The sequence below is a fragment of the Ricinus communis genome, chromosome 4, assembly GCF_019578655.1.
Source record: "Ricinus communis isolate WT05 ecotype wild-type chromosome 4, ASM1957865v1, whole genome shotgun sequence".
Lineage (NCBI taxonomy): Eukaryota > Viridiplantae > Streptophyta > Magnoliopsida > Malpighiales > Euphorbiaceae > Ricinus > Ricinus communis.
This window is the reverse complement of record NC_063259.1, coordinates 23,788,344-23,849,291: the sequence shown is the minus strand read 5'-3', so window position 1 is coordinate 23,849,291 and position 60,948 is coordinate 23,788,344. Positions and strand designations below refer to the sequence as shown.

The 60,948-nt window shown below is 30.8% G+C and overlaps 7 protein-coding genes across 7 annotated transcripts; 5 read left to right on the top strand and 2 right to left on the bottom strand.

Annotated features, from left to right (window-relative positions):
• Positions 1–665: 665 nt before the first annotated feature.
• LOC125369865 (E3 ubiquitin-protein ligase ATL59-like) lies at positions 666–1,043 on the bottom strand. Its single transcript, XM_048373134.1, has one exon. It carries the CDS (start codon positions 1,041–1,043, stop codon positions 666–668), a length of 378 nt encoding a protein of 125 aa, XP_048229091.1.
• A 14,537-nt stretch (positions 1,044–15,580) lies between these two features.
• Positions 15,581–16,707, top strand: LOC125369944. The gene has a single exon (XM_048373431.1). The coding sequence runs from the start codon at positions 16,021–16,023 to the stop codon at positions 16,513–16,515; it is 495 nt and encodes a 164-aa protein (XP_048229388.1). The 5' UTR covers positions 15,581–16,020; the 3' UTR covers positions 16,516–16,707.
• A 423-nt stretch (positions 16,708–17,130) lies between these two features.
• Positions 17,131–21,381, top strand: LOC8264519 (5'-deoxynucleotidase HDDC2). The gene is made up of 8 exons (XM_002514477.4): positions 17,131–17,640; positions 18,684–18,808; positions 19,330–19,367; positions 19,874–19,984; positions 20,064–20,143; positions 20,636–20,672; positions 20,754–20,795; positions 20,877–21,381. Exons 1-8 carry the CDS (start codon positions 17,371–17,373, stop codon positions 20,960–20,962), a joined length of 789 nt encoding a protein of 262 aa, XP_002514523.1. The 5' UTR covers positions 17,131–17,370; the 3' UTR covers positions 20,963–21,381.
• Positions 21,382–27,918: 6,537 nt separating this feature from the next.
• LOC8264518 (proline-rich receptor-like protein kinase PERK9) lies at positions 27,919–33,586 on the top strand. The gene is made up of 8 exons (XM_048372966.1): positions 27,919–30,010; positions 30,363–30,773; positions 30,861–30,947; positions 31,482–31,552; positions 31,636–31,712; positions 31,900–32,047; positions 32,751–32,912; positions 33,013–33,586. The coding sequence occupies exons 1-8, from the start codon at positions 28,861–28,863 to the stop codon at positions 33,190–33,192; spliced, it is 2,286 nt and encodes a 761-aa protein (XP_048228923.1). The 5' UTR covers positions 27,919–28,860; the 3' UTR covers positions 33,193–33,586.
• An 833-nt stretch (positions 33,587–34,419) lies between these two features.
• LOC8264517 lies at positions 34,420–35,453 on the top strand. Its single transcript, XM_002514475.4, has one exon. The coding sequence runs from the start codon at positions 34,592–34,594 to the stop codon at positions 35,240–35,242; it is 651 nt and encodes a 216-aa protein (XP_002514521.4). The 5' UTR covers positions 34,420–34,591; the 3' UTR covers positions 35,243–35,453.
• Positions 35,454–41,258: 5,805 nt separating this feature from the next.
• On the top strand, positions 41,259–42,450 carry LOC8264516 (probable calcium-binding protein CML16). Its single transcript, XM_002514474.4, has one exon. The coding sequence runs from the start codon at positions 41,357–41,359 to the stop codon at positions 42,059–42,061; it is 705 nt and encodes a 234-aa protein (XP_002514520.3). The 5' UTR covers positions 41,259–41,356; the 3' UTR covers positions 42,062–42,450.
• Positions 42,451–43,800: 1,350 nt separating this feature from the next.
• On the bottom strand, positions 43,801–50,765 carry LOC8264515 (putative phospholipid-transporting ATPase 9). Its single transcript, XM_048372747.1, has 11 exons — positions 49,409–50,765; positions 47,382–48,736; positions 47,191–47,301; positions 46,818–47,094; positions 46,639–46,727; positions 46,439–46,547; positions 45,691–45,897; positions 45,438–45,563; positions 45,233–45,331; positions 44,880–45,071; positions 43,801–44,769 (listed from the first exon to the last, which is right to left on the bottom strand). The coding sequence occupies exons 1-11, from the start codon at positions 49,799–49,801 to the stop codon at positions 44,164–44,166; spliced, it is 3,564 nt and encodes a 1,187-aa protein (XP_048228704.1). The 5' UTR covers positions 49,802–50,765; the 3' UTR covers positions 43,801–44,163.
• Positions 50,766–60,948: the final 10,183 nt, after the last annotated feature.

Sequence of the window (60,948 nt, the reverse complement as noted above, 5' to 3'; positions counted from 1 at the left end):
TATATTAAAAATGAAATTATATAAACAAAATCTTTTGAGAAAAAAAATTATAATAAAAAAAGACCGTAAAAACACAAAAATTCAGCGGGGCTTTCTCGTATTTCTGTAAATGTGCTTTGGAGACTGGAGGGGAGGGGACAAGCGAAGACCTTTCTCTTTTTTCGTGTCAGGAGTAAGAAAAGGAGGGAAAAGGATGTTACATGGGAGGAATCCTGGGACATATCTGATATCATTTGGAAAATACATGCCTAACAAAACTGGCCGGCTGCTTCCTATCAAATTCCAAATGAATGGCTCAAGAATACTCTCTGGAAAAGAAAACAAGAACCTAGGCCATGAGTTTGATAGAAATCTAGTCATGAAAGAACCAATAATTAAGTATAATAAAATCTCATGAGGCAAATCGTAATATTACAATGACTAATGCCTTATTTCATTATGTTTCTTATTAATATGAAGTTTGCATTAATTGCAAATAAATATACATAACATTTCCCATCACCATCCTAAGTTGAGTGGATGAATTTATTTAATCTTGACCAGGACTGAGGATTGGCTAAAGTTAACCATAAGTTGCATAATTTTTTTATTATTTTATTTATTTGGACACTAAACCAATAAGTTTTTCTTGCTACTAAAAACTACCAGTATGACATAGATTATGATTATCTTAGCCACCATTTATCACGGCCATCATCAGCAGTGGTGAAAGAAAACTTGAAAACCAAAACTTGATGACCAAGGTCAGTGATGGCTCTACGTGGAACAAGGGAGTCCCTGCAAAGAGGACAAGAAGTGTGGCCATAGCTACACATCCATCTGTCTAAGCATACTCTATGGAAGATATGGTTACATCTGGGCTCTCTAATTTCTTCTCCTTCTTCAATCTTGGTTAAGCAAACTGCACATTCAGTAGCTTCACTTTCACCAGCCTTGTGGTGGTATATGCTTGGCTGATCTTCGCCATTGATCTTGCTTCCTGGCAGGTCTAGTTGGTAATTTTGGAAGAAAAGAATCTGAAGTAAGATATCCAGTGCCCGCATGAAGTGGGTAGCGATCAAGTTCAAGTATTTGAGCATGATGATTTTTGCTTGAGCTTTGAGATTTTGGTTGCGAAAAACAGAAATGAAGTAGCAGCAGAATGAAGTGTGAGGGTGGTTAGATGAAGATGAGGGTGAAGGTGAGGATATTTATGGTTATGGACCTGGTTTCAGAGAAGCACTGCTTGCAACGTCAATTGGCCCAATTGGTTATTGTTTAGTATTTTCGTCCTAAAAACACAGTATAGTTTACACATAAAGTAAGTTAATAATCTTTTATATTTATTACTACTAGTTTTTCTTTTCCTTTTTTTGCCAAAATACATTTGTTAGATACTTAGGATTTGTTTGGTTGGTGAAAAAGAAGAGATAAGATCTGAAATAAAATCATGGCTATAATCGAAATAAAAAAAAAAAATATTAATAGAAATCATTCTTTCTTTCTGTATCTTGAAAAATAAATTTTTTATTTGTGTGAAAATTGAATCAAACCAATCAATATTTTTTTACATAACTAATTATAAATTATTAATCAAGTGAAATAATATTTTTTAATTATTTTTATATATTTATTATAAATAGTGATAAAAAATTATTATAATAATTAAATATACTGGTGTCAATAATTATCATTTCACACTAAATCAAACATTTTTATTTAAATTTTCATTTTTATTTCTAATTTTTGAGTCAAGTGTTAACTATTCATGTTAATGTTATTTAAAAAGATGAAATATTACAATGGGAACTCAAAAATGTATTTAATAAAAATTTATGATTTAAAAAAATTAAAATTTAATTTTAGATAATAACATTTATGTTATTAAATGAAGAGTATTTTTTACCATTAATTACTTAGCTAACAACTAAAGAAAAAAGAAAAAGAAAAAGAGAAGTGGACTATATTTAAGATGAACAAAAAGAAAATTAATCTATATGTTTAAAACAGATCTAGAAAGTATTTATAAGGTTTGAGATCTTCTCATGCTTAACTTGAACATGACTTATCATATTTGTAATTTTAATATTTAATTTATTTTAAATAAAATAATTAAATTTTTTATTAGAAATTTGAGTTTAAATTTTAAAAGTCACTAATAATTTATAGAATAATAAATTTCAATAATTAATAGTGAATTCAATTGCTACGTGACATATCAATTTAACAATAATATACTTAAAATATTATAGTATAAAACAATAAAAAGTTCTTGCCTATTATAAATATATGTTTTTAACGATGTACTAAATTGATGAATAAGTAATAATATATATATTAATTTCTGAGCTCTAAAATTTTTTTGATATGTGCGTTTAACTTTTGACATGTAAAATTTTTATTTTGACATATATACTATTTTTGATATATAGAATTTAAGATTATGTGTAAATTTATAGTTTTTTTTATTAATTTATTGATTAATATATTACATTCCTAATTAAATACGGACTCTAATATTCAAAAATAACATATTAAATAAATTTTAATTAATAAATAGTTTCCTAATCATATTAAATAATACAATAATACTACAAGATAATGACCCATACCCAATCAAATTACTTTGATATTTTATCACGTATACACACACTTATTAGTTTTGCATTTTACATTCTCTAGTTTTAATTGATACTAAAATTATTCTTCTAAGAAATAATTACAGTAAATTGAATCTATAGAGAAATGAAGAATAAATCTTTATGACTGATTTAATCGTGTAATTCAGATTATAATTAATAAGGTATGAGCAAATATAATATCGTTTTTGTTAAAAGCACAACCGTTTTTCAAATCCTGAAAAACAGTATGCACACAATGACATCAAACTAGTCCTTTAAAACTGTTTGATATTATTATTATTATTATTGTGTTAAAGAAATAAGTTCAAATTATTTAATATATTAAATATAAAACTGTTTATGTTAAAGAAAAAAAGGGATAATGATATCTGGAAGAACAGCTTTTGAAGACCTAGTACAATATTTTTATTTGGAAAGCATTTTAGACCACTCAATTGAGCTCCAAAGAGGAGGAGGAGGAGCTGTCTTCTTGCGACTAACCCCACTCACTCACTTCACTATTCAAACACATTTAAATAATTTCCCAGTTTAAAACGCATAAATAATGAATTTTGACAATCTCATTGTCTGGAGTAGAAATATTCATTATTTCTTGATAGAGAAATACCCATTATTAATAATGTTGATCCAATAAATAAATGTAAGTATATATTGAGAGAGAGAGAGAGAGAAATTGGTTAAGGCAGGCAGGTATAGTAAGTAATAGCAGCATCGGAGGGCCACCGTGGCATGTTTAGGGCTTTCTTCTGTCGATATCTTCCCGTCGATGTCGCTCTCTTATTTTCTGTCAACGTGTGAATAGGGCTTCCCTTCTCTCTCTCTCTCTCTCTCTCTCTCTCTCTCTTCCCAAAATCAGTATGAAATTGATGATAATTTATCATGCATTAAGGGCATAAAAGTCAGATAATATAATTTTTTTTTTTTAATTTGTCAGTGATTGTTTAAAAATGTACTAAAAGTCATAGAAATTGTGGTACTTTGTCAATTATTGTAATACTTATTTGAAGTTTAATTAATATGGTTTGTTCTCTAAATATTCACGAGAAATATCATTTTTATTATGACTGCTTTTTTCGAATTTTTTTTCTTGTTTATTTTCAAGTAATTTTAAAAATATGATTGGACCGAAATTTAAAATTAAAACTGTAAATTTAATTTATGTAATTAAAATTTATTGTGAGTTTTAATAATTATGGTTATCAAATATATTATTATATTTAATACTTAATGTTCAATTTTATTCAAAGCCATATAAATCATTAAGTATGAAACTAGTTACTGTATCCGTCTTGGAAGAATCTCATCTTTTTTACATTGGCGGTAATAAAATAGTGCGTTATTATCTTATAAGAGTAAACTTTATTTACATTTGAATTATATCATTGGTAACTCTAAAAAGTTATAGAGTAATTGCAATTGGATATTTATTGCTCTCTTTTTAAAGTACGACAACGGTAAATAAAAAGTTTTAATAATAATATCAACAATAATAATAATAATTTAATCCATCTTCTTAACAATTAAGAATAATTGCAATTAATAGAAGTATTTTTGTGCCTCTCTAACTAGGGTTTAAGTGCCAATTTGCCACCTAAACTTTGAAATGAAGTCCAATTTACTCCAAAATTAACTTTTTAAGCATTTTACCCATCGGATGTGCAAGTTTTAGTCAATTACATCCAAATTTGAGAGTTTGTTTGGCACACTCTTGAACAAGTGAGAGACATTAAAATAAATTTAAAAAATATTGCTTTTTCTTTAATTTTCTCTTTCAATATTCTCTCTCTTTCTTATTTATTCTCCTTCGTCCTTTTCTTTTCATTTTTCTAACTATTATAAACAAATCTCTAAATCAATTTTCAAATCAAACTGACAAAGTCTTATTCGTTTGATCAATAGGAGATCCAAAATTAACAATAAATTCATAATCATGGAAACTATATAAGGGAAGATCTCTCTCCCTGTTTAGCTCGTGCAACCGTTGTAAATAAAAATTGAAAATTCTCTCTTATCAATATTAAGGGCAATATTTTGACTCGTGAAAACAAGAAATCTGAAATCTTATTTCTTTCTCTAACTATATGATATTACTTGGGCTTGCAACAATTTAGTTGGTGTGGTGATGGCGGTGGTTGGTAGTGGGGTGGTGTTGGCATAGTGATCATGTTGTGAAAGTTCTTTTTTCTATTTTTTGTTCATGTATTGATAAGGTGGTAAAGTGGGCGAGGTGATGGTGGCTTACGATGGGCATAATGTAAGCTATTGGGTTAGTACGCTACTGCTATGGTTGCTAAGAGCACTGGCTAAGTGTTAACAAAGATGGAGAAGAGGATAGCTATGACAGAGCAAATTGGGTTGAAAGGAACATTTCAGAATCATGGCCTGAATTAAGAGGGGAATGTAATAATAATCCCAAGATTTTGAGGAGTAACAAGTCTTAGTTGGAGAAAATCCAATGGCTTTGGTGTCGAGGGATTGTTCTATAGTGCAATGGACATGAATGGGTGGCTTATGGTGACCAGTGGGTAAGTTAGTAGGTTAGTGGGCGATAGGTGGCTTGTGGCAGGGGCAGGGGCGATGAGGTGGTGTTAGTAATGGCTTTAATCTTTTTTTAGAATTGAAATTTCCAAATTTAATTTTAGTATATAAATGAATCTTTCTTTCATAATATTTTTATTTTATTTTATTATAAATAACCAATTGTATTTAATTTGATTTTAATATATATAATGAGTTTTTAATTTCATAACTAGCGAGAGATGCTCACGCTATAGATAGAGGGGGCAAATTAATCAAAAATTCAAATTTGATGGATAAAATGCTTAAAGAGTTAATTTTGGAGTAAATTGAACTTTACTTCGAAGTTTAGGAGGCAAATTAACACTTAAACCCTCTAACTAGCTATTTATTAATGTCGCTTGAAGCGTAGTGGACTTCATAATATTTATTATGAGTACATAAGTATAAACTAGCAACTTCCTTCTTGCATTTAGTGTTACACATGTTGTCACTCAATATTTATAACATATAACGACAAAGAACTGAATTATATGAAATATCTAACTTTTTAATTTTATCTCCTTGGTGAACTCCACAACTTTTAAGAGGTTGTTTATTCTAATTTCTTTTTCAAATTTATTAAGTTTAATTCTTTACATATGTAACATTCAATTCATTCATATATTTTCGTATTTAGAGTCTGTCATTCTAGAAATCTGCTAGAAGTTATTTTGTCCAAGCGTTTTATTCTTGACCCAATATCCATTTATCCTTTAATCGGACCGTTTCTCTAACCAGCATGTTACATGCCTAACGACATCCATCTAATTTGTCTTTAAACCACATATTTACTAGAAGAATTCTCCCACTGACTTTACAGTTTTATTTCTTTGGTGGATTCCAAAAGTTTGTAAGAAGTTATACATTTTATTATTTTTTTAAACTCGACAATTTTAAATTTTTTAATTTTTTTTTAAATCTACAACCGAAAAAGTCTAATATAATTAGTTATTAGTTATTTTTTATTTTATTTCAATATGAGATATAATTCATTCATATATTTCCGTATTTTAAAACTTTACTTTTTAAAAACTTATTTAAATAGTTTATTCTTACCGCAGGGCTAGACTATCATATAATGCTTAGTGAATTTTTTTTTATATGTGAAATAAAGGTTTCATTGGAATAAAGAAATTTATAAAAGTACATATAATAATAAGCATAATTTGAGTATCAAAAAAGATATTCACAGTAATTATACTTGTAGAGAAGCAACAAAAGTTAAAACATAGATCTCACTTTCTAAGGAAAATATGCTAAAAAACAAACTAGTAGGAGAATGAAAAAGTGGACTATATTTAGGATGAAAATAGAATGAAAATGAATTTTATTTTAAAATTACTTTTTGTTCATCGAACGCTCTTTGAGCTGTAAATTGTCGAACAAGAATAATTCTGGTAAATTTGAGATAAAAACAACACAACATTTTGTAAAGCAAATTTAACTAAAATTTTAGAAGTTAAAATAGAATTTAAGTTTTGCTTTATTTGAAAAGAATAGATGATAGAGTTTTTGAACTCTACTTCTTAAGTCTATTGACTTGGTGAATTGAGATTTGAATAATTTTTGCAAGTTTTTAAAACTTATAAAAAAAATTATATACTCCACTTATTAATCCTTCCAAGTAAGAATTAAAAATAGAGAAAATTTTAGTAATTATTATATGGTTTAATGTATTTTTGTTTTAGAACCTGTGGTTTATTCTTTTTCGCTTTAGTATCTTATGTATATAATCGTTAGCAAATAACGGTCAAATTGCATAACATTTTTAGTAAGTGCTGACATTATCAGGTTAGAAGAACAATAGCTATTGCGTCTTAACAGTATTTTACAATTTAGCAGTTATTTGCTAACGGTCAAATTCACAGGATACTACAGTAAAAAAAACAAATCATAAGACTAAAATAAAAATACTTTAAACCATAAAGTAGTTTAATTGAGTTTTCCCTTAAAAATATTATAAGCCTAAAAACCCTTTAGAAAACCTTAATCCAATAGATTCTTTCATATATTAGAGGACGGTGGATGGAATGCTTCTCCATATTTTCAAAGTAATAATACTAACCAGAGAACTCTTTGAATAACTTAAAATTGATGCAGATATATATAACTAAACATCTAACATATTCTTGAAAGAGGGAAAAAAGTTCCTTGTTACTATAAAAAAGAGAAAACAAAATCTGATTCCAAGAAATACGTTCCATTTCCCAATTCGAGTGTCTTAGAGACAACCAAAGTTCTTTTTCATTGTAATAAGATCAGCTTTCTGCAAATTTTTAGCAACCAACTTCTGGGCTCATCTCCATCCTCATGCTCTCAGTCTTATCAATCTTCTTGTAATGTAAATTCTTAGGCTTAAATTTTCCAAATATAAACTTGAGAGCTGCCATCAACTTCACTGAACCTGTCATACTCATAGCAGCAGATAGAAACAAAAAAAGATTTAACTGAGATTAGTTTTAGTTCGTTCACAAACGTGATGATGAACAATTATGAAGTTTTAAGAAAGAGACAGTGGAGAAAAGATAAGAAATGTGGCTGATGTTCTCCGAAAAGGAAGAATAATTGAGGCATGTAACAGAAGACCTAATAGTAGACGATGAATGATGAAAAATAAAAATCTTCTAACTATTTAACATTTTTATGGAAGCCAAACCATTGACAAGTCACCATCAAACAAGTTCTTTGAATATTTAGCTGAAGACCAATAATACCTCATGTACAATATCTTTCTGTGGTCCTCAAAAGTTTTCTTTTTCTTCTTTTCAATAAAAGTACTCAACTCGAAATTAGCAGTTGAAATTTCATTATTTATGTTAGTCGTATATTTATTTTAAGCATTAACGTGTGTGATATATGAACCGTAATTTCTTTTCCGATGAATTTTAATAATAATTTATACATAAAATTTATTTTAACTGAATTTTTATCTATATTTTATTTATAAAATTGGTCGTGCCCTTCCGTACTTTTGTTCCATGCTGCTCCTTGAGAAGTGGAGCTTCAAAATAACACCATTTTGAATCTTCCTCCTGTAAGAAGAAGCGAGTTTTCTCTTGGTCATTATTCTCATCATGAAAATAAAATCAAATTGAATAACTTCAATTAATTAATTAGACAAATACTGTGGGCTAGATTTATAGTCTTTAGGCTTGATTTACAGACAGTATAAATGTATACAGACAATTTAGTTTGAAATTAATTTTTAAAAATTAAATCTTCATCAAGTATTTAAATTGCTTAGTTGAAACTTTTTAAATATGATAAATTATATTTTATACAGTTGTATTTCTAATTTGGATTTATCACAATAATTGTAAAGTATTATCAGTTTGAATATTTTTTGAGTAATAATATCAACTTTCAAAAAAATAATTAGAGACTGGTATGAATATCGGTATCAGTATCATATCTGGTTCATGTGACTCTTAAATCTTAGAACTCAAGTAATATTATCCTACAATAGGAATCATATAAATTCACATGTTGAGATTTAATGAAGGGTGAAGTACTCACGGGGAGAGATCGGTAGACAGTCCATAGTATTCGTTGGCATGGGACTTCGATGGATACTATTTTAGTTTACGGAGTTTAATGTTGTTTACAGATGGGAATGATCCAATTCTGTCTGAAATAAATTAAACTAGTGCTTGTTTTGATCATTTTTATTGAGGAATTTTGTAGAATTTATTAGTTTTATATTAAATAATTTTTTTTTTTATTTTAACAAAATTTAATTTATAAATTTTAAAGATTTTTTTCCCAAACGAGACCTTAAATTATATGCGGCTTTAAAAAAAAATGTGCAAAATAATATGTGAACCGGCAATAACAATCGCTAAATAACTAATAAAATAGTAAATAAATGGTCATTCTATGAATGGGACTGATTTGATTTTGAGTAGCTTAGTTAGCTCTCAATATATTTCTAGATAATTTGATTTATTTTTATTTCAATTAATTTGCAAATTTACGATACTAATATTAATATGTGGCTAAATTATCTTAATTTTCTCTAAATTTTAATTTATAATACTAATTTTTTTAAAATTTAAATTTAATAACACTAAATTCTCTATAGTTAATTTTTATTAACTAAACTAACGAAAAACTGAGCAGACAGTTAAAGTATCAATTTAAAAAAATAAAATTAAAGGCTACGTCATTAAATAGGACATATCAGTAAGATATTCCATTTATTTTCTCATCTCTCTCATCTTCCTCTTTTTCCTTTACCTTCTCCTCTCTCCTTCAAATTTAATCCAAGAAAGAAAAAGAACAAAACCCTCGAAACTTTGCAATCCATTCCTCTAAAAAGCAAAACCTTTGAAATTTTACAATCAATTCCTCGCTTCTTCAAACAAACAACAAATCGGGGGGCACTCCCTTGACTGGAAGTAGATTTCTGATTCTCCTTCTCATTCACAGTACCGAACTTCAATCAGCGGCCCTTAATCACCGAGTTCTTCCCAGTTTTCTTAATAGTAGACGAAGAAGAAGTAGAGCTGGAAAACCTAAAAACACTCTGTTTGAAATTGCTATCAAATCTATATTATTTATTAGCATCATTTACAACACCAGAAGTAGAAATCGAGTCCTGAGAAGGTTCTTATTTGTCTTTGGAATGTTCATCGTGGTGGTGAAGTGCTTGGCTACGAAACCAGTAGATCTTGTTACTATTGCTTCTAGTAGAAGTTGCTACGTTCTTATTCTTCTTCTTATTATTATTCAAAAACATTAAGAGAAAGAAAGAGTTTTTAGTAAAGGTTGATGATGAGCATTAACACAAAATTAAGGTTAGGTGGCGGAGAGTTGTAACTTCCAAAATTGGATTTTGGTAGGATTGTTCCGTGCTCCAATCTGTTTCCCAATTTATCAATTTTCTTATTCCGAAATTCACTATTTTATTTTTGGATTAAATTTCGAAGAGAGAGGAAAAGATAGAAAAAAAGATGAAAATGAGAGAATAAATTAAACGAGGTGTCCTACTTAATGATATTACATTTTATTTTATTTTCTTAAATTAACACTTAGACTGTCTCGTTAATGTATTTAATGAAAATTGATAGTAGGAAGTTTAATGTTATTAAACCCAAAGTTCATAGAATTTTGTGTTATAAATTAAAATTTAGAAATTTTAATGATACTAGGGTCAAATTTTAGAGACAAGGAGAGTAATTTGACTGCTAATATATGCCTTTAATTTTTATAATAAGGTTTTGATTACAATCTGACAACCAAGAAATGAGGCAAAAATGTAGTAGCTCAAAACAAACCCATGTTCTTCTTGGTTTAGAAGATCTCTCTGTAAATCCTGGTTTAAGATTACTTTTCAAAAAAACATCTGAATATCTTTCGTAATAATGGAAAAAAGAAAAAAAAAGAGAGCCTATTTACAAGAAGGACATTGCCAACAACCACTTAATCATAAACTTGGAAAGACCTGGAATATAATCCCAATCCGCTCCCTAATTTAGTTTTTGTTTGATAAAACTGATATGTTTTCATTTTTCGAATGAAATATATCAGCCAATGGTTTCATTTTATATTAATTAATTGTGTGTTTATTTTTTCTATACATATGTACAGATGTAAATGCTACGTCAATTTAAATTTCCTGTGGATGATATTGTCTAATGGTGGAAAGCATCATCTAATAATATATAATATTGGTAAAAATAATTTTTTAATTTTACTTTATTGAGTACCTACTTTAATTATTAAGGACTCAATATTTATTAATTAAAATAATTATAAAATAAAATAAAAATTAAGAGATTAATAAATTAAATTGAAAAGTTTAGAGGCTCAAATAGTAGATTTTTTTTTCCCTATATATTTTGCTGAAACATCATCTCATATTTGGTCTTAACAAAATTCACTTATTTTTCTTAAGAGGGTACTAACTATGGCATACACCAGTCATAGAGAGAGCACGGATATATCAAAACTTGAGCCCTGGACATCCCTAATTATTCAAAGAATAATAATAGGTCTAATAACTCATTATTATTCAAAAATATTCTTACAATTACTAATCAAAATAATTATTGTTTTATAGACTGTGTCATTACCTGAGATAGCTCATGCAGTATCATTTGAGTACGTGGTTGCCAATCATCAAATATTGTTTGCTTCTCTTACTAATACATATCAACTTTTTATCATTTATGGTTGGTGTATGCCTGAAATTATTTAAAAAATTTCAATAATTAAATATGTATTAATTATTAAATTAATTTCAAATTTTATTTTTAACCGGTTTTATCAATTTTTCTTTTTATTTTTATCTAATTTTTTCAATTCAATTATAAATGAAAGCATAATAGAGTAAATATTTATTGGTATAAGATTTATAAATACAATGAAGAGCTCATTTCTTATAATTATTCAAACAATACCTGAACTAATCCAAGAATTCAAAGAGATTATGGGTTCCTCATTTTTAATATACTATTAATTATCAATGAAACTAGAGGCTAGTGTCACAGCCCGTCTCATCTTGGGAGAGCAAGGCATGTCCATAGTAGTGCACATGGACATAAATGTGTCCAACATGTGCCAAGAGTGGGCTGCTGCTTGCTTAGCCCAAGTGTGCTGTCTAGAAAAACAAGGGAAGACATTAGAAGGTATTGGAATGCTGCGGGATGAGCAAGGTTGTGTACTGCGGAATGAGCAAGGTTGTGTACTGCCAAGCCAAGCTAAGGACATGAAGGAGCAAGGATGGCTGCCTTCCAGAAACTTCTCATGCTTTTGTAAATAGAGTAGCTTGCCAGGAAAGCCATGTACATGAGATATTTGTAGAAAGGTCTAGATGAATTAATCCTAGCTACATGTTAAGGAAGTGGAAAACCTATATAGAAGCCATCCCACATACTTGTAAAGAGGGTTGAGAAATTCAACAAAGCTCTCCATACTAGTCCTAAACTTTTGCTGCCTACTTTGCTCACCGAAAATCTCTTCTAACTCACATCTAAGCTTACTTAGTTCGACTTTGACACACAAGTTAACTAAGTGTCGCGCGACTTTGCTAACCTCTAAGTCTAAGTTCGTGAAACTAGGCTGTTTGATTTTAGAAAGTCTAATTCACAGCCGAACCATCATTATCAATGGAGGAGGACAAAATGGCTTGTTAGAGTTTTTAGTTAAAGATTTTGAAGGCGAATTAATAGCCAAAAAATAAGTTAATTTTGGAATAAATTCAACGTTTAAATTAATTTAGTGGCCAAATTGAGCCTTAAGCTTTTATTTTGTTCTTATATTTTTGCACGATAAGGGAAGGCGCTGATTGAGAGCCTGATTGTATCATTATTGGGGGATGAAGATTTTGAATAGCATGGTAGAGATATTTATGAAGTAAAGATTCATTGAGTATCTAAAGTTCATGGTCGGAAAAGTCTATTAAATATTACTATCTTTTTCATCTCTAATTAGCATACTTCTATAATAGAAACAATAAGAAGCATTCAGTGCATGTTTTTATTCAATTAATGCAACAAATACACATGTCATATTATCATATACCAAGCTAATATATATAAGATATATTAATTAATTTTTAATTACATAAATCACTCATGCATCCGTCGATCCGTATACTACGGTAAGTGGCAAGAGTGAAGTAGTTCTTCTCATGTTTGGTGCCCAAAAACTTGAAGTTGTATTTAGCACAAGCCGCGGGTGAATCCAACGGCATAGCTTTGTTGCTACACCATACAATTCCCCCACCAACAGTGAAGTGTATAGAACGTATGGCACAGGCCGTGCTGCGTCTGGCAAAAGAAGTGATGCCAGTGAAGCTAGAGAACAGGAACCAATTATCATCATAATCGCTTGCGAAAGGCGAGAAGGAAATGCCAACTCAATGCCATACGCAATGGAATATGCAAGTAAACTAGCAATAGCAAATTGGGTAGTGACAGGGTGCGTCTCGAAGGGAGACTTGCTCGACCCTTGACATTTTATCTCAATAAAATCAAGAAGCACCGGAACAACGAAAGCAAGAATGGCATGTAGAGAAGTTGAGGTAATCAGCTGTTGTTGGCCATTCTGAATGTTGTAAGTGATGTTAAAAGATAGCTGCTGTCTATTAGAGAAGAAGCTTCTTGGCGAGTGGGGGAGGGAAATGCGACTTGGACCTGCCATTGAAGGGTCAATCTCGGATCTGTGTGGTACATACTGACTAACTCTTTGCTTTCTATATATAAAAGGATGAAACACCCGATTGCTTAAATTCCTGTCTGCTTCTTTTCCTGTTGACCATATTTCTTTCTGCACATAATATGACTTCTAGAATGGCAATAAATCTGAATCTAGAAAAGGTATAGAGGAAATAGTGTTATATTAAAAAGTAAGCATGCAGGTACACACTTTGGCTCCACTCTGTTGGTGCTCTCTCAGGACTTTTTCTTCATGACCAGTAAAATTTGTAGGACGTGCATGTGTATTTTTGATGAATGGAGTGATGGAGCGCTTTCACCTTCTGTTCTTGTTAAAATAACACAAGAACAAGAAACGTTTCTTGGAAGGTAGAGAAATGAGCAAACTTTTGCCTAATCCCATATATATTTTTATCTATATCTTAAATTTATATGTTTATTAATTTTAAATAATAAATTATATATCAATTATTTAATATTAAAATATTAAATATACATACATATTATTTTTTTAAATATTTATTATAATATATAAATAAAAATTTATGAACAACCCGCTAATGGAATAGCTCCACCATTAACCAATTATATATTAGTAGTTTATCCAAGAACCTGAAAAAGGGATCTTGTCATCATTTCGGGATATCTAGTGTCTGATTAAAATATTAGTAATCACACTAATTAAGAGAGTTGCAAGTGATAATTAGCTTATGCTTGTGTTTCTTTTTTCTTTTTTTAGTTCTGGTTCTTTTTCTGTTTTCTTTTACCCTGTTAAGTCAACCATTTGCGATTGGTTGATGGTAACACTGCGGCACAAGCTCATTTTTGCCAAGTAATGTCAAATATATTTTTTATTTGAGTAATCATTTCCATCAATCGGTCGGCTTTTAAAGTTTTAAATGTATTTCTTTATACTCAATTTATGTATTTAGCAATTAAATCTAGATGATAAGAGTTGAGGTTATGCAATAGATTTGAGAGCATTTTTCTTTTTACCTTTTAGACAAATGGGAAATCATTTCATATGGATAGATTTTTATATTTTTATTCATATAGGCAGCCCTATAAACATCACATTCGGGAGACTATTTCTGGGATTAACAACACAATGAAAGATTGAAAGGATGAAGGGATAACAATGTCCTGGAAAGAGGGAATATAAGAAAGAAAGAAAATAAATATTTGAGAAAAATAAAAGAGTTATCATATTTGAGAAGGTGGAACAAAATAATGACAGAAAGAAAATACTCTCGAAAATGCTCAATATTTTCCCAAAATCAAATTGAATAGCTAGCTAGTTTTGCCAATTGCTTGGAAAATCAACATAGGAAAGTAAACTAGACTTGAATATTTAGCTACTTTCTATGTTTCTGTTTTTACTATCAATCAACACGCAATCCATATCTAATATGGAAGAAAGATAGCTATTTGTTACTAGGTGTCTTTTAGTTTACAAGACTACTCAAGATGATAGCTCAGATTTCACTTGAGAGGCTACTGGACCTTTCCAAATCCTTTTTATGGCTTTCCCACACTGGCCCCTGTCACCTGTCTAGGTTGGCGGTCCAATGAGATCCACTAAGGAAGCAATTTTCTCTCATGTCTAGCCTAGTTTCACTAGGGAATTTGGCATATGCTGTACCTAGCAAAGCAATTGACTCACCACTTTGGATGTTCATTTGCTTGTAATGTATTAATATGGCACAGCTGATTCTATGTGAATGTCTCCTGTGTCGCTAATGTGCATCCATGAAGGTCAGCTAGCAGGTCTTCGGAGGCCTGCAGATTGTCCAAAACGAAAACTAGCATTTAAATATAGCTGGTGAGTCCAAAGGTAAGTGAACTGGCAATGGGAATCTTGGAAGTAGCCGGGTGAGGGAGATTCGCTTGTTCCTTGAGAATTTATGTCAGTCAGATTAAGAAGCACTGGAATGATTGTTGGCTGAGATTAACGCTCTTCAGAACGTTGCAAGTGATGTTGAAAGGGAGACGTCCATTAGATAAGAAGACTCTTATTACACAATTTGTTTGTTTCTTTAAATAATCGAAGGTTAATTTTATTTATTGTATGTGTCTTTATTTTTATAGTAACTTGCAAGAAGCTTCTTCATTCTTTTTGCAGAGTTTCAACTCTATTGTGTTAGGAAATGTGCGAGAGTTGTTCTCACACAATCGCAAGAGTAGCAGATTCTACGTCAGGTTCCTTGGACCAGAATTCTATCCCATTGATTAATCCGGACATTCTGTCATTGTCGTAGGTCTTGTTTTCTGAATATTGATGTTGATCTTTATGAAATTAAAAGTTTATTTCAAAAAAAAAAGAATGATAAACTTACTAGAGCTCCTATGAGGTTTAATAATAATAATAAGTCTATAATCAAGAGATGTTAATTTCACATTAATTATGATTTAATTTTATGATAAGCACGTTTCGAAAATTATTTTCTAAATATATAAGTGAATATAAAAAAATACGTTTAAAACAAAACAAAATGGCCATTGACTGGTGGAAATGGTTACTCTAATAAAAAATATATGTTTGACCTTAAATTAGCAAAAATGAGCAAATAGCAAAGAAGCCTACTGGAGAGTTAAGCAATTCGGTGTTTCATCCTTCTATATATATTGAAAGCAACGATATTAGTCAGTATGGACCACACAGATCCGATATTGGCACTTCAATGGCTGATTCAAGTCGCATTTCCCTCCCCCACTCACCCAGAACTTTCTTCTCTAATAGACAGCAGCTATCTTTCAACATCACTTACAACATTCAGAACGGCCAACAACAGCTGATTACCTCAACTTCTCTACATGCCATTCTTGCTTTCATTGTTCCGGTGCTTCTTAATTTTATTGAGATAAAATGTCAAGGGTCGAGCAAATCTCCCTTCGAGACGCACCCTGTCACTACCCAATTTGCTATTGCTAGTTTACTTGCATATTGCATTGCGTATGGCGTTGAGTTGGCATTTCCTTCTCGTCTTTGTCAAGCGATTATGAGGATAATTGGTTCCTGTTCTCTAGCTTCACTGGCATCACTTCTGTTGCCAGACGCAGCGCGGCCTGTGCCATACGTTCTATACACTTTGCCGGTGATGGGGAAATTGAATGGCGTAGCAACAAAGCTATGCCGCTGGATTCACCAGCGGTTCTTACTAAAGGACAACTTTTAGTTTTTGGGCGACAAAGATGAGAAGAACTTCCCTCTTGCCACTTACCATTGTAGATGCACGGTTTTCGCCCACTCGTTGAGGAAAAATTCGAGCATGCACGCAGCACCCATCTGTATAAGATTATGAACTATTCATTATATGTTATTAACTTGTAAAAATATTCATCAAACGATACAATTATATTAATTATTAGATTGTCTAAAGGCTTAAAGGTCAATTTGTTCTCTAAACTAATATTAAGGTTCAGTTTATTCCAAAATTAACTTTAACAACTCGTTATGAATTAAATTTTTTAAAATTAAAACAACGCCACAGTTTTTTATTTTACAGATAATAAATAATATTTTAAAGACAAAAAATAACTAATTTTTTTGAATTTTTGGTATTGGCTAGTGTATTGTTTAAATCATCATAAGGAATGAACTCTCGACTTTATTTAAGAGCTTTTTACTCTAATAATTGAGGAAATTAGATAAAAATAAAAAGAAAGATTGATAAAACAGGTTAAGAAAAAAAGGGATTTTGGAATGAATTAGACGTGATCCGGGGCCATTTAGCCACAGAATAAATAAAAACGTGCCCAACTAACAAGAAATAGAAATTTATCTCAAAAAAGAAAAACAAGAAAACAAATCTCTGGAATTTGTTTGTTTGCAATTACGTGCGCGTGTGAAAGAAAGATTTCCCCTCGTCCAGACCCGAAACAATAGAGGTCTCGACACCAATGCATAATTATAGATCAAAGAAAGAACAACAGAACAATATCAAAAGCTTTCTTTCTTGTTCACTGTCAAAAAGAAGAGACCACAAATTTTTCCACTTCTTTTTTTCTTGATCCCTATAGCAACCATAACAATGGCAGTTAATCCATCAACTCGCTGTTTTCCTCGCTCTTTAGCTCCTCCTCCTCGCTCGCCTGTTGTCTTCTTTAAACGGGTTTCGTCTTCCCGACCCTCTTTCTTAACCGAGCTTCCGGTTTCAAGAATCGTCTCGGTTCGCTCTCAAGTACCCAGTTCTGACGGGTCGGGTCCTTTGAGATTCGTGATTGAACCTCAATCTGATATCGGGTCGTCGTCGTCATCATCATCCGCGATTGATTTTCTCACATTGTGCCATCGCTTGAAGGTAAAGAATTTTGAGAAGGAAAGCTTTCCTTTTTCTTTTTTTTTTTTTAAACCTAACAAATAATTGTCATAGGCTGTTTATGGAATTGGGTATTACCAAAGGTTACTTCATAGTTTAGGAGGCTATTGTGGATAGCCAACAAAATTTGAATGATGATCTCTGTGTCTTTTTGTCAATGCATGCTCAAATTAGTTATTTTTTTTAATTGAATTTGATTGCAATATGAAGGTTGATGCTGGCTGTTGAGAGTTATGATATAAGTTATGGGGATCAAGCTATTCCCAGAATTGGTCAAATTATTTGACATAATATTTTAGTTAATGAGAATGGGAATATGAAATCCGGGATTACAATGCTAGCCCTGGTTGCTGCGAATAACACCCTTTCTTTCTTTGCAAAGTTAAAAGACCAAAAACAAAAGTAACTGGTGCCATATATATATATATACACGCATTGCATACGGCTCCACAATGGAATTCACTTTTACTTACCTTTTTCTATCAAATAAAAACATAGAGTTTATCAGGTTTAAATCAGTAAATCATCCAATAACCACCCTTTCCTTGTCTTTGGAGGAGTTAAAATATATATATATATATATATATATGTTTAGGATAGAATTGGTGTCTTTGGCTATATGCATTTGCTACATTATTCAATTTACTTAATCTGGTATAAGAAAAACTTATATAATCTATTTCTATAAATAACTATTGGAAGATGTTCAGGCATTCTGTTTTTCATTGATTATATAAAACCTTGGATGCATGCATGTTTCTGGTGTATTCATCTGCATAAGGCACTTCTATTGGTTTAGATCATGAGTGTAGCTGGTGTGTTCTAGGATAAATGTTCATTGTCCTTTTATTATTCAACTAAACAAATTTCTATCCTAACTGCCTGGATTTATGATTGATATTTATAATCTACATTAAGCCTTTTGTAACTGTTGTGTTGGATGTAGACCTTAATACAATTTTTTATTGAGATAAGATTTTGAAGGATAGGGATTTCTAATGTTTCTCTCTTCTCCTCCCCTCAAGACTACAAAAAGGAAGGGATGGATCAACCATGGGATAAAGGGTCCTGAATCAATTGCTGATCATATGTACCGCATGGCTTTAATGGCACTTATTGCTGGTGACCTTCCCAATTTAAATCGAGAAAGGTTTGACTTTCTCATATCATGTCAAGGCCTATGCTCTTCATTATTTACTTGATTTCATTTTAATAAAATCGCTGTTGTTTAATAAATTCCAATGAATGAGGCATTTGAGTATGCATGCGGCCTAATATGTTGGGCAGATGTGTTGATTTGGTGGGTGGGGTCTACTTATATTGAACCGTTATTATTATTTTAGGGAAGATATTGATCTTTCAGCTTAGCAGTAGGTCTTGTGCTGCCAGATTTGCTAACAGGTGGTTTGCAAGTTCAAAACTGCTTAGTTTGGATTACTAGTAACACTTGTGAACTGCAGGATGTGGTACTTCTAAATTTTCTCATTCAGTATTGTTAGAGATATAAAACTATTATTGGGACCTCACCCAACAACTTAAGCTTTGGGTTGAGTGATTCTTTGATGGTACTGGCAAGTCCCAAACAGAATTGGTGGATTGATATTTGTTTTCTGTTTCCTCATTTTTATGGGAATTTCTTATCAGATTTTTTTATCCTCTTTACTGAAACAGGTGCATAAAGATTGCGATTGTACATGACATTGCAGAAGGTATTATTTTAACTTTTTTGTAATTTCTAAATATGGTGGATGTGATTTATTCATCTTGTAGCTTAATAAGATGAAATAGGTAGAGGTCTCAAAAATATAACGTGGGTAGAGCTGTTTCTAAAGTAAACCATGTAGCTCAGTTTTGTTTTAATTCGTATTCACCCTATAAAGTTGACTCTTCACAGCAAAAAGCTCAAATATCTATACGAACCAATTCAGCGCTGGCATCACAAATGGATCCCTCACAAGAGAGTAGAAGAATATTATTATATATTAGGAGACTGACACCGCATTTCAATATCTGTGCATTATGAGCACAATAGAGGCCTTTTCTGAGCTTGTCGTGATGCTTATCTGACCTAAAATGTAACAAAACCAGTATGGATTGATGATTTTATGTTTTCTCCTTTCATTATTACAAACAACTTGATTATTTTCTATGGTTAAATGTGAGTGGACACTCTTTTGGGGTCCTGAAGTTTAAGTTAGGGTTTGAACTTTGATAGCTATTGTTGGAGATATTACACCATCTGACGGTGTGCCTAAGCAAGAAAAGAGCAGACGGGAGCAAGCAGCTTTAAATGAAATGTGTGAGGTTCTTGGCGGAGGAATGAGGGGTACTTACTTTTGTTATTCAACTATCTAAATTGCTGATTGATTTCAGTTAGAGTTGTTTTAATTACTATCTTATTGCAGCTGAAGAGATCAAAGAACTGTGGGAAGAGTATGAGAACAATGCTTCCTTGGAGGCCAACCTTGTGAAAGATTTTGACAAAGTATGTAGCAATCGGCCATTCAAATGGAAGATTTTTAATTTTGTGCTTAAGAAATGGATTTATGGTTCAAAAGATGATGGATTGGCATTCTTTCTTATTGTCTTGTGAAAATATTGATATAGGACAGCCTAAAAGCTAAATGTTTTTTACTATACTGTCTGTATCCTGTTGGAAATTTTAGTGAATCAGTTTTCAGAAGCTGCAGAGTAGTAATCTACTGTTACCACTATACATAAAGCAAAAAAAAAAAAAATCAATCTACTAAATCAAAAAAAAAATATATATATTTGTATGACCTGCTGTTTTAACAACGAACGACAATCCCAAACAGGTCCAATGTGTTTATAGATCTTACACTGGTTTTCTTTTCTTTATGCATGACATCCTAAAATGTGTGTTTTGCTTTATCAGTGCATTTGACTTTATATTACTTTGTGTATCCTATAGTGCATTCTAATCCTCAGTGATCTAATACTGTTATCTTCTATTTAGGTTGAGATGATTTTACAAGCGTTGGAATATGAAATGGGTATGATCTCCAATGAATATATCTTCATACTTTGGATTTGAGCTACATTTTCCTTTTCATTTAAAATTCATTTTTTTGCAGAACATGGGAAGGTGCTGGATGAGTTTTTCCTTTCAACATCTGGTAAAATTAGAACCGCTATTCTGTAATGTATTTTCATGAAATTTATGTACTTGATCATATGCTAGAGCATTTCCTCTGCAGGCAAGTTTCAGACTGAAATTGGAAAGAGCTGGGCAGCTGAGATTATCTCGAGAAGAAACTCTAGATTGGCCAGCAAGCTACACTAACATCCAGATATAGCTACATTTTTCATCTTTTTTTTCTGGTTGAGGAGTCGGTTGACAACTTGAAGACTTCCTCCTGGCTATTCACCTCGAAACGCCTCTTTTTGTCGGTCCTGATTCTGGAAGGGTAACCATTAGATTGTATGGGAAAGCAAGAGGGGGGCAGCAAGAGCTTCAAATTCTTGAAATCCGCTGTAACTACTAATCAGTACAGAATCCAGTGGTGCCAGCATACTGTCTGTTAATGGCAACTTTAGTGTCTTAAAAATTTGAATAATGTGTAAGAGATGGTGGTCTCTATGATTGGGCGGCCGGATCATCATGGCAGGCTTATCAATGTAGTTAAGAGCACACCTTTTAGTTTGGACATAATTTAATGTAACTAATGTGACTACAATAAGATCAAAATATTTGCATTGCAAGATTAATTCTCAGGAAATTAGTTAAGAGACTCTAAATTCAGTGGTAGTTGTTAATGAACTAATATTTGTGTTCTACAAAAAGTTGTTACACTAATACTATTTCAGGCTTTTACATTTTGATTTCCGCATATATAAAGATGCAAGTGTCAGCAAGTCAACATTGCGTGGAATTGGGGATGTGGTTCAGTAGTTGAATTGAAATGACCCTATCTCAAAGTCAAGTCGTCTTCCCTTAATGCTGAAGGAAAATTATGATTCAATGCTCGAACTAGTTTTTAATTATGTACTATTGAAGGAAAGACAGGTGCCTTTTTGCTTGATAAATTAACCGCCATTAGAGACTCCTCCATCCTTACCATATCCTTTTTATCTATTCTTTTACTATCATGCAATGAAAATAATTTCTTTTTTTTTTTATATAATCTAAAGTGCGCCGGAAATAATTCTGATAGATGATAAAATACTATTTTAAAAATATCTGAGACTTGAATTTAAAATTTTAATTAAATTAAAAGATATTTTTATTATTTATTTACACATTCTTAGATGCACCGTAATGAATAATTTAAGTTCATTCAAATTTAACTTGAAATTCTATCTCTAATGTTATTTGTTAAGCAGCCAGCATTACGTTACTCTCTTCTTTATGTATTTTTGAACTAGCCAGCAATAGTTTTCCAAATTCATCTAATCTTTTTGAACTGCAGGAATTGCGTTAAGAAGCCAAAGATTTCATTTCCAGATACAAAGAGTTTGTAAGATAAAATTGGATCAGAAAACTAGCTTCAACTTTGTTGTAGAAATGGCATCCGCATTTTGGTCTTTGGCAAATTTACCAAAGTCAGTGCATCTTGTCATTAACGGTCTATTCATGTCTTTTTCATTAGAGTTCAGTCAGATCAAATACCTCCGACTATCATCTCTATTTGTTAATAACATAAAAAGTCATAGATTTATTTATTACAGCATAGAACAGAATTATAAATTATAATAATAAAAAAAGAAATTAATGAATGAGTGTCAATCGCAAATCATAATATAGACCCTTATCTATATAGCTTTATGGACTAAAGGTCCATCCCTAATTGTTTTTATCTGTATAATAATTAGAGTTTAAATTTTCAAATTTATATTAAATGTTTATTAATTTATATTCATTAACCATGTGTTGAATGTTGAATGTTTATTAATTTAATTTTATTGAAAAGATATGTGTACTACAATATAAATATTTGTAGTATAATTTTAGCTTGATATTTTCTATTATTTACCAACTGTGTAAGGACGATTTATGTTATGTCTAAATTATATATGTACATTTGAATAGATTAGTGGATATGATTTTCATTAATGATGAATATTCAGTGATAAACTAATGAATTTTACGTCTATAAATGATGAATGTTTATAGCAATCATAAAATTTTTCCAATATGCATCACAAAAACAATAAAAGCTTTCGTAACTAATCAATATTTTCATTTGAGAATATTGATGAATATTATATATACAAATAATGAACATTGCAATATTGAATAATGAATATTAGTATTAACACTCATGAATAATACATGAAACAAAATGAACATGAACATTGACCGTAATGAATATTAAGTTCATAGCTAATAAACATTTAAATACAAAGAAAATTAATTATTATAGAGTATTACATCTAATAGATATTATATGTATAGAAAATAAACATTTTAATACATACAAATGAACCAAAAAAAATATTAATATGTATCTGGTCTAATAAAAACTTTTTGATATTTGTTATTATATTCTGACATATATGATTTTTTTTTTAAATTTTGTATACTTATTATTGATACGTAAAATTTAAGTTTATATATAATTTTGTAGTTTTTTTATTCATTTATTGATATTTTTATATTATTGTATTAATAAAATCTTAAAATATACAAAACAAATAAAGACATTAAAAATATTTAATTTATTATTATTTTTAAATATTTAAAATAATTATAAAATATTAAAAATTTATTTAATTTTATATATAAATTCAATTTATATTATTTTTATAATTAAAATAATTATGACGATCGAAGATAAATTTAAAAAATTATTATTTATAATTATTTTTTATAAAAGAAATTTATTCAAAGTATTATTTTTAATATAATATTGAATTTATTTTATTATAATTTTAAAAAATAAAATTTTATGTGTAAAAAATAAATTTATATATCAAAACATAAAATTTTTAAAATAGTGACAGTCGTATACCACACGAATAAATAAGTAGCTTTTATAAATATTTAAAAAATTATTTAATATATAATTTTTAATATAATATTACTCTTTATAAATTTATTTATTATAATTTAAAAAATTTAAAATCGGTACAATTTAAAAAAATAAAGATATGGGGACAAAAGTCTGCACATTGTGCAATTTAAAAAATAAAAAATTATTTTATTTTTCTCCTTTTCACACGTGTTTATGGATTTCGGGTGGAATCATATGGACCGAAATCCATATTACAAGCATCGGCTATCAATTAGGTAGGGCCACATGGACCGTTAAGGCATTTAGTCTAGAGGCAATTTTCATGATGCAGAAATTGGAAGGTTCAAAAATGTTTTAAGATTGTTTGACTTTAGGAATTCTTAAATCCGTAGATTGAAAATCTATAAATTTTAAAAATCTTGTCATTTAGACAAGGAATAGGATTAATATACTTCTCAACTTTGAAGGCGGTTAAATATGCCTTTTATCTTTTTGGACAATTTTAACTCAAAATTTATTTCTTTTATTTTATTTTAGCCATTTTTAAAGAGAGTGAATTATACTCTTTTTAATAAGAGAGTGAATTCAATAGAAACTAGAATTTAAATTAAATTTTACAAATAAATAATTAGTTACTAATAATAACATTAAAAAATTATAATTTCTTAATTAATATTAACTATTTTTTATTTTATTTCAAACTTTTCTTTTATTTTTAAAAGAAAATAACTCTCACTCTTTCATGTAAGAATGGAGTGAGCTAAAATATGAGTTTTTGATTAAAATGACTTAAAAAGGTCTATTTAGTCATGCCTGCAAAATTTAAAGACATATCTAAACTTTATTTCTTTGAATAAACAAATAAATAATAAATTTTTATTTAAAAGTCAAAAATAATTTTTAGGATAATATAAATTTCTTAAAAATAATTTGAGAATAAAAAGGTATTACAATAACTCGCTATTCTTTTGTAAATTTTAGAATTTTCTGTCTCTTAAGAAATTAAAATCTTAAATTGGTTTCGGAAATTAAAATATTTTTTAAGAATTTATGAAAGTAAATCTTTTTTCTACTTTATATACAATAAATTTAAATAAAATTCATAAATTTTTTAAAATTTCTTGATCTAAGTGAAAGCAACGGTTTGTATATAAAATTTAAAAGAAAAATGGCGATAACAATTTGGTTAATATGCATAAACCTCCCGCATGCTAGATCCAAAATCACTCAACCAAACACCAAGAAACATAAAATGTTGGAGATACAGGTCTGAAAATAGCAGATATTTTTAAGGTTAACAAGGTTGTCCCTAGAATTACTACTTAAGACCATGTCCAAACCATTGAACATTAACCCATTATTGTTGGCTGCGTTTTGAAGACATTAATGCAGAGTCCAATGGAAGAACAAAAGAAGAAAACTATTTCATACATATATATCTTTAATTGAAACTTGACACTTCCACAACAAAGCTTGAAACAGTCGTAGGTGACTCTACGATATGCGCGTATTATGCCTGCCAATTTGTTGTCTGATGATGGTACCTATGGCCATGGATAGGCACGTGCTGTCAGGTTTCTTTCCTTTTCTTCTCCCTCACCGACAACTTGTCTAATCTAATTAATATATATGCCATAGTACTATTATAATATAATTTACTTTAAACTATAATAATTAATTAATAATATTTTAGATAATTTAATTGCTTTATCTGTTGTTTTATTGATTTAAATTATTAGTAAATTTATATACAAAAATTTAAAATTATCAAATATTATTGAATATATTTTAAAATAAATAATATTTTATTAATTGATAATATGATATAATTAACAAATTTTATATTTATTTACATTAATAAATACAGTATTATATATTAATGTATATTAAAATGATTTATATATATATATATATATAGTATAATCTTTCATAGTTAATTTCAATAGTTTTTTGAAAATAAAAATGTATAATATATTTTATCACAAGTGAAATAGCAAATATGTAAATATTGTATTAAAATGCAAGGGGTTGAAATTATTATTATTATTATTTTTTAAAAGAGAGAAAAATGAATCCAAAGATAAGAAGTAATTCCTTTGTAAAAAGTAAAGTAATTATTGTGTAGAAATGATGATAAAAATTGACTAAATATTTTTGATAAAATGTTGAAACAAAACAAAAAGAGAAATAATAAATTTGAGTTGAATAAAAAGAAAACAAGAACAAAACAGAATGATTAGATTAATCACGGGTTGCTATGACTGTCAATAACCGGGACAAGTTGGCCCTACCACCACTTGTAAAAATTTTGTCTATTACACCTGACAGATTCTGTTGGATGCCAAGATCATGAGTTGCTTTCTTATTAACCGTCAGATCTTGATCTTAGTCTATTTCCTTTCTGTCTGAGTATCACACTATAAGCACCCAGCAACCCGAAAAATATATATATATTAAGGTGGTCACCGGTATCTTTTACCCAAAAACCATTGTTTTTAATTTATTTTTTTATACGTTTCTTTTATTTTATTTCTTTGATTTTGAATTTTGGATACAACTAATTTTTTAACTGTATTTTATTGATAAATCAATGTTAATTTCTCTACCAAGATTATCGGTGATGAATGTTAAAGAAAAATATTTTTGTAAAAAATACTTATATTCGCTTTCTGGTTATAATTGAATTCTATTATTTTACATCAAAATAATAAATTATTTTATTTTTATAAATTTTTAATTTAAAAAGAAAAACACGCCAGTCAACATTCTTATTCTTTTGTGTTTGGTTAAGATGCCAAATCTACCCCCCACCATATATTCTTTTTCTTCCTTAATTCCCTCTCTCTCTCTCTCTCTCTCTTTATTGCCACATGAACATACGATAATGTTCGAGAAATTATTACATGTGAAATCATGCGTATTGTATTCCCATGTTAGCTGATCAGATGTATTTGTACACTTCAAAATATATGCATACTCATTATCTATTATTTGCTATATAAACTTTTATCAATATTAACATTAGTAATAAAATATTCAAATTCGTAACCTTATTAATTATTGTAAATAAAAATAGAAATTATTTTTTAATTAAAAATTTATTAGATCTAATTAAATTAGTTATTTTCCACACTTCTTGGGTACAAAAGTGACAACATATTGAATATTTCCATTTTTTAGCTTCTAATATTATCCACACTTAATATTTTTCCCTTCTTCAATGCAGCATCATAACTTAATACAAACTTAATATTCTTTATGAGTTTTAGAAGTTTATAATATCTTATATTTTAGTAGAATTCTTCTTAATGAATTTATGATGATTTTAATACTGAAATTAAAACATAGAGAATTTCGCAATACAAATTAAATTTAAAAATAGCAATAAAAATACGTTTAATGTTAAGAATTATGGATAATTTTTTTCTGAATTCAAAATGGTTTTGATAAAAATGAGAAGAAAAGGAAAATAATATTTGAAATTAATTAAAAAAAAAGCTAGAATTCTTCCTTTTATTAATCCTTCTCATTATTAATAATAATTTATGTAAACAAGTATCAAATGCCATTCTATTATGTAATAAGAAATGTTATCATGAATGACATACTCTTTTACCTAATACCTCACTTATGAGGAATAATTCCTTCTAATCACAATCACAAGAGCAGCACCCCACCAATTCAACTCACAAGCTATTGTCTTTGTTCTTATCACAAATCAGAAATTGGTAATCTTACAAATTAAAAATAAAAAATAAAAAATATAGATATCAATAAAACAAAAGCATATAATAGTATAATGGATATGAAAATGATCCTAAATTTTGCCCATTATTATATAAGTAGGGTCAAACTCAAACTCAGGCCTCCAAAAGAAAAGTCCAAGTAAACCAACAGAAAACAGAGCATTAATATATTAAATTATAGTATCAAACAGGGCCCTTGAAAACAGAATCATAATTAAACTTTTAATTAATCAAATCTATTATATCTTTGTCATGTAGTAGTAATTAAGAAAAAAGAAAAAGAAATGAGTTTTTTTTTTTTTTATTCAACTCTCCGGAGATTTTAAAGCCGCATCTTACTATTATTTATAAATAAATTTATTTTAGTTAAAAAGGAATTATTTATTTATTTATTGGTCTAATAGCTTTATGAGAACGTAACTTATTTTTAACTAATATTACACAATATTCTTTGCAACGGAAAAATTGATTATTACCAAAAACAAAGTCCATTGTTTTTAAAAGGACTTGACGTTACCATAAAGCAAGCTCTGTTTCTATGCATATATGAATCTTGAATATTGTGATAATGATGCCATGATAGTCTAAAGAAAATAATCATGCAGGTTTCACATTCAAATCAAAACAAACTGATTGTTTTTTTCTTTTCTTCAATTCTTTGAGGAGAGGGTCTCCATCAGTACTGCTTTGGATTTGAGACCCCACAATCCGTGTTCCTGCTTTTGAGTTTCCTATGCAGGAGTGAGGAGGTTCAAGAACAGAGCAAGCCAGTTCAAAAAGATTTCAGTTTTCTCCTTCTAAGAATTAAGGAAGTTGTGATCGAGAGGTATGGTAATCTGGGGGAATTCTTCTTTTGGTCAATAAAGAAAACAAGCTACTGATGATTAAGTGGTTCTACATTTGCTCATCCAAAGAAGTGATTTTTTTTTTTTGGTAGTTTATTTATAGGCTAAAGATCAATTTTTTTTTTTTTTAAATTCTAAATTCAGTGATCTGGGTATTGTTTAAAACTTGTTTGGTGATGTGGGTTTTGAGTTTTGACTGATTTGGTGATATGTGGTTCTTGCTTTGGGAGTGGCTAATGATCTGTGTTTTAGCTTAAAATTTTTTATGCTATCTGGTTTTAGTTACAAAAGCGATTGGTGATAAGGGTATAGCTATAAGAAAAACTGAACAGTGATAAGGGTTTTGCTCTGACAATAGCTGGTGATGGTTGTTCTGACTGTCAACGAGGTTACTGTGTTCTTAAGAATGTATATTTGGTGATTTTCAGTCTTTTGGTTGGTGAAGTTTGGTGATTTAGATGACTGTGCATTATAAAGTTTTGGAATTTTATTGTTTCACTTGAAATGGATCATGAATTTTGTATACCCAATGGAATTATGAGAAAGTGAGATATTAATGATGAGAAAATAATTTTGGTATGTGGATTGTATGTTGAAAGTTGAAAGTGAAATATCTTAGATTTGGTAATTATATTGATGGCACCATCATCCACCACTAGTCCACCGCTACAGTCCTCCCCTCCTCCACCAGACCCTCTCACAACTTCTCCAATTCCACAGCCCAACGTCACTACCCCTTCAACACCATCCCCTCCTTCTCAGACACCTTCTGCTGTTGTTGCAAGTCCTCCTCCTGCCAATGCATCAACTCCAACTCCACAACCACCTGTGGCATCACCACCGCCTACAACTTCGCCACCTCCACCTTCACCCAATGCTGATCCTCCAACCTCAAATTCTCCTCCGCCACCACAATCACCAGTACAATTACCCCCTCCACCTGTCAGCTCAACTCCTCCAGCAACTCCATCTGATCCTCCTACTTCTCCACCACCTCCATCCAATACACCTACAACTTCTCCTCCACCATCATCAGCACGTCCACCAGCGAATTCACCTCCACCAGCATCACTAAGCCCACCTCAAGAGTCACCACCATCACCACCACCGCCATCATCAAAGCCACCTGAAAATCCTCCATCACCACCGCCACCACCAGCAACCCCTTCAGAACCACCTACCAATTCTCCTCCATCACCACCGCCGCCACCAGCAACCCCTTCAGAACCACCGACCAATTCTTCGCCACCACCAGTATCCGTGCCACCTCCCAGAAGGTCACCTCCAGCTCCGGCAGCAACCCCGCCCACCACTTCACCTCCTCCACCAGCATCAACGCCACCTGCCAGTTCACCCCCTCCACCGGCATCAGCTCCACCTGAAAATTCACCCCCTCCACCAGCATCAATAGCCCCTACTCCTAGTAATGCACCCCCACCTCCTGGACGTACTCCATTTCCACCTTCTCAGCCAACACCTTCTCCTTCAAATTCTACTCCAAATGCATCAACTTCTCCGCCATTGATAACATTGAGCCCGCCGCCTCCTTCACTCAGTTCTGCACCCCCATCTGACAATAATACTAGTGCTCCAGAAAATTCAAAATCACCAGGTGATGGAGGCATTGGTACCGGAGGCATAGTGGCTATTGGTGTAGTAGTAGGTATCATAATGCTCAGCATTGTTGGGTTGGCTGTCTTGTGCATGAGGAAGAGGAGGAAAGAGGCACATGGACTCAATGGTGGTTATGTTATGCCGTCTCCTCTGGGCTCTTCCCCAAGAACAGGTAATTGTTTTACGTTGCATCTTCAGAATTCTTTAGCATGATATGAACTAATAGATGCAATCATAAACTTAGAAATCTCTATCACATGTACTTCTCGTAATCTGATGTAATTACTGCAACCTGAACTGCATATGACAGATGATTAATGCTGATATTATATGGTTAATGCTTTTATATTTAGAGAAGGTTAAATATAGACATACAGAAGAGTTCATTCTCATAATGAGAAAAGCAAATTGGTTAATTTTGTTAACAGCCTTATCAAGTTGATAATCTGTCTATGCTGCTTTAGCATTTTACTGATAAAGAGATTGTTAATAGAATTTTCAATTTTTTTTTAAATTCTATCCAGATTTAAATTTGTCAAAAGCACAGACAACAATTCCCCTAATGGGAAGTGGGTCTAGTACTGATTACGTTTATTCACCAAGTGGTTCTGGCGGATTAGGCAATTCGAGGTCATGGTTTATGTATGAAGAATTGCTCAAGTCCACAAATGGATTTTCATCTCAAAATCTTTTGGGGGAGGGGGGATTTGGTTCCGTATATAAAGGTTGCCTACCGGATGGGAGAGAGGTGGCAGTAAAACAGCTTAAAGTTGGTGGAGGACAGGGTGAACGAGAATTTAAAGCTGAAGTTGAGATTATTAGCCGTATACACCATCGCCATTTGGTTTCACTTGTGGGTTACTGCATCTCTGACAACCGAAGATTGCTTGTATATGATTATGTTCCGAACAATACCCTTCACTTCCATCTTCATGGTAAAGATACAACCTATAACTGAGAATTTAAGTACAAAACCAACATAACTGTTTAATAATTTTGCATTCATTTCTTGCATGCTGTAGGGGAAGGTAGGCCAGTTCTCAACTGGGCAGCACGTGTCAAGATTGCTGCTGGTGCGGCTCGTGGGATAGCTTATCTTCATGAAGACTGTAAGTTCCTTTCCTAATTTTGGTTCTCATTTAGTCCTTATTTATGTATTGCAATCTGAATTCACCATCTCATTTGCCTGTTTTCTTCTATTTGTTATCAAAACAAACATTCCAGTCTCAAATGTTATGCTGTACCGTTAAATTCACAAAATGGTATGATAAGAAAAACTGGAGTTTAAACTTAAAAACTTGTGATGAAACATAACTGGGTTGTAAGGCAATTTGCACTCCATATGATATTATATTTGGGACTAAGGTCATACAATGATGAAAAGACCTAAGTACCTTCTCCGAATCATTTCTGAAGAGAAACTCTTCCATTTTCTTCTTCTTGCTCATTATTATTGTTATTAAGTTGAAATTTCTGGTTTGACCAGAAAAGGTCAAGCTCTTTATGGTTACCCCTTCTTCCAAATGCTGAGATTTGAGTTTTAGGGAAAAAACAGATTTCATTATTGCACCCAATTTCAAAAGCAATTTTTGCTTCATCAAGATCTAGATGTAAATAGTCCATTTCTTTTTCGTTACATGTAGGTCATCCTCGGGTTATTCACCGGGATATTAAGTCGTCAAACATTCTTTTGGATAACAATTTTGAAGCTAAGGTACACACTGCTTACACTCCAGCTAACTAGATTAATATTTTACTGATCTCATTCACATTATTCTTAATTGTTTCACTTTGTAGGTTTCGGACTTCGGTCTTGCCAAGTTAGCTATTGATGCAGATACACATGTGACTACACGTGTTATGGGGACTTTTGGGTACGTCGTTTATTTTTTATTTTCTTAGATGCCTATCACTTCTGGTCTTTCTAGGACTGAGTGGAGGCAGCTACTTGCTTACCCACTCTTTCTTTTGTTGCTTATGGAGCGATCTGGGGCAATTTTACAATGCACAAGCATATAATGGCCATGCTATATTCATCTAATTGTTTTCTCGGTTATACAGATACATGGCCCCTGAATATGCATCAAGTGGCAAACTAACTGACAAGTCTGATGTATTCTCATATGGGGTTGTGCTTTTGGAGCTAATCACTGGACGAAAACCTGTGGATGCGTCCCAACCATTGGGAGATGAGAGCCTTGTGCAATGGGTAAATAATTTGATCTCAGACTTCTTGATGCTGTTGCACTGCCAAAAGAAAAAAAATCCTCATTTCAATTTCCTAAATCTCGCCCCTTATTTAATTATGCACAAATGATTAAACCCATATATATCTTTTCTGCAGAAGTTGAAACTTTCGTAAGAATATACTGTTGGATGTACTTTGTCATACAAACTTTCTTTCATCAATGCTCACTTTTGCTTGGTTAGAATTCATTAGTGATGTCACTACTATTAATTTAGAACCTTAGTAGCAGAAGTGATAAAATCGTAATAAAGGAAAATAATCTTCTGCTGATGGTACCAACAGCTTGATGTTTCTGTATGTTGATGTCAATTAAATGCTTAAAAGGCTGGAAGAACCCCAAGTGCTGAATAAAACTTTGTTCGTCATTTCCTATATAGTCAAGGAACAGTTGATAAAGAATGCATATGTTAGTTTCAACTTGGATTTTTAATAAAATAAATAACATGTCTTATTTTATGAAAAATAAGAAGTCCTCACGGGTGACGGAACCTCAGTGCAAATTTCACAATTACAGATCAGATGCACACACATACTTGAGCTGGAAAAGAAAAGAATGCGAAAGCAATAAGATATAGTTGTACAGAGGTGAAACAATAGAATGACTTGTAAGAAGTAAATCTTCGTGAAACTTGATCTTCAACGAATGGACTACTTTTTTCTTCAGGCTCGACCTTTACTTGGTCATGCACTAGCCAATGAGGAATTTGATGGTTTGGTGGATCCAAGGCTTGAAAAGAATTATGTTGAAAGTGAAATGTTTACAATGATTGAGGCTGCTGCAGCCTGTGTGCGTCATTCAGCTGCCAAAAGACCGCGAATGGGACAGGTACGTGAGTTTTGATCGTACAACTGGCCAAAAATGCTTTCTTCTGAATCTCGCTGAAAAAATGGTGGGATGTATTGCTTAATTTTCTTGTACTTCTCAGGTTGTCAGAGCTTTTGATGGTTTAGCTGCTGCAGATCTAAGCAATGGAATGAGAGTTGGGGAAAGTGAGATATTCAACTCAGCACAACAATCTGCTGAAATCAGATTATTTCGGAGAATGGCATTTGGTAGTCAAAATTACAGTACCGATTTTTTCAGCCAAGGCAGCTTGGATAGTTAAGAGGAATTCTTAATACATCTGTTAACAGTAGGGTTTCCCGAGTTCAGCTGGCGCCCCGTGCAAGCTCAAGCTAATTCAGTTGGAGGGTGGCTTACCTTTAGATGTACAGGATGTGTATATCTGGCATTTGACTGCATCTTGCGCGGTGACAGGACTCCAACCCTCATTATTAGTTACCAGTTTTTTTTTTTTTTTTTTTTTAAGCTTTTGCACATAATACAAGCTATTCTTTTTTCTTGTAACTAGCTCGTGCAAATTTTGTTACTACAACTTATAGTATTAGTAAAGCTATGATTCAATTTTGTTCCGATCATCTACAGTATTAACAAAGCTATGATTCAATTTTGCTCGTACCAACTATAGTATTAATAAAAGCTATGATTTTGTTCCTTCCGTTTCTGGTTTGATTTCCTTAAAACTCGGCTGCCGTTATTAGAAGATTGTTCAGTTTGCTCATAATTATATATCAGAATATTTCTCCTTTTCATGGATGGAAAATTTATGAAAATAATGATGGTCCATGAAGCATCAGAAAAACACAGATGCTGCAGGATAACTTCTTGCAAGTATCTTAGAAATTAGAAAGTTTCATCGTTAGCATGAATGACCGATTATCTTGAGATACTGATGCCTACAATAATTTTCCTATCATATATAGCTTAACGATTCAACAACCATTTCTCAAGTTCTATATGCTTACCTACTGATTGCGTCAGAGGGCAGGTTAAGTTTCAGGGAGTGTAGTTTGGACATAGTTCTTTATCTGGCATTCAGTTCCTTTCTGCTAGAATCGAACGGCTGTTCAGTTAGAAATCTCTGTTCATTGGTTTTTCTTTTTTCAGTTCATGGAAAATATTTTCCACCATTTTCCAACATGTCATCAATCTGAATGCTTCAGAGATTATACTTATGTAACTATAGGGTCATCATATTCTTCAGGAATATAATATACATGTAAAAGATCAAGAAAAATAAAATTGTCTGATGAAACAAAATAGAGACTTTTAAATTTCCAGGCACATGAAGATGAGATTGGAGATATTGTAACTCCAGTGGAGGGAAAGTAGAATAATTTTAATGACAGCTCAGAGTAGAGTTGACAAAGAAAGAAATTAAATATTCTGTTATCTAAACTCTTATATTTTACATGTGAAAGGGAAAAACTTTATTGTACATATATATATATATTTGCGTTAAGGACATACTTCAAAACTCTCAAGGCAAGGCAAGAAGTCATCCAAGTAACCTTCCAATTACCATAAAAGAGTAGGATTCAAGAAAAAAGAATAGAACAGCTCATGTTTCCTTTACTTCCACTATTGTATTTATATTCAAATATCCTAACAGAAAGATTGTAGCTTTATATTTCAGGCAAATACAATGATTAATCTCTTAATCCATGACTAATGGCTACCTTTTTATAGCTTCGCCACATATCATTTATGTTTGCTTCACCCTTCCTAATACCCTGTTGGGAGGACAAGGAACTTATTCCTTGTCAAGGCATGACTTCCATATACCATTTTTCTACACCGGAATCATCTCCTTCCTTCTTCCATCTTTTACAGCCATGGAAGACTGGAACATGCTCGCAGCGGATTGTGTTGTCATATCCTGTTGCTGCCAATGCTTGATGCTGCAACTCTTAATCTTCATTTTGCTCAAACTTCCTTGCAAACTCTTCCGAAAGACTAAGGAATACGCGAAGAAGAAACTCCGAATTCGGTACAGAAAAAAAGCAGCAGAGAAGGGGATGGAATCAGTGGTAAGTAATAGGATTGGCAACAAAATCTTGGAATTCCATGAAAGGGGTAAAAGAATTCAAGTAGAAGGATTCCATGAAAGTCATGGCCGTGGCAGTTGTATGAAGGATATTGAAGGGGTGTTAGAAGAATTGTCACAAAGGGGAGAGTTTGCATTTGGAAGCTTTTGGGGTAGGGAGGGATCAGAAGGTGTAGACAAACAAAAACTAGATTTAAGCCTTGTACAGTTTGAGTTAGTTGAAATAGTTAGTTCTTCAGATAATAAAATTAATCAGTTAGCCATTTAATAAGCTATAATGGTAATTAATCAGTTGCCTGGTTTTTTGTAGGCATCTATAAGCCAAATCTTTGATGGAATTGGGATAATATGATATGCTTGAGAAGCACCCAACTGCTCATATTAGTATGTTATAAAAGTGGCGCTGTTAAGAAAATCTCAGAGATCATATGATCAGATATGAAACTAGAAATAAAGAAAACATAATACAGTTTTTACCATTTCTTTCTCTTGGAAGGTTCAAACTCTCCATTCTGCATCAATGGTAAAATTTTCAGAAGGATACTGCTAACCAATTAACAACATCAATTTGAAGGACTGTTCATTTCAGAAAAATTAGATCGGCGTTTCTCCGGTTTACCCTCAAAAATATTTAGTCCCTATTCTTGGAAATGTTAACTTTTAGCCCCTGATGTTTAAATATTATTTGATAGTTTAATCTCATTAAAAAAACACTTTTTATCCCTATCTTCTTAAAAACTAATTTTTGGTTTCTAAGGCTTAAATATTGTTAGACAGTTTAGTCCTTGAGGTTTACTTTTATTCCTATGTTTTTGAACCAACAAGAGTTTTAATCCCTGTATTTGTAAAACGACTATTCCTTCTGCTTTTGGTTCGAACTTTTTATTCAAGTATTTATGTTCTTTTCATGCTATTCATTTTATTTTTTAATGTAAAGACTCTTTACTGTCTATCCTTCTTTAATTTTACTTCAATGGCTACATGACACCAAATAGGAATTTGGCAAAAGAGGAATGTTTTATTATCATATTGTTCCTAAAATAATATGATATATTTTTAAATTGTCTTATTTTTTAGTTAAGGATTAGGAATTGTGTACTTTTTAATTTAGACTTTTTTAAATAAGAAGTTAGAGAATATATTAGATGTTTGCTCTTATTTAGGAGAATATTTTATTTTATTGATTTTGATTTTTTTTTATCTTGTAAGATTTATGTTTCCTAAGGCCTTAATCCTATAAATATGGCTACAAATATCTTATGTAATTCAGTTTTTTTTTTTATTGTATTATCTTTTTAAGATATCCACGAAGAAATCTGAATCAGACCTAAATAGAAATTATATGAATTTTTTTTTTTCAAAATCTAGCATTAAGGGCGTTACAACAAGATACGAGAGGAATGAAGAAAAACTCGTGATTGGTGTGAAAAGGAAAATCTGTTTATGATATAGTTCAAGAAAGAGTCGTCTCATTTCCTTACTTCTTCGTTCTTTCTAATTCATTCACTTCAAGGCTGGTTCTGAATGCTGCAAATATTATCTTCAATCAACTTCCACCATACGTACCTTTCAGTACGGTCACTAAACAGCTGCTTATATACGGCTTATAACCCTTATTTATTATAGAATGAATAAATCCATTTTCTACTTCACTTATCCCAAGGATCCTCCAACTAAGCCTCTGGTAGGCACAACTCAGTACTAAGTTTACGGCACTAACAAGCATACAAGATTTTATGGGTCGCACTCCAGAAGTGGCATAACAAAACAGCCCTAGTAGCTGCACATGAATGGACAGAAAAGGAGAGTTAATTGCACCGCTGGTATCAAATCTTCGCACTTTTTTCCAAATGGCACCAAACCTTCAATTTGTTTATTTTTGGTACCACTCCTATTATTTCTGTATCTTCCGCCAGTACCAAAGAGGAATCTGACACTTATTTGCTGATATGGCTGCCGGATTTTGAATTGATAACACACCACTTGCCACACATGTTGCTGACTCAACAACGTTCTACAATTATATGAATTATAAATCCTACTAAAGCTTGCGAACCAATAATTTTAGATTTACGACATCTATCGTCTAATGCTACTTGTATTATCCATGTCACAAATTATGCACTAAATTAAACCCAAAAAATGTTTATTGCTCTTGAGATTATTCCTTTGTGATCTATTAAATTTATTTTTTACTCTCTTTAAACTATTCTTGCCATATTTAAGCATTTTCTCCCTATTAGTTGCATTAAAATGTCATCACAAGAAGTAAGATTGGTTTATCATATTATCGCAAGAATTTAAGAACATTTTCTATAAAGAATATACTATGATAAAACAAGAGGAACTAAAAATTAAAAATAAAGAGACTAAATTTTTTTATTGTCATATAAATACGGGAACTAAAAAGTTTTCCATAAACCTCAAAGACTATACTGTCTATAAATTTTAAACCTAGACTTGGGTGTATATACCACAATTAATAGGAGAGTGATACGGATGTACGAGTATTTTACATTTTGGTATTAGATGATTGACACATATTCTGTGTTATTCATCTATCGATTTGATGTAGAAGTGGAAATGAAACATATATCAAACATAGAACAAAAAATTTCAAAATTAATTTCTTTCAAGTTTGGATAATAAATTTTTTCCACAGCAGATTGAACACTTAATAAAACTCTTGATTAAAGAAGTCAAACAACATAGCTTTTTCCTTTTTTTCTTAAAGAAAAACTCTGATTTATGTGAGTTTCATTATAAATTATAAAAAATTTATATCATAAGGAAAAAGATAATTCAATGAATAGACCATACAACTTGGCTAAAAAGTCAGCGGAACATAACACAAGTCAATATCTAGAGTTCCTCCTCTCAAAATTCTGAATAATTTGTTGAAATCTAGTAAGACCATTCCTGATATGGACATGGCCAAGCTTAAAGATGGACTTGATGGAGAGGACAACAAGAAAACCAAAAATAAAGCTAAAGATCCATTGAGCATGCTACAAGGCTCAATTACAAGGTTAAGGTCCAAGAAGCTACAAGAAGCCTTAATTGGCTATATGCAAGATTGGGCTAGTCAAGGAAGCTCAATTGGTCATGCTAGGATAGGCCCAAGTAAAGACACAACTGAATGGGCTTTATTTAATGTTTTAGAAAAATCGTCTTTGTATTCCTAATTGTTCTTTGCGGGCTGTATTGGTTAGGGAAGCACATGGAGGCGGTTTAATGGGTCATTTTAGGGTGCAAAAGACTTATGATATTCTGATTGAGCATTTTTATTGGCCATGCATGAAACGTGAAGTGCATAAATTTATGGTCAATGCATTGTGTGTTTGAAAGCTAAGTCCAAATGGTAACCCCATGGGTTATATACACCTTTACCTATTCCTGATGTTCCTTGGACAGATTTGTCTATGGACTTTGTACTTGGTTTGCCGAGATCTAGGAAAGGTAGAGATAGTATATTTGTTGTTATAGATAGGTTTAGTAAAACGGCTCACTTTATCCCTTGCCATAAAAGTGATGATGCTGTCCATATTGCTGATTTGTTTCTTAGGGAAGCTGTGCGTTTGCATGGAGTACCTAGGACCATTGTTAGTGATAGAGATGTTAAATTTCTAAGTCACTTTTGGCGTGTGCTATGGGGTAAGTTAGGAACTAAATTACTTTTTTCTACTACTTGCCATCCACAGACAGATGGACAAACTTTTATTTTTGAATAGGACCTTGGTTCAATTGCTTCGTGCTTTGATTTCTATGAATTTAAAATCTTGGGAGGATTTGTTGTCATATGTTGAATTTGCATATAATAGAGTTGTTCATAGCACTACACACACTTCACCATTTGAAATTATATATGGCTTTAATCCTTTAACTCCTGTTGATTTGATTCCTTTGCCTCTTAACAAGCTTGTTAGTGTTGAAGGTTCTTCTAAGGCAGATTTGGTTAAAAAGCTACACAAACAAGTTAAAGAGAGAATTGAGAAGCAAAATGCAAAAGTGGCCGAGAGGGTTAATAAAGGACGAATTCCAATGGTATTCCAACCTGGAGATTGGGTTTGGGTGCATTTTCGCAAGGAAAGGTTCCCAAATCAAAGAAAGTCTAAACTAAGTCCGAGGGGTGATGGTCCATTTTAAGTCCTTGAGAGGATCAAAGACAATGCCTACAAGATTGATTTGAAAGGTGAGTATAATGCGAGTGGTACATTTAATGTTGCTGATTTGAGTCCTTTTGATATAGGTGATGAACTTGATTCGAGGACGAATCATCCTAAAGAAGGAGGGAATGATATGGACATGGCCAAGCTTAAAGATAGACTTGATGGAGAGGACAACAAGAAAACCAAAGATAAAGCTAAGGATCCATTGAGCATGCTACAAGGCCCAATTACAAGGTCAAGGTCCAAGAAGCTACAAGAAGCCTTAATTAGCTATATGCAAGATTGGGCTAGTTAAGGAAGCTCAATTGGTCATGCTAGGATAGACCCAAGTAAAGACACAACTGAATGGGCTTTATTTAATGTTTTGCAAGTCGAAATACATGAAGACTAATGTGGGCTAATATTTGGGCTGAAATCTCTTATTTAAGTTCAGAACAATGTTATTTTCTATTTTTCTTATGTGGCAGCTAGGTTTAATAGTTTTACTAAGATTTTTTTATGTTAGGTGGCTATAAAAACGCCCCTTAAGGTGTGTTTGAGGGATTCGAATTTTGATTAAAATATAGTAGTTGTTTCCTTTGCATATTTGCTTGAATTCTTGAATTTTTGTTGAATACATAAACCACTTATCAAGGAATTGATTTATCCTTGTGGCGTGTTAAGGGTTAGGGTTTAAAGAACTTAGTTTTCTTTAGGTTCTGATCTTAATCAACCATACCTTGCAATCTGATTTAAGCGGTTCTTGGGTTTTGAAACTCAATTTGTTCTTAGGTTTCTAAGATAGTAATTCACGGATTCATAATCATTAGGGTTCGTGGTTTTAATCCTTGGAGGTTCTTAACAATTCCTGCTGTCAAACTTCATTAGGACATTCTCTAATCTGACTTAGAACTCTGTTCTTGTCGAAAGCTTTAGCTTTAAGAATAATTTTATTTCTATCAATCCAGATATGATAAATAACAGCCATAAGCACTACTCTTCTACTCTTTTGGGTCAGCTAATAACCCTTCTCTATCGGTCATTATTTCTTGAGATGCTTGGTAGCAGCATATTGGAAAAGAAAAGAAAAAGAAAAAGAAAAGAAGAAGAGATGCTTTGAAAATTCCTCATGCTGGACAGAAAATAAGCCCAAAATTAATATCTATGCAATTCCCCACCTGTGCATTTCATCCTTGGTTCTTTGTTTTCCATGCAGAGCAATCTAAATAATGAAGCTACTATATCTTGAAATATAATTTGATATCCAGGAAAGCTTGAAACATTAATTTTGTTTCCTTTTGAGTTTTCGGATCCTGCCAAGCGTTGTTAATGGCGAATTTCCTATTATGAGCTTTCCGCTTGACAAAATCAGGCTGAGATTCAGAAATGGAAAAAATGGTATTTAATAAAACTCCATTGCATTCTCAGTATATGTATCAACTGGATCAGGCAGCTTCTATCCTTCCCTTCATAGATATGCAACTACAGCTTTCTTAGGGATATTAGCATCTGATCTAATGAATCTAGAGGGAACTCACCAATCATAGATGACCCATTAGGCCATGCATCATACCAAAAAGGAAAGGTAGTTCCATTTTCTAACTTGTACTTCGCAAAAATTTTCAAACATCCCTCCCTTTTACTAGCTGGCCTTTCCACATCCATAACTTTAGTGTAAGTCAGATTTCTTTCCTTTTTTCTTTAATCAGCTCCGTTCACTAAGTCGGATCTTGAGGCTTAACAGGTCAAGAAGATATCATTATCAACTTAGCTACCCTCAATTAACCTAATTAATCATTGAATCAGTTAACTAATACTTTACACTATTTCAAGATAATGGTGTCACCTCTTCATATGGTAAAAATGCATTGACTCAAAAAATTTAATGCAAATATCCAAATCTCAAACTCGAACTTAGTTAAATTTTATCTACATATATTTAGATTTTTTTCTCATAATAATTCATAGAAAAAATAGAAAATATATATTATAGCAAATTTAATATAAAAATAGATAATAGAGACCATGATCCCGTAATAATGTCAAAATGGGTACCCACCTCTACTCCACATGCCCTCATGTGCCCTTAAGTCGTAACCTAACCTAATACATATATAAATGAAGCTCGAGAGAAAGTTCGTTGCCTTCCCTTTTCCCCCTTTTATGTCACCACTCACAGTTCACAACAACACAACGCGCTTTCATATTTTGAACCATTCTAAAATCATTATCACATGAAACAAAAACAACACAGGCCTCATATCTTCAACAAACCAAAGTACCCGGAACAAAACAAAACAAGACAAAGAAATAAAGACAATTCTTTTCTTTCTCTTTTTCCATTTCCTTTACCGGTTGTTTCTTCTTTTCCTCCATCACCACCGCCGCCACCACCGGCACCGTCATCATCGCCACTACCACCGCTTTTACCTTTACCATTATCATTACCATCACCTGCAGCCATGATGGCAACTCTCCAACCCGACCAGCTCAAGCAGCTTAAAGACATATTTATGCGGTTTGACATGGATTCAGATGGCAGCCTAACACAGCTAGAACTTGCAGCTCTTCTTCGATCTCTTGGTCTGAAACCAACAGGTGACCAACTCCAAATTCTGCTATCAAATATGGATGCGAATGGCAATGGTTACGTGGAGTTTGATGAGTTGGTGCATGCTATATTGCCTGATATGAATGAAGATGTGTTGATCAACCAAGAACAATTGTTAGAGGTATTCAGATCATTTGATAGGGATGGTAATGGATATATAACTGCAGCTGAACTTGCTGGCTCAATGGCTAAAATGGGTCATCCTTTAACGTATAAAGAGCTCTCGGAAATGATGAGAGAGGCTGATACAAATGGAGATGGCGTTATTAGTCTTAATGAGTTTGCTAATATCATGGCTAAATCTGCTTCTGATTTTCTTGGTATATAGCTAACCTTATTATAAACTGTTGTTGTTATTGATGACAAATTTGATTAATATGATGATCAAGTCCAAGGTCCATCCTTTCTTTTCAATTATATTGTGTCAATAACATTTACTGATAGATTTTCATGGCCATGATGATCTAAACAATTTTCAACAATGGTGATGATAATGATGTTCAGGCGATGATAGTTTGGAATGATTCTTTCGATTGACTTTTCTAATTTCTTTTTCTTTTTCCCTTTAATTATGGGTATGTATTCTTGATAGAATTTGATTGGAGGATGAGAGATGTATAATGTGGAATGGTGATGACCATGAAATGAAATAGAAATATACATACCTCAACCAGCACTTGAAACTATAATTTATAATCAACACAACTTGTAATCTAACGTATTTATCGTAGTGGTTTGGCAATATTATTGACATGAAAATGACATTTTTGAATCTTGACTTTTTTAGCAGTATCCTTATAGATTTTTCCAAGATGTTTTTCTTGTAATTTTCCAAGCAATGTTACAATTGTATACACGAAATGTACTGATGGGAGTATCATCAAATCCTTTTCATTTATGTTTAAATTCTTGGTATCATCTTTTCCAAGTGAGCAACTTGGCCTTGCTTTAGATTGCTAAGATACTCTACCAACATTTCAAAAATTAATTGGGATTTTGATTCCCATTTTGCCCATTCATCCAATAAAATACAAACTGTACCTGAGCAGTTGTTTTCCAATTATATTTGAGGCAATCAGGCAAAACCAGATGTTATACAGCTCCATTTTCAATGGATTGTCTTTGGACACTACTAATATTTTCATCATATATTGTATGTTGGCTTGAATTATCTATGGCAAGTGATCCACCTAACACAGACAAAAACACAGGAAAGAGTTTTATTGGTTATGTCAGATCATTCTTGAAATACACTGATTTTAACTTGACAAAAATGTTAAGCTAACCTGACAGCTTTTCTGCTGTCATAGTAACTAAATAATATCACAATTCTTTGATGGAACCAAAAGCAAAACAAAACAAAAATCAGATCATGCAATTGTTCTTTGGATTCTGCATTAAAAACTGATTTGGTTTAATTAAAATGGGATCACTTATATATCAGCTAGAGGCATATAATTTTTTTTTTTTTTTTTTCATGATAAAATACTTGATGTTTTATTTTTCTTGTATTTCAATACCCTACTACCTAATATCATTATTATTTTTATAACAAAATATTAATAGAATATGAACTCAGTAATAGAATTATATTGGAGGTACTTTACCATCAAATAAACTATTCAGACATTCTTAAAAATATTATAATTTTATTTTAAAAATTATTTTATTTTATTTCTAATAAAATTAAAAAATATATAGTAATTTTATTTATTATGAATTCAGTGTAATTAGTTGTATACTAAATCACTTAATAAGTAATTTTATTATTAAAAATAAATATTATATTAATATTAATTATAGAAATCTAAAGATAATAATTTATAAGATAGTAAAAATATATAATAAAAAAAAACTAAATAGCATGGAACTTTTTTATAAAAAGAAAAAAAACTAGTCTTTTGGATACAAAACCATCAACCATAGCACTCTTTTATACTTTTCCCTAAATTAAATTTCTAATAATGGTGAGATGTAAAATGAAAACTTTGAGATAACAAATTTATATTGAATGTTATAGAGATACAGCAAGTTGTATATTTATGAAAAAAACAGCAGAGAACCAACTAGAATAATGCATTTTTCTCACTTCTGTACTAAGTAACATTTTACAAATAATATAAGATGCACGACAACAAATTTTAAAAATAAAAATAAAATTACAAGTATGGTGAAGGGAAAAATAAAAATAAAAACAAAATTCACATCCTTTTGGCCTAGGATAAGCGGTATAACGCTTCCATAAGAGTCATCTATTCAAATTCATGGAGAATACCTTCCTGTCAATAGAAGGCTTCAGGACTTGAGTGTAGATAGATCGTGCAGGGAGAGGTCAGCTTTTGAGTAGATAACCAACCAAAACAGAAAACTGTTAACAGATGACATCCAAGAATGATTAGCTGAGATTTCCATGTGATTCTGACTCGGGCTCTATGAGCGTCTAGTCGATGCTTTACGTGCTGTGAAACCCACCGAAGTTGGTCTCACTGATCTCTGGCGCACCATTTCACAAAACTCGGGGTCATCTGATTGTCCTTCGCGATTCATCCATTGTATCATCTGATGGTACATGGGAAAGAACTGCATCTGAATGGCTGAAAAGGTGAAATATGGGACGAGGGTGGCGATCACGACAAATATAGTGACAAGCCAGAACGAGGCTGCTGGGGCAAGGGCTTCTACGAAGAGCATGTAAGCATTGCCAGAACCTATGGGACTTACGGCACCATAGATCATTAGAAATATGTACCACAAAGCAATAGAACCCCAGACTAAGACATGCTGTGCCACAGTGAAATAGTTAACAAGGAGTGCCATTTGCAAGTTCACAGCCCACACGACGCATGTGTACATGGTTGCCCCTAAGACGTCCCTCCCAACAGTTTTTCCATCTTCGTTGAAGGCTTGATGCTCCAATGCTCTCATGCAGAAGAAGAAAATGATAATTGCACTATAGATCCCATTGAACATCCAACTGAGTATTCTGCGCCAGCTGAAGAGTACATTTTGCACCCCTTGTTGGTACAACTGAGGAAACTGCCACAAAAGATGACAGTTAAAAAAGTGTCACAAAAACTTGACAGTGAGACTTACACAACATAATAATGGGCATACAATTGAGTTTGTTCAAATAATTTTTGAGATACCTTAAAGGTAGATTCTGCAGGTACATCCTGGTCAAGAGCACCCAAAGCAACTACAGGAAACGAACTGAAGAAGACACTATACAAGGACATAAACCAATCATTGTATGCAGGTTGCCCAGAGAATGATGCAAATGCCTCGTATAAGAAAAGAGTGAAGCCAAATGTGATATTTTTGTAGAAGAAGTAGCATATCTGTAAAGAAAAGAACAAATATGTAATTAATAATCATCATAAGAAGAGCTTAAAATTCTTGATAAACTGCAACTTGCGTCAACCATGTTTGAAGTTAATTGAAGAGACTGTCTTTGAAAACCTAAAGTAATGTTGAGATTCAGACATTTGAAGGGCATTACCATTGTTGAGATCCTCCTATAACACCAATGTCCATGCAAGAGAAGCAAACGCTCCAAATACCGAAACTGAGCAATTGCTACATCACTCGACATAACAGCCTGAGTTGGAAACAGACATGAGATGGATTCATAAGCAATAAGAACTACAGGAAAAGAAATATATATTTAAAAATTCAAATTCATTATAGACTGTTCTGAAGTGCACCTGCATTCCTTCAACACCACTGATTCCTATTCCAATATCTGCTTCTTGAAGCATACCCACATCATTGGCACCATCACCAATTCCCAATGTTGTTTTTCCAGTTCCTTCTTTCACTAGTTTAGTGACCTGTTTTATTTAAGTAAACCATTAAAGAATCCTTTAGCAACATACGTAGAAGAAAGTTATAGAAACGGGAGAAGAATCTTAATGCACCTAAAAACGGGAGAAAACCACGGAAAGAACGATAACTCACCAGTGCCTTCTGTTTAGGTGATGATCGGCAGCAAATTACAGATGCACAACCGATAGCAAGCTCTAGAAACAGTTTCTTTATGTCATCCTCCAAAGCATAAGTAAGTGATTTCCCATCAATTATCAATGCATATGCATCATAACCTCCTGATCCACTTATCTGAGCCTTCCCATCATTTATTTGGCGTAAAACACTTTCCCTTGATGCCTAAAAAATAAATTGCTATATCCCATCAATACTACAGATGATTATATGATTTAACATATATTTAAGTCCACCATATTCTCTCATGACAATAACACCAAGGATAAATTAATAGAATCCAAAAACAGAAAAGAGCTATTTACTGAATTAAGAGTTTCTAGCAAATTTAATAGTGACATGTAAGTAAGGGGGACATAGCCATCACTACAAGGATGCTTTTGGACTGTGGAACAATGCTGATAAAATCAGTTGCTGAAATTCAGTATGCCTAGACTGGCAGTTGAACTGGACTTACTTTCATCATGTAGATCTTTGAAGTATTTCTTCAGACTATCAACTTTATGCAACATAATTTAGCAAAATATTTTAAACAAATTGACTCTCAAGGAGTAAATTGCACGTATAGAATTGAAACTACTGATCAACAAAAGTATAGTTGGATACTATATTGTTCAAACAGAAAGTATCAAGTAGTCTACAAATAGTAATTTCCCTGCCAAATAAATCATCAAACTGACCATGTATAATTTAAATTAATCTTTACCTTGGTAATGGCGTTCTTGTCCCCTGCTTTTTCCAATGCTTGAATCTCTGGACTCTCCAAACCGATTAAAATTTGCTTCATTCCTTGTCTAAGCAAACTGCAAGCATAACTGCAAATGCATATTTTGTGTCAGAGTCTCCATGTGAAAATTTGAACTCTAAGCCTCATCTTAAAGCCCCAACATAAAAACAAACTCATACCCAATGTTGATGGCGGTCTCCAATTTATCTCCAGTCAAAACCCAGATCTTAATTCCAGCTTGGGCAAGCTTGTCAATGCATTCAGGAACCTAGTAAGTGAAACAGAATAAAAATCATTTCAAAATCCCTAAAGATGTTTTATTACTTCAATCTTTGTAGTCTATTTTCTCCAAACTCACCCCTTCTTGAAGTTTGTCTTCAACAGCAGTTGCACCGAGAAGAATTAGATTCCTCTCCATCCTCTCTGACAATTCCTCAAGCATTGCTTCCCGATCTGCACTTACTGAATTCTTTGCCTCAGTGAACTTCCGATTGAAGTCTTTGTATTCTTCTTCATCAAGTTCCCGGTAGGCAAGTAACAGAGTCCTCAAGCCTGCATCTGCATACTCATTCACATGCTCCCTTGTCTTCTCTTCAAACTCCTTACCATTTAGAGCAAGCCTTTCAAACATGACACTACAAGGGATAAAAAGTTGCCATGAATTTCCAATACAATTAGTGTTAAAATAATAGTTGCATGACTCAAGGGTTTCAAAGTAGCAGATCACAAACCTGTCAGCACCTTTGGAAAGTAATAATAGCTTTCCATCCTCATCTCTCACTATCACAGACATTCGCTTTCTTGCACTGTTAAACTCTAAAACATTCAAGAATTTATACGACCTGCACAAAAATAGAACATCCTTTAAATATACTTTCAGAAATTTATAATGACCTAATAGAAAGTTATAAGCGATGCTTACCTTTCAACTCGCCTTCCGGACCCCAGATCCAACTCCCGCACTGTGACACCTGTTTGAGTCCTGTTGCAGAATTCAAAACCAAGTTCTCTTGCTGCAATCACAAATGCTGCTTCATCTGGTGATTCAGCTTCATATGAAACCTTCCCAGTATTTTCATCCTCATCAGCTATAGCAGTGTGACAGACTGCCAACAAACGTAAAAACTGTTGTATAACACGAGCATTAGGCTCATGAATCCAGTTTCCATCCATAATCCTTTCATCTTCAAAATTAAAGCCTTTAACAGGTGGTTTTTTATTCTTAGAAGAATCCTTGCTATGATCCCGACCATTTACTTCTTGAACCTCTCCAGTACCTTTTCTTCTATCCATAGCCCTCTCAACTTCTGTAACACTACGGCCATAAGCTGTCCCAGCCACAGTACACTTGATGAACTCCATGGAATTGCATGTCAATGTTCCAGTCTTGTCAGAAAGTATTGTGTCCACTTGCCCAAGTTCCTCAGTCAAATTTGAGGTACGGGCATGTGCTGGTTTGTCAGTCTCCTCATGATACATTTGAATATCTCGATTGATGAAAATGGTTTGAAGAACTTTAACAACTTCTACTGACACATATAAAGAGATGGGGATGAAGTAGGTATATAGCAATAAAGCAGTCAGAAAGTGAAGAAAAGCTGCAGTTGATGATTCTTTTGGGTCGAAGTAAACTGTAGAATCATCAGGTCTGAGATACCACCTTTTCATCCTGTCATTTCCGTCTAGGTCGTTTTCAGTTTCAACACCAAACACAATAGATCCAACGAGTGCCATTGTAAATACAAAACTCAACAAGACGTAGACAATTAGATCCATCTTCCTTTCAATTCTGCTTCTCTTTGAAGGAGGAGCTGTAGAATTTTGCATAACCTTTGTATCATGTCCAGTGAAGACAACTACCCCAAATACATAATCTGTATTTCTAAGTTTTGAGTCTCTAAGGAGAAGCTGTTGAGGACTGAGTGGATACTGGTTTTCTTCAAAATCCAATGTTCCAATAAAGGCGTACAAATTTGCATTTGGATCTTCACATTTGACAGTAGCCTTGAAATCCTTATAGTTTGAATCCTCATGTAAGTCAGCAGTTGTCTCCAATGCCTGTTTTGCTTTCAAATTTGTCTCTCCATCAAGGTTCATGGTCTCAACATAGCAGACTGCGTCATCATAACTAGAGGAAAGCAAAAGAAGGTCTGCTGGAAAGAATTGATCCTTCTCCACCTTCACTATATCTCCCACTCTCAGATTCTTCCATTCTGTATGCTTGAAAACACCATCACCTCGATGCACTTTAACTTTTCTATTATTCATCTCGATATCCTGAGAAGGTACCATATAGAAAAGGATGAACAAGGGATGATAAGTCTCCATAAAGGGCAAACAAGAAAAATATTTGCCATTAACACATTTCTAATAACAACAGACGGAAACTCTATCCAATTTTCAAACTTTGAAGCAATATGAGAACTCTATGCATAACCTGAATTTTGTATTGCAATATTCAAAGGAATCGAATTTAAACTGCATTAGTACTAGCAAAGGTTAATGACACAAGGAGAGAAGACTAGCATCATACTGCAAGAACATATAACTTTTCAAACTAACACAGTCTAGCTGAAAAAAGAAAAACCTTCAACTTAAACAGAAGAGGTTAATTTTAATTTTTCTTTTTTGTTCTTGTATATGCTTTCCACAGTGTTTAACTAACATCAGAAACCATTAAAACCATATGAAAATCATTTTACGAGAATCTAAAGGTTTATATTTTTACATAAAATCCATAAATATCTAATATAATAGTTGAGCTTTTCTTATATGAAAAATTAATAAAAATGATGGTATAGGACATATTAATGACACTCAGTATGCCTTGCAGCTCTTAATATAAAGAGATATATGTATTGAAAAAAAAAATTCAGATCAGTAATGTAATAAAAACATAACATAATCAGTAAATAAAGCCAAACTCAAGAGACAAGTAGATATTATTACCTGCTGCTTTCTCTTCAAATCTTCAATTAATTCCTTAACCATGGTAGCTCCAACAACAAAGACGAGAGGGATAATAGCACTGATAGCTCCATAAGGAGACAGAGGAGTGAAAGATAATATCCCACTAACCAAGAAGTAAAAGTTTGCAACTCTTCTAAACTGCTCAAACAATGATTTAGGCAAGAAAGAAGCAGGAGTATACTTAGTAGTCCTGACATAATTATCGGTGTAATTTCTAATCCCAGCTTCCAAACTGTCAGGTTCATTGCAAACAACAATCCTTGAAAACCCTGGTCCCCCTATCTGTGAATGGTCTTCTTGAAATGATGACTTGCCACATCCAAATGAGTAGATCTTGCTAAGACGTAATTTCCTCCTTCTGCCACCAGCCATTATTTTTTAACTCTTTGATGCTCTTTATTTAATGTTTAAAGAACACAACTTTGGTGTTGTCTTTTTTGAGAGAGCAAATTGGCAACTGATAAATGCAGCTTCTTCTGAAAAAGGAAATATAACTCACAAGCAATGGACACAACCTTTCAGTAATGTAATAATTTGTAAAGATTCCCAACTGTCAATTACTGAATTCTGCTGACGGTAACACACTACTTCCCTTTTATTTTATATTTTCTTTTTGCACTTTCTTGAAGGTAAATTTAAGCTGATTAATGCAGCTGCTTTTGAAGAAACAAGTTAGCAAAAGACACCCAAAGCAGAACCTGTTCCAATAAATATCAAAAGAACAAGAATTGAAGTTTGCACCTTTGAAGAGAAAGAACCCAGAATCACCAAAACCAAAATAGTCAAAAAGAAAAGTACAAATACCCAGAAAGACACCAAAGATTAAAGAGGGAATAGCTGACTGTAAAATACAGAAACCCGAAAACAGCTAAAACCCAAGAGGCCAAACGGCACAAAAATCAAAAACCCAGAAACAGAAAATTGAAAAGAGAAGGAATTTGCTAACAGTAACAAGAATGAGAAGGGGGAAAACAGGTAAGAAGTTTAGAAATTTTGAAGGTTAAAACAGAGGAACAGGTGATCAGACAAGAAAAGGAGTGAACAAAATAGGTAAGAGTTTAGTTTTATTTATAACAACTCAGAGGAAGACAGTGCAATCTCCGCCTTGCAGACAAGAACGCAAAACAGAGTTTGTAAGTTTTGAAATGAAATTGAGAAGTGCTGTTGAAGACCATAATAAATAGACCAGAATGTGAACGTGCAATTATTATCATAGGACTAAAAATAAAATTAATAATAAAAAAAGAAGTCAGTTTTTGAACTTTTCTTGGAGAGGAAATAAGTAAGAAAGAGGAGGAGGAGGAGAAGAAGAACAAAGCAGTAGAGATGGCGCAACGCCAACGCTTTGAACGAAGACTAAAGATTGGATCTTGGAAGTCTTTTTCCTTTTTCTTGCAATGACTTTTCTTAAATTAAATATTAATTGCCATCACGAAGAGGATTCTGTTTTATGATTTTTCATTTAAATTGTTTCTGGGGTTATTAAATTAGAATTAGAGTGGTTCTATTTTGACAATTCAATTATAGTTAGATAGATAAGTCATTATTATTATTATTATTATTATTATTATGAAGGTGAAGAATTTGTCAAAATGCTCTGCTTATGCTTATGTTTATGCTTCCTCTTCTTTACATCAAAGGCATGGGATTTGATGGGATGGCAGAGATGACCAAAGAAAGTCGCTTCTTTATTTGCTTTGTTTTAGTTTTAGAGAGAGACAGAGAGTTAGTTAAAATAAATAATAATAATAATATTACCTGTGACAATATTGAAAATTATGACATTCTAGAAAGGATTTTTCTTGTCTTTTCTTTTTCTGTTCTTTAGAGAAATTCTAGAAAGACAGCTGCTTTAACAATACATAATTTTAAAATTATTATTTGTAAAATTCTACGAAACTACATAGAAAATATTGATTGATATCATCGATTATTATTTATTAAAATTTGTATTATTTATGCATGTAATATTGATGACTATTTAAAAATATATTAAAGTAATCAAATTGCAGCTATTATTAATTACTAAAGCATAAAATATAAAATAATATAGAAAATTCTAAAAAGAATGAACTAATAAAAAATTGTTCACATAACTACATTTTTAATTTTATTTCGTTTTCCTGTCATGGTTCTTGATCACTTTTATTGTTTTATTTTTAAATCAAATTTTAGAATCAAAAGACATAATAATGGATTTGGAATTAATGTCATGACATATTAATTTTGAATTTAAAAAGGGAATCTAATCTATTTATATAAGTTCTTAGCATGTGCGGATATGTGGGTTCTTGACTCATAACAAGAGAGCTACAATTTATAATAAAATTTAACTTATTCACTTCTCAGGAGAGAATCCAACTTCAATGGTACGTTTAATAGTGGAAAGTCTCTTTATTTTTATTTTTTAATTTAAAAATAAATAAAAAAATTACTTTCATATAAAATATCCTTACTTGTTATTAGAAAAAAATATTTATATTTTATTCAGTAATATTTTAAGTTTAAAAGATAAATTCAAAATAGAAAATAAAATTTTCTAATTTTTATTTGAAATAAGTAATTTTTTATATGAAAAATATAAAAATATGTTAAATATTGTTTTTAAAGTTCTTTTTTATTTTTATTCAAAAAATACAAATAATTATAAAATTTTATTTTACGTTTTATTTAAATTTTTAAATGAAAAAGAAACTAATTTGGTTTTTTTATAAATAAAAACAATCTAAACCTTCCTAAATTTTCTAAAAATAATAATATTTAATATTCTTCTAAAATTTAAGCTGTTTTTTAGACTGTTTGTAGCATCCATAAAGATAGCTTCACTGAATAAAAATATTTTAAGTTTTAATAAATGAAGAGGAAGTCATATATTTTCTCCATTTCATACTTATAGTCTCCTTTTCAAATCAAAAAATTTCAATTATTTATTACTTTTATATATTCAATACAATATTTTTTTTTATTATTTTATCTCCATGTTGCAATGGACATTAATGAATTTTACAATATTTATATAAAAATCATTTATTCTAAATTTAACTAGTTTTTTCTTATAATTATATCTATTAAATTCTTTCTAATTCAAGTCAACTACTAAAAGATGATAATTAATATAGAATGGATGAATAAAAAAGCTATTTATCTTTAAATCTATCAATTTACTTTAATCCACAAATAGTTTAAAAATTATTATTATACAAATATATTTATAATTAGGCCCGAAATACCTAAAATTCCTAATTTCAATAATACTGAATATATGAGGATGTCATTAAGCTTTGATCTTTCTTAATATCATGTTTTCTAGAAAATGGCTCCCAATTCCATTTCTTTCTAGAACTTTATGATTTTAGCATCTATCCTATAATTAATGACTTCAACCACATATATACATTAATTAGACTAAGTTTATTTAATTATGGTTAAAATAGAAGTATGTAGCTAAATCTGAAAGACCTTTTTTTTATCTTATGTTCTGATGTGTAATTTAATGTTGAGATTCAAAAAAATCATATGTAAAAGAGCAAGTCTGTTAGTAATAAGATTAGTCTTGAAAACTAATTAATTATTTGCCAAGTTATCTAGGAGTCAGTTTCTTATCAATTATCCAATAGGCAGAGGTGTTAGGATACTTTTTTATTTTCTAATTTTAAAAAATATTTTATTTATTTATTTTCATAAGTATTTATAAATTTCATAAGAATATATTTACTTGTTATTATATAAAAAATATTATTTTCTATTTATATAATATTTTAAATTTAAAAAATAAATTTAAAATAAATTAAGTAAAAACTAGTTGTTTTTATTTAAAAATAAGTGACCATTTTATCTAAAAAAATAAAGAATATTAAATTTATTTTGATGTTTAATTATAATTTTGAAAACATAAAAAGTTATTTTTTATTTTAATTTTAAAAGAAATAGCACAAATAAATATAACTTTTTTAAAAAAAAAATTGATATAATTTTCAATAAATAAAAGGATCCTAAAAAGTTAGAATTTGTAATCGTCCCCTAGACTATAAAATGAAATTTTACAAATACATAATTTTATCCGAAGTCCATTTGCGACTACTATTAAGGAAAAACATTTTATACTGCTTTCTCATTCTTTAGGCAGAAAATAGAAAAACTCTACCCGCTAACAGTTTTTCTTTATTTCTTTATCTATTTTTTTGCTCTATTAATAATTTTTTTAAACAAATAATTAAATTATACTTTCATTTTATTTATATGAGTTTATTACAATTTATAAATTTTAATAGCAAGTATATTTCTTTATTGAATTATAAAAAAATATATAACAAATACAAAAAATATGGTAACAGATTTATGATTATTAAAATTTCAGTATTCAAAAATAAATCAAAATATTTCAAAAGATGGATTTATTTAATTGAAAGATTTTTTAGAATTTTATATTAGATTAATTTTTTTTAATTGTTTGTTTATTATGTTGATGAAATATTATTTTACCTTTTGGAAGTTGATTTGTCATGGGATTAGGGGATAAGTTTGAGTTTGATATTTAAAAAATCAGATTCGTCAAACGGCAATAAAATTAATTTGTGGCTTAATATAGACACGAAATGAAATGTGTTTTGTGCGGATGCGTCAAACAAAATCAGCGTATACAATTATTCTATAAACACAATTAATAAAACTTTTATAATTAGATTGTAGTCAAAATTACTTATATGTTACGAGCTATATGTATTAGTCATTATTAATAAAAGATTTTTTTTCATTGAAAAAAAATATCAAGTTACTTATTTTCTTTTAGAAAAATGACCTTAAAAAATTTCTTAAAAAAGTAATCTCAAAGGGGACTATAATAACTTGATAGTGATTTTTGTTGTGCTTATTATTAATTTGTTTTCTGACTTTCATGGGTCCAAAAATTTGGATTTTTATCTGTACAGAAGTAACAAAGAAATAAAGAAAATTTGGGTCAAAGTCAATAAACCGCAGGTTAAGGTCAAGCCAACCCTCGCTCCACAGCAATAATCTCATGCGTGTGATTCACCTTTTATATACTCTGTGATGGGTTCAACAGTGCAATACTCAACCACACACGTAGTCCTTTTTTTTTTTTTTTCTTTTTGCTGTAGCTGTTTTCTAGAATAATATTTCTTTAGAAGTTGAATAAGTTATGTTTTATCTACAAACAAAAGCAGAATATATAAAAATAACATTTTAGAATCCGCAGATTCTGTCAAAATTAATGAATTATAGAGATTTAGTTTTTTTCTTTTATATATATATATAAATTTTAATTTCATAGATAAGTTCATGTTCTTTTGTTTGGTATGTCCATTAAATGAACAAAGCACACAACTTATAAAACCGATAAAATATGATTGAACTGCAATTAAAAGTATTAATTTTAGTTGAGATGAGTTGATATAATATCAAATTCGAACTTGAGTCAACTATAAAGTTTAAAAGTTTAAAATTTGACTTCAATTAAATCGAATTTTATATTTAAAAGTTAAAGTCTGAATAGATAAAATGTTTAAAAAAATTTACTCTCGAACTTAACTCAATAATATTTTTTAAAAAAGTTTATAGTTTGGTAATTTTAATTAATTTCGAATTGTAAATATATTTAAAATAAAATAAAACAGTAAAAATTTTAATTAAACTCATAAACTGAATATTAAAAAATTTAAACTTGACTAAACAAAGTACTTAAATAGTTGAAGCTCGACTCATTCAAAACTAAGTCAATTTTAAATATTCTTTCAGATCGATCTCAAATAACTCAGGAGCTAGTTCCCTTGATTTACAGTTGTAGTTAAAGACTCAGTAGTATATATCTAATCACAATTGGTTTGCAAGTCTATTTTACAGTTTACAGACATATCATACTAGCTCCATCTCTTGGCCTTCATACTAATTAATATATATATATATATATATATATATATATATATATATATATATATATGAGATGAGACATCATTACTAATCAAGAAAATTTCAGACATCATCACTAATCAAGAAAATTTCCCAATTAGAATCTTCATTTTGTTTCAATTATTATGTCCAGCGGTTTGATTACTGGCCACCACCAAAGGGTTGCAAGCAAAGATAGTGAAAGGGGACTCAATTCTGGATCTTTACAAAGTTAAAAGTGGCTGTAGGTGCAATAAACTAATAATTAACTTTAGTAGCAAAAAAGAATTATAAAGTTCACATTATCACTCTCTTTTCCTTTGTAAGAACATAAATTAAAATTAAATTATTCTCAAAACATTAATTAAATCTCATTTCCAGCATTTATTATGTATGTGTTTGATCAATGTGACTCCACATAAGTTAAAAAGGAACAGGGAATTTTCTTTCAGATTAGCCGTTCAACCTCTCTAGATGGTTGAAAAATCTGTTTAAAATCATATCATCTTCTAGAAATCTTGACAATTCTCCATTATTTTACACACATCTATGCTCTTCCTGAAGAGGCTTAATTAATTAAATTGCTCTTGTCTTCAGTTGTGAGATTGATTTGTGTGCAAGTCTTCAATGAATTTCCTGTTGGGTGATTGAAAAAAAGACCCATTTTTTTTTTCATTTTCTTGAAAATAATTTATACATGTTAGTTTAATTGATATTAGGGAGATCTTAATAATAATCAAGTGCTCTCTCATTGCAAAATAATTTAAGTAATAAGATTCCTTTTAGTGGAAGATTCCTGTAACATGGTATCTCATTGCTAAGTTTATAAAGGATTTGAATTTTGTTGGGTTATATATATGGAGGGTCTATACAGCAGTATTGTTAGTAATCGTTGAGAAAATATTATATTAAAAATATGAGAAATGTGGAACTATATTTTTTTTATTTTAAAAAATTATATCTATATAATTTGATTAATAATAGATTACACACATATAGCAATAATTTAATAAATAACATAATTGACAATAATCAGGGTTAAATATTACAATATGATAAAACTATGTTGTATATGAATATGGGGCTAATATAATATCTTAGCAACAAAATTTATATATATAAATAACATAGATATTACTTTCTTATGTGAAAATTAGAAATAAACGCATTATTAAAGACAGTCGGATATTGTTTGGGTGACAGCTACGGCATGGCGATGAGTAAAATTTGCTCCAAATATTAAATCAACTGACACATAAAATTGGACTTGGAATTATGATTCCCTTAGAGAGTCAAACGCAGGCAAGTTTGAAATATTGACCTCTTGGAAATTATAAAGAATAGTTGATGATTTAGACTTAATCCAATACTATTCCATGTCTACTGATTTTTCTTTTTCAGAATCTACGCCTAAATAAAAATCTAATAAATTTCCCAATCTTTATTTTGGATTTTCTATGTGAGAATCTAAAAATTCTGCGAGACATATGTTTGGGCAATGTAATTTGAAAAAATAATAAAAATATTTATGATTTTTTATTTTTTTTATAAAAAATACGATGTAAGTTTTTTTATTTTTATTGCGTGGAAATATTTAAAATATAATTTTGATTTTTTTTATAAAGCAACTGAAAAGAAATATTAAAAAAAAACTAAAAAAAAAACCACAATCTATTTTAAAAAAATTATTTTCCAAAAAAAAAAAATTATACAGGAAAAATGATATCTTTTATTAATTTTAAGATATTTCTAAAAAATTTCCATATAACTTATCCTATATTAAAATTACTGCCATATTAGTATTATCAGTATATATCACATAATCTTTATTTTAAGAATTAGAAACATTTTGCAATTTTGGCTAATATTTTATAAGGTTAAAATTTCTTTAATCCCTAATAGGGTAAGATACAGTGGATGGTCATATTACTTTAATCCCTAGGCACACATGCACCAAATCATTTATAGATATGATAATAAATGGTGTAAATTGGTGGCTTGTATGACCATAATTAATTTTATACTTCAATTTGCACTACTTAATTTGGATGGTTTGATTATTTTGAATCTATTCTAGACGTTCTTTCGTTTCTATGCCTATGGGGCATATAAACAAACCTAATCGGGTACACCTTTGCTTACAAGTTACATATTTGTGTTCCCTTCGGGTTCCGGATGATCTCTCCTATCCAAATCACCAAGGAACCAAAAAATGAAACTCACGTATAAGAAAATGCCAAACCCAAAAAAAAAAAAAAAGAATTGAGTAGTCAATGTACCAATTTATATACGTCAAGATAATTGGATTATTTTTTACTTTAGAATATGCTCTATGTACTTGTGCCAACCTAGCCCCACTCCTGCTTTGGAGGATTATATATTACATGAATAATTTAATTACGCGTTTTGAAAATAAGAGATTTTTTTCCGTTATAAGAGTGTAAAAAATGACAGCTCTTTATTATATAATTCACAATCTGTTGATTTTTCTATTAATAAAAAAAAATTAAATTTTATTTTAATTTATATTTATTTTTATTTTATGATGTAATATTTTTATAGAAAGTAGATTTTATGTTATAAAACAATGAGATTATAGAAAAGAATTGAGCCGCCAACGAATTTTTTTTAAAAAAAGGAGATTTAATATTGAGATTAAATTGAATTGGAGATTTGGACTTTGACTTTACTATGAATATGGTGAGCACATGCAACACTATATATTAGTTACTAATTTGATTGTTAGGTGTTGGGTTCATAGTTGCATATTAGGTAAAGTTCACAAATAAATGTAAGAGTAGTTCCTCTAGCATAAAAATGAAGAAGAGGATATTTATATATATATATAAATTGAATGACTAAAAAAAGAAAGACAGTCTGAATTTCTAAAAAAAGACCAAACAAATGAATAAAAATAAAAGGGGGAAATAAACAGGAGAACGATGTGATATTCGAACCGTACAACCAGATTCTCCAATTATTTTGTCCGAGTAAAGCAGAAGTATGCATTCGCATGTTTCTGAAGAGACACCAGATAGTTAGGAAGTTGCAGTTTGCTCAATCCCAAACAGTATTAACTGAAGTTTCATATTGAAATAACATCTAATAGAAAATAGGGATCAATGGCCGCAAGGGCATCGAATTTGTGATGCTACATTTTTGTGAAATCTCTCTTTCAGGCTAGCTATAATATAAACTTAAGTGGTTTTTATAATATGATTATATCATGTTCACTTCAGTTGCTGCATGAGGGTGACTTTGACTTCTGATGGCTGTGAAGTTCCTTTTTTCTTTTTAAAAAAAATTATTATTATCAATATTCCTTCTCTTAGTTTTTGAAATGAAAGTTTAAGACATTAATTGCAAGTTTGCTTGTTGAGCAACTAAAACAATGAGAACAAAAATAAATAAATAAGAAGCTTGCAAGCTTAGTGTAATTTAAACTTCTATCTTATAAGAACCGATATGTTTACCTCTCGAGCTAAACACCAAATCTTATAAGTTCATACAATATCAAATGCGATAATTACTAAAAAAATAATAATATGATTGTCATTTATAGCTCTTAAATTAAAGAATACAATGCAATGAGAAAAGGTGGCTATTTGCAAGAAAATAATGCAAAAAATATTTAGAATGAGTTAAGTAGTAGTTGGGTATTAAGAAACTTGTTATATTATGATTTGAATGTATATAAAACATTATACTTTTCTAGTTTAAAATATATGATGAGAGTAGGTCAGATGGGAAAAGCCTTGGCGCTAATGCGTGTCTCGTATTGAAAACTGCATCCTGGAAAATGTTTGGTGGTCTAATCTCATTTACTTATTTATTTTTATCCTAATTTCAAGAATGATGATGCCAACTTCTATGACTGATCATTACAAATTTGGAGATATGATTTTATACCACAAAAAAGAAATTGGTACCTTCTTCTTCCATCTCAACCCAAATATTAATACTGTTTATTTATTTATTTTAAATAGGAAAGTCTCTTTGTATTCCTTGAAATGTCAATATTTTTGTATAATTTCTCTTTAATTAACACTTAACATTTTTTACACAGTACTTCACAATCTCTCCCTTTATGAAGTTTCTTCAAAGTCTTTCAAGCCTGCACGTTGATTTCAGCATTATAATACATAAACTCAAGATAATAACGACCAATGGTATTATTAATAAAATGCTATAAGCAAGGGTTATTTAGCATGAATGAGCATTATCGAGTTTGTAAAACTCTTTGAAACAGACATTCCCTTATATTATATTGTTAGTCATTTGTAAACTCTCACGGTACTGTTAGGATGTGAATAGGAGAAATTCCGACGGGATAACAATCCCCCTTGTTGCCAATATAAAAGAAGATTTTTTAATAATATTTTAAAATTAATAAAAATATTATTTTTACTGTGTAATTTTTTTAATTTTATTTTTAAATTTACTGTTTTATTATTTTTAATTATTTTTTGATTTTTTTAGATATTTTATTCAAAATAATTAAAAAATAACTGAAAGTGTAATTTTAAAAAATAAAAAAATATATAATTTTAATAATTTAACACTGTAAAAATAAAAAAATAAAAAATATTAGATATTTTTAATATTTTACAGTATTTTATGATATCTAAGGCCCGTTGGGTTTTCCAATCTAAGTTGGGTTGTGTTCACCAAAAAGCCAGCCCCATTTTATCATCTAAAACCGCAGGTGTAGCCGAGTTGAATCAGCTCACAACTTGGAGAGTCAACTCGAAGGAATAAAAAACTGTACGAGTTGATCCAACTCGGCTGCGGGTTGAGCTGACAAAGTGGTTTACAATATATTATGATTTCTTCAATTCTTTAGTGAAAAGGAAAAGATTATACTCTATAAATTAAGATCGAGCACGGATCGGTCTAATTTAGTTATTTATAAATCACTAGTATCGTACTAAATATAAGTGTTGAATCAAAATTTTGAGATCACTACAATTCAGTTCGGTGCTATTTTTAATTTTGATATTTAGAGAAAACACAACTTTAAATTTTATCTTTAATCAAATATATTAAAAGAATACGATTGATATACAAATAAAATTGGTATAAGAATTTCAATTAGATAAAATTACAATCACATTCTTGAACAACTTATTTTACAATTTAATTCACTTACTAATATAATAATTTAATATTTAAATATAAACGATTAAGATATCTATCATTGCTAACATAATAATATTTTATAGATAGTTAGTATTAAAATAAAAAATTATAAATATTACATAGCACTAAAATATAAGTCAAATTTAAGTGTGAGAAATGCGGCTAGTTTAGGGTTTATAAATGAAGAGCTTAAATGTGAGAGAATAAGTCTATGAATTGAGATTTGAGATATGCAACTAGCTATTATGATAGATACTATTAGTGAAAAGAAATTAAAATTTAAGTATATAGTATATTAGTAATATCACTATACAACAAATATATATATATATATATATATATATATATATATATATATATATATATGTTTTTATAGAACATAATAAATAATATTTTATAGGTATTATTTATATAATATATTTAATTATAATAAAAATATATAAAATTTTAATTTTATAGTTTAGTTCAGATTAGTA

Bases quoted from the DNA above. Each gene is read 5' to 3' on its own strand.
- LOC125369865 (XM_048373134.1), bottom strand. From the start codon at position 1,043: ATGCGGGCACTGGATATCTTACTTCAGATTCTTTTCTTCCAAAATTAC.
- LOC125369944 (XM_048373431.1), top strand. From the start codon at position 16,021: ATGGCTGATTCAAGTCGCATTTCCCTCCCCCACTCACCCAGAACTTTC.
- LOC8264519 (XM_002514477.4), top strand. From the start codon at position 17,371: ATGGCAGTTAATCCATCAACTCGCTGTTTTCCTCGCTCTTTAGCTCCT. The intron at 18,809-19,329 runs GTTTGACTTTCT...TTACTGAAACAG, and splicing joins CCCAATTTAAATCGAGAAAG to GTGCATAAAGATTGCGATTG. The intron at 19,985-20,063 runs GTACTTACTTTT...ATCTTATTGCAG, and splicing joins TCTTGGCGGAGGAATGAGGG to CTGAAGAGATCAAAGAACTG.
- LOC8264518 (XM_048372966.1), top strand. From the start codon at position 28,861: ATGGCACCATCATCCACCACTAGTCCACCGCTACAGTCCTCCCCTCCT. The intron at 30,774-30,860 runs GTAAAGATACAA...TGCATGCTGTAG, and splicing joins CCTTCACTTCCATCTTCATG to GGGAAGGTAGGCCAGTTCTC. The intron at 31,553-31,635 runs GTACACACTGCT...TTCACTTTGTAG, and splicing joins ATAACAATTTTGAAGCTAAG to GTTTCGGACTTCGGTCTTGC.
- LOC8264517 (XM_002514475.4), top strand. From the start codon at position 34,592: ATGACTAATGGCTACCTTTTTATAGCTTCGCCACATATCATTTATGTT.
- LOC8264516 (XM_002514474.4), top strand. From the start codon at position 41,357: ATGAAACAAAAACAACACAGGCCTCATATCTTCAACAAACCAAAGTAC.
- LOC8264515 (XM_048372747.1), bottom strand. From the start codon at position 49,801: ATGGCTGGTGGCAGAAGGAGGAAATTACGTCTTAGCAAGATCTACTCA. The intron at 48,737-49,408 runs GTAATAATATCT...GTACCTTCTCAG, and splicing joins ATTTGAAGAGAAAGCAGCAG to GATATCGAGATGAATAATAG. The intron at 47,302-47,381 runs GTAAGCATCGCT...ATTTTTGTGCAG, and splicing joins TCCGGAAGGCGAGTTGAAAG to GTCGTATAAATTCTTGAATG.